Genomic DNA, 72,089 nt, shown 5'->3' with positions numbered 1-72,089 from the left:
TCGTGCTCATTTTTCTATTACTTTCTATTATTTTACATTATTAGTTAAATCTAATAGTAATATCTATTATTTTCTATTTTTTACATTATTAGCCATAACAAATTATTGTTATTATATATAATTATTATATTGTTTATATATAATATATAATATTATTATATATAAATATGTTTATATTTACATAGTACTTTAGAAATTTTATTTCAACTTCACAACAACCCTGGGAGGTAGATACTATAATTATCTCAGATACTATAATTTTCTCCATTTTACTGCTGAGGAAACTGAGGCAGACAGAGGTTAAGTGACTTCCTAAGGGTCATACATCTAGTGTCTGAGGCTGGATTTGAACACAGGTATTCCTGAGTCTAATGCTCTATCCATTGTACCACCTAGGTGTCTACTGAATTTATATACATCTTTACAGGTGCCAGAATTATTTTTTTTGTCAATTTTTTTAGCTTGTTAGGTTGAAGCCTCTTGTGGTTTATCAAATTTTATTCTATAGTATCTTCTAGTTGATGTACCCTTTTTTTCTTCTGTGGCAGGGGTCTCTCCTCAGTCCCTATAGTATAATATCATTGTACTAACCGCCCCCCCCCGCTTTTTTTACCTTTCATTTGCCTTTTCATTTCTTCATTTGCTCTTTCATTTTTTTCTGTAAGATCACTTTCTTTGTGAGATATTTCTTTCTTACCCTCTTTTATTTTGCTTTGTTTGTTCTATTACTTTCTTTTGAACTTATTTTTTTGAGATGATGAAGAAGGAATTATCACTCAGCTATCCTGCTAGAAATATCATCTTTCAGCTGCATGTCATCTACTTCTTTCTGAATATACCCTCTGAGTTTTCATATACATCATTGATAAAAATTTTGAGCATTACAAGGCATACTCCTGTTATATTTTTGTCTTGTTTTCCCCTTTAAAAGTGTTCAACCTGTATATTCCTTAAAGCCAGTTGCTTCCCCAATGTTCTGAGACAGAAAGTCAGTGTAATCCAAGAGAGGAATGTGTTTCATGTTGTGTAGTCCTAAGGACAGATGTATTAGTAATTGCCAAGGATTTGAATTTACCAATTTATCTACTACCATTTGTAGAATGTTCAGTAAAGCTGGCCATGGGTATTTTCCTTAGACCTTTCAAGATGCTGAATCAGACATAAAAATAGCTCCAGCTGTTTTGCATTCATATTTTGCTCCTTATTTTTAGAGGACTATTATTAATATTTTATCATTTAATTATTAATTCTACTTCAAATATGTGATTAGCTGTACTGAATTCAATCAGCATTTGTACTACATTTATTTGGACTCGTTTATGTGTAGATGTAGCCCATATGTAAGGCTTTGTTTTCATATGCCTTTTACATTGCTGAAAGTCTGCAGAAGGCCATGGGTGAAATAAGAAAGTCATCACCCAACTTCCATTCATTTAGGAAAGATTTTTCTGGAGGTGATATCAGAGCATTGTCACCAAATGAACACACCAAAGTTGGCAGGAGAAAAAGTGAATTGTTCCAGTATTCCTGCTTGTTGATGTTTACTCCCTCTTTAGTGGAAAATGAATTACCTTAAGCTTTTTTAAACAAGTATTTATTAAGCACCAATTATATGCAAGTACTGTGCTAAGTGTTTACAAATATTATTTCATTTTATTCTCAACAACTCCAAGAATTAGACAATTTTATTAAACTGAGGCAGGCAGAGTTAAATGACTCACTTAGGATCACACAGCTAGTGTCGGAGATCAGATTTGAACTTGGATCTTCCTGATCCCCAAGTCCAGGGTTCTATCCACTGTGACACTTATCTGCCTCCTATTTACTTTGTACCTGCTACAGGGGCATGGTGGTAAATGTTTAACAACTGGTTCTCTGGGAGGTGGGGGGAGGGGAAGTACAACGACACACTTTTAGGTTTAATCTGGATTATTAATACTTTCTCTATCACTTTCTTAAGTCTAGATAATCATTTAGACAATAAATAAAGCCCTGATTAGTATCACCTGCTGATTTTGAGGTATAAATACTCTGATAACTTAACAATCAAAGCCTATACAAGGTAGCTCCAGCATACCGTTGCCTGTTGTACATCCCAAGCAAGCTACCTGAGGGCAAGGACTGAGCCATTTTTGTCTTCAGGTCTTCAATGGTGAACACCTAGTAGCTGCTTAATAAATGTCTGTTGAAATGAATGTAATTGAATTGGTTGTTGAATTCTTTTCAACCCACCCTTTACTGTCTAGCCCAGCTAATCCCAGTTCTATTAAGCCTTCCTTGATTTATACCACCAGAAGGGGTGTTCCCCTCTTTTGCTCTCCTCTAGCTGCTTGCACCATTACTTTAGACATTTCACTTTTATGGTAGCTGTGGTGTGTATGGTACCCAACATAGGTTTTTGCTTACAGTAGATGCTCAGTAAACATTTCTAGAAGGCAGGAAGGAAAGAAGGAAGGAAGGAAGGAAGGAAAGAATGAAGGAAAGAAGGAAGAAATATATATTAGAGATAGCTAGGTGGTACAGTGGAGAAAGAACCAAGCCTGAAGTCAGGAACAACTGAGTTCAAATCTGACCTCAGATACTTATTATCTATGTGACCTTATGCAAGTCGCTTAAACTCTGCTTGTCTCAGTTTCTTCAGATGGAAAATGGGAATTTTAAAAGTACCTACCTCTTAAGTTGGTGAAAAGATCAAATGAGATAATATTTGTAAAGCACTTAGCACAATACTTGGCCCATAGTAGGTATTATGTAAATGTTAATTATTATTACTATATAATTATAATTAATTTTCTTTTTCACCTTGATTCCCACCTCATCACTAATTTGTTTGTATCTTTAAGTTAACATCATAATTTGCATGTAGCATGTTTACAACTCCATCAATGGTTTTGAAGCCTGTCCCTCAACCCAACAGGTATATACTGAAAAATTCGCATATTTTCTGTTTATAAACCTGCAGCAAATTTGGAAGGGACCTTAGAGACCACCCATTTCATCCCATTGATGACCAGGCATCTCCTCTGCAACCTCATTAGTGAGTAGTAACATAGCTGCCATTTGCATTTAAATCCCACAGTGATCAACATCCATTGCCTCCTAGGGAATCTCATTCAACTTTGGAAAAGATATCATTTTAATGGATTTCCCCCCCCTTGTAGCAAGCTGATATTGGCCTCCTTGTAATTTCTACTCTTTGCTCTTAATTCTAGCTTCTGGGGCTGATCAGATCAATTCACAGAATCCCAGAATTTCCAACTTGGAAAGATTCTCATCTGTCATATAGTCCAACCCATCCCCAGAAGAATCCCACCCATATCAGCCCAGAAGAGTGATCATGCAGCCTCTGTCTGAAGAACTGCAGTGAAGAGAAACCCCCAGCTCCAAAAGCAGCTCATTTTACTTTCATATTGACTCAATCTTTGTAAAGATTTTTCCTGACATCAAACTTAAATTTGTCTCATTGTGACGCCCATTCATTGCCCCTGATTTTTCCCTGTGGACAGAAGCAGATAAAACCTAATCCCTTTTCCACATACCAGCCATTAAAATATCTGAAAATAGCTTCATTTCCTACATAAGTTTTCTTTCCTTCAGGCTAACTATTCCCAGTTTATCTAACCAATGGACTCAAAAATTTTCACCATCCAAGTTGCTTTTACCTTTTAGATACTTTCAAACTTATGAGTGTCGTTACTAAAATGTGGTCTCCAGATTTGAATAAAATATTCTAAATGTCGGGGCAGCTAGGTATCACAGTAGATAGAGCTCTGGCCTTGGAGTCAGGAGGACCTGAGTTCAAATCCAGCCTCAGACACTTACTTACTCGCCATGTGACCCTGGGCAAGTCACTTAACCCTGATTGCCCCACAAAAACAAAAAAACAACAACAAAAAAACCCCCCAACATCCTAAATGGTGTCTAACCAGGGCAGAATATACGAGGCCTTATACACAAAAGGCCTAGCTCCTTCTTATGCTTAGAAGCTATACTTTTTAAAAAAAAAATAGTCCAAAATATCATTTTCAGGCAGCTAGGTGGTGTACTCGATAGAGTGCCAGACTTGGAGTAAGAAAAACTCATTTTCCTGAGTTCAAATCTTGCCTCAGACACTTCCTAGCTGGGTGACCCTGGGCAAGCCACTTAACACTGTTTGCCTCAGTTTCCTCATCTGTAAAATGATCTGGGGAAGGAAATGGCAAATCACTCCAGTATCTTTGCCAAGAAAACCCCAAATGAGGTGAAGGAAGAGTCAGAGATGATTAAAATGACTAAATAACAACAAATATCACTTTTATTTCTTGGTTACTACATTACACTGCTTACTCATCTTAAGCATGAAATCCTCCCAAATCCTGAAATCTTTTTCTGACAATCTACTGTGTAACCATGCCTTCCCGACATGTTATGCTTAAGTAGTTAATTTTTTGAATCCAAGTATAAGATGTTCCATTTAGAATCTTAAAAATCTTAGCTTCCTCTAAGACCTTAAGTTTATGTACCACCTTCTCCATGAGGCTTTTCAAGACTTCAGCTGTGAGTACCTCCCTTTCCTGAAAAGAGAATTTGTTTTGTCTACATCTTAAAAATATGTATATGGATAGAGACTCTAGATTCACTCTAGAGAGGAGCTGTATGACCCCCTGTTGGCCTTCTCCTAGTCATGTTCCTGATCTCTGGACCTCAAAACCATGCTTACGATGCTGTCTCATGGAATTTCCCTTAGCACCTATGACCTTCTTGCCTTCGAACATTCAACAGACTTCTTATATTGGAAAATCCCTTTGTGAGGCCTAACCCCTTCTCCAATTAATGAATTCTTATGGAGGCCTCTATTTTGTGTGGGGGTTCAGACTATCCAGTCTTAATTCCTCTCCCATTCTGTTCCTGACTCTCTAGACTTCAAAACTAGCCCCTCCCCCAACCACACCTTCCCCCCATGACATAGAGTTCTATATTTCCCCCACTTCCTCATTTATGTGTGTGTGTGTGTGTGTGTGCTCCCATTAGAATAAGCTCTTTGAGGACAAGGACTGTCTTTCTTTTTGCTTGTATTTGTGTGCCCAGTGCTTAGCATAGTACCTGTCTTGTTAAACATTTCACTCTTCCTTTCTTCCTTCTTTCCTTTCTTCCATAAGGTGCTAGGAATGTCTCTAATGCTATTGATTTGAGCCCCCATTCTAGTGTTATTCCCATTATCAACTGCCAGTAGTTAGTGTCTCAGTTTCATTTAGCTAATTAACTAATTAACAGCATTTAGATTTTATAAAAGGACATTTACTGTGATTAAATAGTAAGGAATAGTATATCACCTCAGTACCTAGTCCCTAGGGAGAGTCAGCTCAAAACTAAAGCAGTTTCTAACTGTGTATACCTTTTGACCTAGCAATCCTACTACTACATCTATATCCCAAAGAGATCAAAGAAAGAAGAAAAGGACCTATGCGCACAAAAATATTTATAGCAGCTCTTTTTGTGGTAGCAAAGGGTTGGAAATTGTGTGATGCCCATCAATTGGGAAAGGACTGAATAAGTGATATATGATTGTGATAGAATACTATTGTGTTATAAGAAATGAGGGGATGGTTTCAGAAAAAACTTGAGAAGGAATTTATGAACTGGTACAGTGAAGTGAGCAGAACCAAAAGCTCATTGTACTCAACAGCAGCAATATTGGAACAATGATCAACTGTTAAAGACCCAACTACTTTGATCAATTAGATAATCCAAACAATCCCAAAGGACTCATGGTGAAAAATGCTACTCATCTCCAGAGAAAGAACTGATAAATTCTAAGTGCAAATTGAAATATAATTTTTCGCTTTATTTTTCTTGCTTTTTTTGGCAACATGGATATGGAAAAATATTTTGCATGATTTCACATGTATAATTGATTTCATATTGCTTGCCTTCTTAATGGGTAGAGGAGGGGCTGGAGGGAAAGAGAGAATTTGGAACTCAGAATTTTTAAAAATGTCAAAAAATAACAATTTTTAAAAAAGCTATTTAAAAAAAGCTGTTTAAAAAAGCACTCATCCCACCAAGTTCACTTCTAAATTCAGCATAGTCAATGGTGAATGGCTTTGGCTCCCATTTGACTGCCTTTGATAGAGACTAGGTCAGACAGGTCACTTGGGATTTCACTCCTCATCATCTTGGTTTCTGGCAGATCCCAGTGTAGACTCCAGCTCCCAGACTTCTGGCACTTGTTATTCTGACCTTTGGAGGCTCACAAGGTTGTATCCATCTCCCAAACTCCTTCAGTAAAGAACAGAAGCAAAAAGGCAAAGAATAATGGCCCATTTTAGCAGACCTCATGTCATCAGGTCTCACAGAAGGAGACCCCTCTCCAACGAGAGAAAGCCTGTCTCTTTCATTCCAATGTAGCCAGATAGGAAAAAGGAAGAGACGTGTTTTGGCCAGTTGGTATTTTTTTAATGCACCCCTTCCCCGATTAGCAGCCAATCAAAAGTCTCTCTCTTTGCCAACATAGTTTGCAGTCTGGAACTAATCACAACACTATAGCAATTGTGGCACACACGTGCCGAAGTCCACGTGGGGATTGGATCATTTGAGTATACTAGACTCACTGACCAGAATCCTTATGACATATATATATATATATACACACATATATATATACACACATATATATACATATATATACACACACATATATATATACACATATATATATATAATCTCCCTTTATTTAGAGAATGTAAATTCCTTGAGAGTAAGAGCTCTTTCATCATTTGTCATATTTTGTCCATATATCTATATATCCCCAATATTAGCACATAGTTGGTATTCAAAATAATGTTTGATTTTTTGATTTATAGATCCTTATTTAATTCCATCTTTTAGATTCAGTCCATTGCTCTAGCATATTAATATCTTTTAGGATCCTAGCTCTGTGATCCAGTGACCTCACTCATTCTCCTGGTACTAGGCCTTCTGCACATTTGATGAACATTCCATTTATACCTTTATCTAGATCAGTGTTTCCAAGCTTTTTTCATCACATACCACCGTCAGTATCAAAAAAACAAAACAAAAACAAAAACACTAACCTCAACATACATACATTTATTTATTTGTAAATTATGTAGTACCCTATTGTATTAATGCATTATGTACATCACAAAACAGAGCAGCTAGATGGCACAGTGCATAAAGTGTAGGCCCTGGAGTCAGGAGGACTTGAGTTCAAGTCTGGTTTCAGACACTTTCAGACACTTACTAGCTGTGTAACCCTGGCCAAGTCACTTAACCTTGTTTGCCTCAGTTTCTCATCTCTAAAATGAGTTAGAGAAGGAAATGGCAAACCACTCCAGCATCTCTGCCAAGAAAATTCCAAGTGGGGTCATTGAGAATCAGACACTACTGAAACAATTCAATAACAAACATCACAAAACATATAGGAAAAAGAAACTTAAAATTGTGAAATAAAATGAGCTAAAGAATATTTTTAAAATATTTTCCTTTTTAAGGATAGGTATTAGAACACTGATTTCATTGCTATTTATCAATGAGCTATGTCAATGGAACCCAGAGTAAATCCATGGAACTCTCCCCTAGTGATATAATCAACTCATTGGAGGTTGAAAAGCTCCCACTCTTCCTGCCATAACGTATCCCTGTGATCTTGTCACACACAATCACATTTACCATGTACCCATTACTTCCCCACTCTACTCTCGAGCTCCCACCCTTCCTTCTGTGCTGGGGCATTGTCCTTTTAGAGCATTATAACCTAACACCAACCTAGGCACCTGCAGCAGCAGCTGTCAAGGTGCCATTGGGAAAACTTCCCTTCCTCTAGCATACCCAGCACCTGCTTGCCAGATAACTCTGGCTGTGGGAGGCATCTCTTGGAGAGCAGCTTCTCCTCTCTCAGGCAATAACCCATGAATAAGAACCCTGTTCCACTCCCTTTAAATTTTGGGTGGGATAGAATGAGTCAAGCAAGTTAAGCAGGCATGGATGGGTTGTGATCTGCATTTCAGATCTCATTATATTATCTTTCTCTGAAATCTGCATCTCTTCTGAACTGTCCTATTTCTGTTGAGGGCACCAGTATCCCTCCAATCATCAGGTTCTTAATCTTGGCGTCATTCTTAATGTCTCACATTTACTCATCTTACATCCCCAAGCAGTTGCCAAATCTTATCTTTTCAATCTCCACATGTCTCCTCTGTGTCTCTATCTTTCTACACACAACCAGCACCTTATTGGCTCAAGACCTCACCCCCTCACACCTGGACAATCACTATGGCATTCTAATTGGTCTCCCTGACTCAAGTCTCAGCCCTGTTTCAATCCATCTTCTATGGAGCTGCCAAAGTGATTTTCCCAAGTGTAGGTCTGGTCATATCACCCCCCCACCCCACTCCATAAAATTCATTGTTTTTCTGTATCAGAGGAAACCACTGTGGCATTTAAAGCCTTTCATAGCCTGGTCTCAATCTGCCTTTCCAGCCCCATTGGACAGGACTCTCTAGCACTTTATAATCCAACCAAATTGTTCTTCTCTCTGTTCCTCACTCGTGACACTCAGTGTCCCATCTCACTGACTTTACACTAGACATTCCCCATACCTGGAATTTACCACTGCCTTCTCACTTTAGCCTTTTAAAAATGAAGTTTAAACACCATCTTCTACATGAAGTTTTTTCCTAATTCCTTTCAAATGCTAGTGCCATAATACATACATGCACCACAAATATGTAACATGTATGTCTACACACATGTATGGATTTGTAGGTATATATGCATATACACATATCTATTACTCCTCTTCCTGCATACCTCAGTCTAGTCAAACCGTCCTTCTTCCTATTCCTCATATTCATACAAAAACACAACTAAACTATCTAAGCATGAATGAGAAGGTAAAGTCTGATACCATCCATTAAGCAGAACTACATGAAGAGCAATTGATTTACACTGAAAACTTCCCACTGAGTTGAAATCAGTGACCATACACTTTTACTCATTGGTTTTGCATTGAATAATTGCGGAGTGAGCATAAGAAATAAGACTCCTGCAGAAAAGCTATTCTGTTAACTGACTGTTGTGACCTGTTATTTGATTGTTGTATCTAGCATCTTTTAATAATAAAGTATGGAAAAAGAAAAAATAAATCAGCTCCTTGGCTAGCTGTATCTACCAAATTAAGTGAATTACTAACAATTATCTACACATCCACCTTATACCCCATGACAAATGGAATGACTGTTCACAAAACCATATCATCGTCAACCATATTAGTCTCAAAAACAGAAGGATTTTTGTATCATTAATAAAGAGATCCAGCATCCCATTGTGGATAGAGATCTGACTGTGAAGATCTGGATTCATGTCTTGCCTTTCATACACTGGTTATGTGATCTTGGGTAAGTCACTTAACCTCTTAGTGCTCTTAGGAAACTCTCTAAAACTATAAGCTTACAGAATGTGCCAGATTAAATTAGTAGAGGTAGTTTCCTCACCCTGGAATTCCCTATATCACAGACCCCAGGGCATTCCATTGGAGACTTTCGCCAAGTTGACATTGAACTCTTTGAATTTTGCCATTTAATCCCAAATCCATCTAGTTGTATTATTGTCTAGACCAAATCCCTCAACCTTTTAATAAATACAGCGTGCAATTCTTTGTACAAAGATTTGCTAAAATCTAGACAAGTTATATCTATAGCATTCTTCTGATATACCAGCTTAGCAATGCTGTCAAAAAAAAAAAGCAAAAAAAAAAAAGAAAGAAATGAAACTACCAAAAAAGGAAAAACTACTATGGTCTTATATGACCTGTTCCCTGTGAAGTCATGCTGACTTTCCCCCACACCCACTACTTCCTCTTTTTGATATTCCCTGACCCTGAGCAAGTCACTTAACTCTGTTTGCCTCAGTTTCCTCATCAGTAAAATGAGCTGGAGATGGAAATGACAAACCAAAAGAGAATCCAGTGTCTTTGCCAAAAAAAACCCAAATGGGGTCATGAAGATTCGAAAATGACTGAATGACAAAATCAACACAATCAACCATCTCTTTAATAATATATTCTAGAATTTCTCCAGCAAAGAAAGTCAAGCTCACTGACCTATAGTTTTCATACTCTATCCCCTTTTCCTTTCTGACAATTAGGACAACACTCGTCTTTTTTTTTTTCCTCTCCACCTCTTATTGATCTTTTAAATGACATTGATAGTGGCTTTGGAATCACATCTGTTAGTCCTTTCAGATATAGTTGTCTCAGCCAGGTGACTTGACTTCAACAACTCACTTTCTTCTTACTTTTCTTGGTTATCAATGCCCTGTTAGTCATTTTTGTTTTGTTCTTTTCAGTGAGAAAGGGCAAAGGTCACTCTTCCCTCCCAGTCCCTTGTTCTTAGAGGACCAAGGCTCAAATTCATGCATCCTGAATTGATTCAGGTCAGCTACATTGCCCATGGTGTATTCAGATGAGTAGACTGCCTGGAGCGTATCATGCCCTATTAGATGTGAGTTGAACACAGGGACCAGGAAGCCAGAGGACTATGGAGAAGCAACATTTTTTTTGGTGAGATTTAAAATCTATTTTATCATCATGTGCTATGGAACCAATCAAAATTTAGAGTAAGAGGATCTTGAATCAGAACTCTATTCTGTTCCTTATCTAGCCAAGTCAAACCTAATTTCTACTGTTCCAGTTAGATAAGTTTCCTTGAAACTCTGAGATTTTGTGATACGAAAACTATCCTGTACATACAAAGGCTGATTATGACAAAAAGTGAGAAATGTTCCTGGAACTACTTCCTTCACTCCTTGAAAGCCCTGGCAGCTGCATTTGGGTGGGGATGTGGTAAAGAGTGAGATCCAATTGGGTGTGTTTTGTGTCAAGTTTGTGTCAAAGTCTTTATGGCTTTGAGAAATGGAACACATATCCCCAGAGGCAATGCTATACATAAAGTGTTAAGTTCCCAGGCTAGCCTATAAAAAGGCTAGATTTACTTCATTGTACATTTATTAAGCACCTACTGTGTGTAAAACCCAGTATGAGGCACTGATGATGCAAAGAAGAATGACACAAGCCCTGCCTTCCAAGAGCTTGCAGTCTACTAGCAGAGAAAGAACTGGGACACATGGAATTCTGATACAAATATTTGAAAAACATTTTTAGAAGGTCCAGACAAAGTGATTGGAGAGGGTTCAACATTATGGGAAAAAGAACTGAAACAAGGAGATAAACATAAGGAGATCTCCATAGGGCACTGATCATAATATAGAGCTAATTCCGAAATAATACATATAACATTACTGTCTACAGGACCAGGACAAACAGAAGAAAATTGAGGAGTGGACAGGTGCAGATCCAAGTTGGAGAGTTAGTAGTAGTAGGTGAAAGACTCTTTCTTCCTGAGATCTTTGCCTAGGGTCTTCAGGAGGGAGCCGTAGGCCCTTATGGGATTCTTTGGACCCTTCAGGAAATCAATACAGACCACAAAGAGGGGCTAGTTGAAGAACATTTGGTTCATGTTTTCATTAGCTTTTCTTTCATATCAGGGAGATAGAGGAATTATGGTGATGTGTATCAACCTGTCTTACCTCTGGACAGGGGGCATTATGGAATTACAGATTTAGGAGAGACTCCAGAGGTCATGCTAACTACTGAGTGAATAAGAGACTTAGCTCTCTTACTCTGTACCTTTTCAGGGGTTCAGAGAAGACTAGGAGATTGACCCAGCTATGGAACTCAGCATTCCTTTTGTACATTACTCATAAGAGATGTAATATTCTCCCTGCTCTCCTTAGAGCAAGATTAAACTGCTAAAGGCTTCTCTAGTTTGTTTCCCTGGGAGCTCTCAGACCTTACTGACCATCAGCTGGCCTAGATGAGGGTTGGAGGAGAATTAAAACAGCAACAAAATCAGCACAACATTTTGTGTTTAGAATAGACTGAGAAAAGCACTTGAAGAGAATACACAACTGTGTGCAAAATGAACTTTAACCACAAAAGGGAGAGAAAGCCAGGCCATCACATCTCTCTGCAAAGCTGGAAATAACAAATACTGCTTAGAACCTCAGAATCACAGTGAGGCCTACTCTGCCACCCCCACCCCCAACCCTGCTCTTGGAGACAGAAGGATATAGTTTATGAAAAAAGGGAGAGTTAATGATTACAGTAATTTAATCCTGTCCATGCTGCCGTTCATTACTTTAACACAAAGACAAAATAGTAGCCTGGGGATTGCTGACGAGGAAGGTTTTTCCTCTCCATGTGGAATGTATATTTATGGACTTTTTCATTTATAGGCTGTGTGTGTTAGAAAACGTGTGGTGTGTATTACATGGATAGGGAAACCCTCTTATAATGAATCCCAGAGGGTGGTAGAACACGGTGTTGAGTGTGAGCATTCAGCTTACCATGTTCCCCACATGCTGATTGACATGGCCCACCCTGGGGAGGCAGCTCACTGGGACATTGGCAAGATGAAATTCCCAGTCAATGGGAAGGCAAAACTGATGCCACTGTTTTGGGGACATGTGTATATGTCAAGAATGAACCTGAAACTTCTTCTATATTGGTATGTTAAGTGGTATTTGAGGGGAGCTAGGAAAACTCCCTGCCTCAAAGTCATCACTTTTCCATTGCCTTATTTCATCAGCCTCTCACTATGACTGAAATCTCACCACTAGAAACCCTCTTCATTAAAGTATTGGGCTTAGAGTCAGGAGCACCTGAATTCAAATCTCACCGGTTTAAGGTGACACAATAGCCTTGTGACCTTGGGAAAATCAGTTAACTTTTCTCAGTTTTTTTCACGTGTAAAATGAAGGGATTGAATTTTATAGCTTCTAAGGTTAAGTCAAGTCAAATCAACAAGTAACATTTATAAAGTGTTTATTATATACCAGGCACTATTCTAAGCACCATAAATATAAATATAAGTAAAGAGAAAGACAGTTTTTGCTTTCAAGGAGCTTATATTCTATTGGGAGAAGACAACACATAAAAGAGAGTTGAAAAGGTGAGGGGGAAATACTTGCCTGAGGTCATGGTGTTAAAGTTCAGAGAAGAAGTATGGCAAACCTGAGCCCTTCCTCCAAAAGAAGATTCTGGGAACTCACCAACAAGAGAAGAGGTCTGAAGGGGACAAAGGGTAAGAAAAATGAAGCATGATGATAAAGCCTGTGGAGTGGGGATGTCCCTTGCAGGTCTGAACCTATAATCCTATATACTTGTCCAAAGTCACGCCTGTAGGAAAGACAGAATTTGGAGCAATGGGCGGGTTGCAGAAGGATAAATTTCAAGTTGTTATAAAGACAGTTTCTGGACAATTAGAAATGACTGAGATAATAGTAAGCTCCTTATCATTCCAGAACTTCATACCAAGCCTATCTAGTATATACACACACACACATATACATACTCACAAAGTAATTAAATACAAGATACTACGAGAGGAAGGCATTAGCAGTTGGTGAGATCAGGAAAAGACTCAAACAAAAGATGGTGCCTAAGCTGCTCTAGAGAAGCAGGTTGTAGAGATGCCACATGACTTTCTCCATGTTGTACAGCTTGTAAATGGCAAAAGCAGCATATTAACCCAGGTCCTTTGACTCCAAATCTAGCACTTTTGTGTCATCAAATTTAGAGCCAGTAGGGGCCATGGTAATCATTTAGTCAGAGTCTTTCATTTTAAAGTAACTGAAGCTTAGAGGAATGAGGTGACTTGGCCAACGTCATACAGATAAGAAGCAACAGAGCTGTGATGAGAAGCCAGGTCCTTTGACTTTGAATCCAGTCAAACCTAAGGGTATCACACTGTCAGCGAGATGGTCACTAAATATAGAAGATGACAATATGACAGTATTTCCTCACTTACACGTGTACAGTAGCATGACACCCTGTATAGCACCTTCACAGGACAATTAACTCTGAGAAATGGAAATGATTAAAAATCAATTAAGACATCATTTCTAAAGAAATGGAGGAGAACGGCATTGGGAGTTTTCAGGGATAACTCATTTCCTCTGCAATGTGTCTTCCCTACAAAGCAAACACATAACCATCATGGTCTTGGCCAGAGAACTCTGGGAGAAGGATGAGAATACCATTCTAGGAATGCTGTTTTGTGCTTTTCTTATTCCTGACCATTTGCAAGGCTGGTGGATTATAGCAAGATTCAAGCCATTTTAGAGAGAGACTACCAGGTTCTCTATTCTTTGGATCTGGGGGGCACTATGCTGAAAATGAAACTTTTTGGGGGAACAGAATTAACAATGTCTGATACTCATTCCATCTATTAGCCCTCACAGTGACCTGGCTCCCTCCTGATGACAATATATCCCTGGTTACAATTTATAACATTGGCTGTACCTTCTCTCATAGTTTTTATCACACTGGTCCTTGATGGGGAATCAGAATACTCCTTGCTCCTCATTGTCACTCCCTTTGTCTTAAGTAACTTTTCAATAAGTAACTTGTTTACTCAGTAATGTTTCTTCTTTTGACACCCTTGGAATTAAAATTTTCCACTCAAAATTATAGTATCTGTACCATTTCACCTCCTTTCTAAAGGAGCATCTGGTTCACCAACCTCCTCTCTTTCTCCACTCTTGCTCTTATACTAGAAGACTTGAATATGCAGAAAAATACCACTTCAACCTCCCTAATGTTCTTAATTCCTTAACCTACTCCTTCACTGCACCTCAGCCACACATAGGGATGATCACACACTACATCTTGGCCTTAACCACAAGTGTTCCACTTCCATAATAAGAAACTCTGACATTCCCCTACCTAATTTCAGTTTTATGATCAACATTATCATAGACCCCTTAATCTACCATATACCACATATCCAATCAATTGCCAAATTTTGCTATATTTACCTTCCCAACCTCTCTTCCTTCTCCTCATTCACAAAACTATGTCTTTAGCTCAAGCATTGCCTCTAACTTAAATTATTGCAACAGCATCATAATTAGTTTCCTTGCCTCGAATCTCTTACCATTCCAGTCCATCCTACACATTGCTGTTGAAGTAATTTTCCTTAAGGACAAATTTAAATATGGAATTCCCCTACTTAACCAACTTCTATGGATTCCTATTGCCTCTAGAATAAGATATAAACTCTTTTGTTTCACCTTGAAAGCCCTACACAAACTGGCCCCACCTACCTTTCCAGATTCATTAGGTATTACTCTCCCTTTAGTACTTGGTGATCCAAACAAACTGGTTCTTTCTGTTCTTCACTCAAAATACTTCATCTCCCATCTCAATGTCTCTGTACAGGCTCTAGCCCATGGCCACAACCCATTCCCTCTTTGCCTTCACCTCTCCTTGTTTAAGATGCAGCTTAGGCACCATCTTTTGTTTGAGTCTTTTCCTGATCTCACCAACTGCTAATGCCTTCCCCCCATAGTATCTTGTATTTAATTACTTTGTGAGTATGTATATGTGCGTGTGTGTGTATACACACCTCTAAGTGTGTATATATGGGTATGTGTATTTATTAACTTTATATTTATGCTGTACATATTTTATATGTACTTTTCACCACTACCACCACCACACCCCATTAAAATGTATGCTCTTTGTAAACTGAAACCATTTTATTCTTCTTAGTTGTAACCCCAATACTCAGCACAGAACCTGGCACATATGTCTTTAATAAATACTCAACTGATTAATTGATTTGTAGAAATGTAGGAGATGTTTAAAAATTCAAGCTCGAGTCATTTCCACTAGAAGCTACAGAAGGGATGTCGTTAAGGCCCAAACATAGTGATTAATATAAATTACACAAGGAAATGGTGGAGATATGTATGCACTACAGAATACTTAGCAAGACATGACCCCAGTGACTAGAATTATAAGTCAGAAGTTTGCTGTCTTTCATGGATTAACAGACAATCTATGCCCATACAACAAATTCAGACCTCAAAATATCCTGGAGAACTCAACCAACAAATTGTACTATTATCACAGGTTGAATTGTTGCCCCTATTTTCTCAAACATAAAATTGACCAATAAAAACCCAAGAACAATGTTTTTATTTTGTTTTGTTTTTTAAATAAATACTGCTATTCTCTAATACTCAGAATCTCTAAGCTACTTAGAGTATCTTAAGACTTAATGAAGTAGATCAAAATCACGTGGGGAACAGAGGAAAACATTATTCCTGGTTGTTCTGTCAGTTAGGGGAAACTAGGTGACACAGTGGTTAGAGTGCTGGGAGTCAGGAGGACTAATCTTTTTTTTTAATATAAATATTTTATTAATTAATTAATTTATTTATTTTTAGTTTTCAACATTCACTTCCACAAGATTTTGAGTTCCAAATTTTCTTACCATCTTGTCCCTCCCCCCACCCCAAGATGGCATGAATTCTGAATACCCCTTCCCCTAATCTGCCCTCCCTTCTATCTCTCCCCCCTTCTATTATCCCCTTTCCCTTCAATTTTCCTTTAGGGCAGGAGAGATTTCTATCCCCCATTTCCTGTATATCTTATTTCCCAGTTGCATGTGAAAACAATTTTTTTAACATGTGCTTTTAAAACTTTGAGTTCCAAATTTTCTCCCTTCCTCCCTCTCCACGCACCCTCATTGAGAAGGCCAGCAACTCGAAATAGGTTATACATGTGTAGTCATGCAAAACACTTCCATAGTAGTCATGTTGTGAAAAACTAAGAATATTTCCCTTAATCCTATCTCGCCCCCCATTTATTCTATTCTCTCTTTTGACCCTGTCCCTCCTTAGAAGTGTTTGCTTCTGATTACCCCCTCCCCAAATCTGCCCACCCCTCTATCATTCCTCTGCTCTCTTGTCCCCCCCCATTTTCCTGTAGGGTAAGATAGATTTCCATACCCAAATGAGTGTGTATGTTATACCTTCCTTAAGCCAAATCTCATGAGAATAAGATTCACTCAATCCCTCTCACCTTCCCCTATTTCCCCTCCACTGTAAAAGCCTTTTCTTGTCTGTTTTTACATGAGATAAATTATCCCATTGTACCTCTCCCTTCCTCCTTCTCCCAGAATAATCCTTTCTCACCCCTTAATTCTCTTCTCCAGATATCACCCCTTCATTTTCAACTCACTTTGTGTCCTCTATTTATCTATCTATACACATACATATATTTTTCCCTCCAATTACCCTAATAATGACAAAGGTCTCATGAGTTACAAATATCATCTTTCCAAGCAGGAATGTAAACAGTTCAACCTTAATAAGTCTCTTATGATTTCTCTTTCCTGTTCACCTCTTCATGTTTCACTTGAGTCTTGTATTGGAAAGTCAAATTTTCTATTCAGCTCTGGTCTTTTCATCAAGAATGCTTGAAAGTCCTCTATTTCACTGAATGTCCATTTTTCCCCTGAAGGATTATACTCAGTTTTGCTGGGTAGGTGATTCTTGGTTGTAATCCTATATCCTTTGCCCTCCAGAACATTATATTCCGTGCCTTGTGGTCCCTTAATGTAGAAGGTGCTAAATCTTGTGTTATCCTGATTGTGTTTCCACAACACTTGAATTGTTTCTTTCTGGTTGCTTGCAATATTTTCTCCTTGACCTGGGAACTCTGGAATTTGGCTACAATATTCTTAGGAGTTTTCCTTTGGGGATCTCTTTCAGGTGATTGGTGGATTCTTTCCATTTCTATTTTGCCCTATGGTTCTAAAATATCAGGGCAGTTTTCCTTGATCATTTCTTGAAAGAGGATATCTAAGCTCTTTTTTTGATCAGATAGTCCAATGATTTTTAAGTTCTCTCTCCTGGATCTATTTTCCAGATCAGTTGTTTTTGCAATGACATATTTCACATTGTTTTCTATTTTTTCTTTCTTTTGAATTTGTTTTACAGTGTCTTGATTTCTCATAAAGTCACTAGCTTCCAATTGCTCTATTCTAATTTTTAAGGAAGTATTTTCTTCAGTAATCTTTTGGACTTCCTTTTCCATTTGGCCAATTTTGCTTTTTAGGGCATTCTCTTCATTGGCTTTTTGGACCTCTTTTGCCATTTGGGTTAGGCTATTTTTTAAGGTGTTATTTTCTTCAGTATTTTTTTTTGGGTCTCCTTTAGCAAGCTGTTGACTTGTTTTTCATGATTTTCTTGCAAAACTCTCAGTTTTTCCTCTACTTCTGTTATTTGCTTCTCAAAATCCCTTTTGAGCTCTTCCAAGGCCTGGGACTGATTCATATTCTTCTTGGAGGCTTTGGATGTAGGAGCTTTGGCTTTGTTGTCTTCTTCTGGTTGTATGTTTTGATCTTCTTTGTCACCAAAGTAAGACAATACAGTCTGACTCTTTTTGCACTGCTTACTCATGATCCTAGCCAACTACTTGAGTTTTAAACTCTCCGTTAAGGTAAAAGTCTGCTTCCAATGTGAAGAGTGTACTGTCCCAAGCTTCGGGGGTTTGTACAGCTGTTTTCAGATGTACTTCTAGGGACCTGTAAATTTTCAGTTCTTCCAAGGTGGTATGATAAGGGGAGAGGTGTTTTCTCTCCACCACCACAACAAGCTCCACCGCACCAATGTTCCTCCTCACCCCAGGACTGCCCCTCAGAACTGTGACCCAGATCCAAACACGGGTAAAGCAAGAGATTCCTGCTCAGCACTGGCAGAGAGATCCCTGCAATCCCCCTCTGATCAGCCACTTGATTCCCCCTCAGTCTGTGGGCTAGAAGCTCAGGAAAAAGCCATGGCCCTGGGCCAAGCTCAAGACTTGCTGCTGAGACCTAGCTCCTCTCTCACTGCAGTCACAGACTTTTCCCACTGACCTTCTAAGTTGTCTTTGGCATTCAGGGGTTGATAAGTCTGGAAACTGCCCCACAATTCAGTCCTCTGAGGCCTGCTTCAGGTTCACTGAGGCCTGCGCGCCCATGCTGCACTGCACTCCTCTCCCCGCCTGGCACGATATACCTTTCTGATCAACCATCCAGGCTGTTTTTGGCTGGAAATTTCTTTCACTCTTTTTGTGGGTTCTGCTGCTTTAGAATTTGTTTAGAGCCATTTTTTTAGGTATTTGGAGGGCTTTGGGAGAGAGCTCAAGACAGTCACTGCTTTCCTTCTGCCATCTTGGCTCCGCCCCCTCCCAGAAAGGAAATTTCTAAGAAGCCTGCAGGAGAAAACGTGCTTTGAGGCCTGGAAGCATTAGAAAAATGAGAAGCTTTGGCCACATGCTTCCAACAAGGATGCCTCACTAACATTAAATTTTAAGGTTCTGCCCACTCTTTCCATGGATACTCTGTGTATTTGTGGGAGAGTAAGTTTCAAAGTTCCTGGGTGGGAAGGTGTTTTGTAATTCCTCTTCTTACTATGACATCTTTGTAAACACCATTCCTAAGGGCTTAACTGTATCTTGTGGCTGACCATCAATGAGAAACATGTAAGTTAGGGATCACTGAGCTATAGTGGGAAGAGTTTCTGTTTATGTTGTTTTGCTGCTTCTTTTTACACTACTTTACATCAATTCACATGAATCTCACTAATTCTTCCCATCCACTGCTCTTGATAGCTTAGAAATATTCTGTAATATTCATGTACAACAGCTTGTTTAACATTCCTCTTTTGATGGCTCTTTACTTTGTTTCTAGTCATCTTAAACTTTTATTTAAACTATGAGAAGCAGTTACTTTATCCAGTTGTGAAATATTTTGTATAAAAGAATAATGGCAGAATAATGATTTGTCCTAGAACTCTTTCTATTTGTTTCTAGATGGGAATGAGACAACAAGAATAAATAATAATAATAATAATACCTATATCCACTATTTTAATGAATTAAGTTTTTTTTAGTTTTTGCATGATAAAACACGTGAAAACCCTGAGAATATGATACTAATAAAAGCATCAAACATCAATGACAACAACCCACATTTCTGTACTGTTTTGAGTTTTATAAAGCACTTTCTCCCCAAAAACACTCAGTGAGATTGGTAAGGCCAGTATTATTACCCTCACTTTAAAGATGAGGAAACTGAGGCTCAGGGCTGGGTCACCTATATGTGACATGGGGAAGCTGGGATTGGAAACCAGGTCTTTCGTATTTTTAAAAATCAGTATTTTTTCACCCCACTCTCCATTAGGCCAGGCATGAAAGGGGTTAAAGTAGAATTGAATAGAATTTAGAGCTGGAAAGCTCTTCAGAGATTAATTGGGGCAATTTCCTTAAAATACAGATGAAGAAACAAAAGGGACAAATAGGAGGTCACGGGGAAAGTTACAAAGTTGGGTTCTATATCTGGGCTGTTGCCTCCAAATCGGGTGATTTTTCAACTATCGTACAATCTCTCTCATGGTTAGACATGCCCCCAAGTCCTCTCAGGAATAGTAGACCCCAGGAAATAAAACCCAGGAAAACCTCTGTTTTCACATAAGACTTGCCTACAGGTTGCTTCCAAAGCAAAGACGTACCCATTGTTAAATTCAGTGTGAGCATTTTATGTCAGAAACTAGCAAACACGAAGAATCAGGATTTGATTTATTTTGTTGATTGTATGGACTTAAGAAAATCATAGAGATGTTAGTATTGCAGATTAAACTTAAAAGTGTGTTATTTAACTTCTACTAAACATTTACCAGTACATCTCTGCTCCAAAGTGAGGAAGCCCACTCCATCACCCAACCCTGCAGTTGTACATTTTGCATATTTTGCAAATACTTATATGTGCATGTATTGTCTCCCTCAATAGAATATAAGTTTCTTTAAGGAAGGCACTGTTTTGTTTTTGCCTCATTTTCCATTCTCAGTACATAGACCAGTGCCTGGCACATAGTAAGGGAATAATTAATGCTTACTGATTGGTGGTGGCAATGAGTGAGACTTTGACCTCAGAAATGAAAGTGTGTGTGTGTGTGTGTGTGTGTGTGTGTGTGTGTGTGTGTGTGTAACTAAAGTTTTTATATCAGTATTGGATAGAATGAAGACCAAACTGTTTCTCTATGCCCTGAGGACCTTAACATTCAGTGCTGGGCTTTATGGTGGTAGAGTAGATGAAGTCAATTTTGGAGAGACTGAGTGAGTTTTAAATCCTGGTCATTCCAACAGTGCTCTGGATTTTCCAGTCCTGTATGTCTGGAATTGAGACCAGTGACTTCAGAAGATTTCCTACAAAGTTTCCCTACTTCTTGGCATGGAGAGCTTTTAGAGGAGCCCTGCTGACTTGACTTGCAGTTTCTTACTGAAATCAGGAAACGCAGAACAGAGAAATGTCAAGAAGCCAGCAATAGTCTCACACAAACTCTTTTCTGCTCAGTAAAGAGAGACGGGTTTAAATCCTGTATTTTAGTTGTTATGCATAAAGCCACTGACTCCTCCCTCCCCCCTGACACACATTAATAAAAAATCATCTATATTATTTATAGTCATATCCCCTATTGGCATCATCCTCTCATGCCCCAAAGTGACATGAGGTGATCTTTGTTTCTAGGAAGCTGTGTTAGTACATTTTGGTCTCTGGCTGGTAGGTCCTACCAGGCTGGGGAGACTTTAGTTGTGGATCCATGGACTAATTATGTGTCTGCTATATGAGGCCCAATTGACCAACATGTGGAAAGGCTCATCACTTAAAGACCAGCTAACAATAATGTAACTTATATCTCAGAGCCAAAAGTAAGGATTGATAAAGACCAAGTTCATGAGAGGGAATCAGGAAGCTCTTAATTACTGTCTCTTTGCCTGGTGCCCTAAGCCCCAGGAACCTCAATATATGATGTGTGTCTAGGCACAACCAAAGGCAAAAAGCATTCAGCTCCCATGTAAGCAATGGCAAATGGGAAACCTCAATGCATCTCTCAACACAGAGAACTCCCAATGTGAGATCTCCTTACATCACTGAAAATTGCAACCTGTCTATGATTTATTGGTTAAGTCCTAGAGAATTACCTAAGACATGATGTTCAGTGATTTGCTCAGCCATACTACTAACAGAGTATGTAAATGCCTAGGTTTTCCTAACTCTAAGCTTAACATTCTATCAACTACTTTATGCTGATTTTACTGAGCTTAACAAATCATATCCTATAGAGCAGGATCTATGTAGCACCCCCACCCCCAAAAAAGTGAAAAGGTCTCACTTGAAACTCACTGTCCCATTTGCCACTTTCCTTTCCTTGTCTGGTGAGCTTTCTCTTCCTCAGGGACCTATGCAGTCCTTCACACTCCAGGATAGTACTACCTAGGAATTGTAGGCACTTAAGGTAAAGGAAAAGCCTTCAAGGTTATTAAAGAGTCAATCAGCCCACCTCCACACTGAGTCCCACCTCAGACACTTATAATGTCTCTGACACTCCATCTCTAGCTCTGGGAATTTTCTGTTTGTCCTCCATGCCTGGAACACTCTCCCTTCTGCATTCAGTCTACTCATCTCCCTGGCTTCCTTTAAGTCCCAACTAAAATCCCACCTTAGACAGGAAGCCTTCCCTAACCTCTCTTAATTCCAATGCTTTCCCTTTTTCAATTGTTTCCTATTTATCTGGTACATCCTTTACTTCATGTATATTTGTTTGCACGATGTCTCCCCCATTAGATTATAAGCTCCTTGAGAGCAGGGACTTTGACTCTTTTTGTATCCCCAATGCTTAGCACAGTGTCTGGCAATTAATAAATGTTTATTGTATTGTATTGTAAGGTACTCCTTAATTATAAAACTGTAATATAAGAAGTGAATCCCCTTTCTTCCCTTCCTTATCCCTGTTCAAGGGAAAAGTTACCAGATTTGCTAGAGATTAAAACCCTTTATCCATACCTTCACAGTTCCCATAAATCACTTTACCAGGGAAGGGCAAGATCTGAATTTTCTTATCACATCATGGCTGTGTCCCTTGGCTCCAGGGCCCATTTGGCCTAGGAAACCCTACATTTATTCCAGGAACCTGGTGTGGTCTACAGAATTTCTCTGTTAGGTCCAGAAGACTTGGTTCAGAAACTTCTTCATAGTTCCAGTTTGGTCCCCTTCATCTGATGCCAGCATCTTCAAGGCATGTTCTTCCCTGGAGTGGCCATGTGGATCTGTAGACTTTCTTCTATAGAATCAAAGCCAAATTTAAATTTTCCCCTTGTCTTTGAATTGCTCTGTGCACCTCTGTCTTTCCCCCCCTTAAATACCAAATTTAAGAGTACAGACAGATGTATGAAATGATTGTGCATCAATCATCTTCAGTGTGGTGCTCAATGCCAGGACAAAGAAATGATTTCATACTTCATTAAGAGGACATAATCAATTGCAGAAAAAAATTCCCATCATTGGAGAGACAATCATCAATGCCAGAACAAATTCTTTGTTAATGTGGCAAATGAAGACCTAGGAAAATATCAGAGGACACCTGCTACATTCTTTTCCTGCTCTAGACCCAAAACAAAACAAAACAAAAACCACTCCCCTCAAATTACACTGAGGCGCCTTTGAGTGCACTGTTCCCAATTCTAGGTATCTCTCTTGGGATCAGAGAAGACTTCATAGTGCAGGTAATTCACTTAATGTAACAAGTATATCTTACTAAGTCTTAAATACATTTTCCAGAAACATCCATCCATCCAGAGTCAACACTAGTGTGTAAAGTTCTTTCAATAGTACTTTTACAGCAGTGCACAGTCTCTCCCCAAATCAACAGATGTTGATGAGAGTTCAGATCTTCCATAACTGGGTGGTTCTAGCAACTTACACTAAGTCTACAGGTATAATTGTGTAAGGTTCTTTAAGCCTCATGCCTATCTTGGTACTTGTAATTATCTATCTAAACATGCCTACTGATATTGCAGAAAGTCTTGGCTTGATGCTTGCTTGATGTCCTGTCTGCTGCTATTTCTTGGACTGCATGACTCCCTCCTCTCTTGGGGGTGGGGCGCGGGGGCAGGGAGGATTTCCTACTTATTGTGGCTCCTTGGAGAAAATTTCTTCCTGCTTACAGTTTTTTTTTCTTCAGGTAACCAAGTAGTATAGGATAATAGAATCATAGATTTAAAACTGGAAGAGATCATTTAGGTCATATAGTACAATTTCCTCATTTTATAAATTTGAAAACAGAGACTCATTGAGCCTATATTTCTATCTGTGATTCAGGGTCAGACTATAGAATTCCTAGACCAAAGCTCATTTCTCTGGCCACCACTCCTCTTTCCTTCAAACTCATTTATATCAGCTCTATGTCTCCTACTGTTTTCTGCCCTTCCATTGTGTCCTGTGAGATCCTTGTTTTATTTTTAACCAATTTCCCTACTATTAAACCTATTCTTCTAATGTTCCTTCCATCTTGTAGTCACAGAAAACTGGTTCTCCCCTGAAGACATTGCATCTGTTGCTACTCTCTCCAATATTGGAAGTGCCTTCTTTCATGCCTTCCAACACCTGGGAACATAGGCACACTTCTTTCTCCTAGTTGCTACTTCTGGAACTTCCTTCTATCACCTTCACTCAGTGACTTCTCTTCTGAGATTCATTCCCTAAAGATAATATCATTCTGTCTGGAGCCCAGTGGCTATTATTTACTGGCTTCCTTTCTTTTCTCAAGGAGCTCATTTCCTGTCTCCATCTTCCTCTGCATTTTAAATCCAGCCCTTATGCTTGGAGATTTCAATTTATGTGTTAATGTCCCCTGAAATATCCTTGTTACTCAGTTTACCAACTTTCTTAAAATCTACTATTTGCATTTTCACTCCACCTCAGCCTCACCCAAGGTTGATACCCTCAAACTCCTGATCATCCACAAAGTCCTTACACTTGCCCCTAAATGCCTCTCCAGCTCTCCATTCCCCTTCATCCTTCCAATCCCATTCTCTGCCCTCCTCACAACCTCGAGTCAATTTAAACTTTTCTACTTGCCCAGATATTCACCCCTACATGGGCTTTATTTTCCTCCCTCCAAAATGTTCACTCTTCAGTTAACTATTTCAATTTTACAATAATCTCAACCCCTGCCTATTTTCCCCTCACTTTATCCCTTTCTAGACTATAACTTTGGATTATTCCCACTACTTGTCTTCTTCTTGCCAGGTGACTGGCTACTGAACTCTACTGAAGGAAGTCAAACAACAATGCTTATTTAGTCCACTGCAAAGCATGTTATTAAGTCTCAATGGAATCCTCACTACTTCATGACAATCCTTTCACTCTTCCATGATCAGTTCTCCATTGCACTTCCCACGTTAGCTCTGTCAAATATCCAATACCAATACGCCATCTCCCTGTCTCTCAGCAAAGGACCTCACCTCAAATAATTGAGGGCATTCATTGCAATCTCCTCTCCTTCCCAATTCCATACTTCAAAACACCTCAGTATTCCCCCCCCAATCCTTTATTTGTTCCATTCCCAGAATCTGAAGTGGACCTTAGCCTTGTCGGCATTGATTCCTGTATTGTTATCTTTAGTTCCAACCTCACCTGTCTCTTCAAAGACATTTCCATTTTTGATCATCACTTCTCATACTCTACTTTTCAATCTCTTCTTATCCACTAGTTTCTTCTTTGTTGCCTTTAAATATGACCAACTCTCTTCTATTAAAAAAAAGATTTGACCTGACCATCTCCTTATACTATCATCTCATATTTTTTTTTCCCTTTCACAGTTAAATTTCTAGGGAAGTTAGGGGCTTTCTACATTTATTGCCTCTACTTTCTTACTTACCTCCTATGCACTTCTCCACCACTTGTAATCTGTTTTTTATCTCCACCACTCAACTGAAAATTCCTCTTTCCTAGGTTACCAATCAACATTTCATTACTAAATCCAATGACCTCATCTCAATATTTGAAGTTGACCATTACTATCATTACTGCTTCCCTAGCATTCTCCCTCTTTCATAATTTATCATGATTCTCACCAAAGAAGAGAGAGAAATGAGGGCATTTTCTGACTATATTCATAGAATCTTGGTAAGATAGACTATTATACTTGAAAAAAGACTTCAGAGATCATCTGGATCAGCCCCCAACTGAAGTCTGAATCTTATCTGCAACATCTTGAACAAATGACCATCCACCCTTCCCTCCAAGATCTGCAATTGAGGCAGCTCAATCCGTACCTGTTAGGAAGTTCTTTATTATTCTGAGCTAAAATTGGCTTCCTTGTGGTATTCTTTATTTTTATTTTTGTGAATTTAACAATTATCTATAAATACATTTTACTATAAAAAAGTACAAGAAAGTGGTTTACATAAGCTTCCATTATGTTCAGTTTATTGTCTTAAGCAATATATACTTCCTAACATTTACATATATAGGCAGAAATCATTTAACCAGATAGAAAAAAAATCACTCAGTTTGTGTCTCCTGCATTTTTAAAAATTTTCTTCTGTGCCTTAAAATTTTTATTCATATTTCTTTGGGAATATTCATTATTACCTATTAACTTGCCTCCTTCCCTTGCAACAGATATTATAGTCCAGTAATTTTTAGGCTATTGTGATTTACAACAATAGAATGTCATGGACAACATGAACTGTTTCTTTTCTTTTATGTTTCTATCCCTAGTACATAGTAGGTGCTTGATAAATGCATGCTAAATAAATCAATAAATGAAGGAATGAATGAACAGATTCCCTCAGGTTTTATTTTTTCTTCTGCAACCAAAAATAGAAGTCTAATTGTTTTCTCCATTTTTTAGCTCTTGATATTTTAAGACAGTCATCTTATCTCCCCTAAGTATTCTCTTATTTATGCTAAATACCCCTGGTTCCTTTAATGTTGTTGGTACAGATGAGAATAACCTTTACAATTCATGGATGGCATTAATTTTATTGTTGTATTGTAGAGAAAAGGAAAGAAGGGGAGAGTTTAGTGAAGGTAACCTGATAGGTCTTTTCATATCAAATATATTAAGGTCTATTATATGCAGCTTTAGCATCTAGGCCCAATAGGGATATGTGGCACATAGATAGATAGATAGATGGGTAGTAGATAGATAGGCAGACAGACAGACGGACAGACGGACAGACAGACAGATAGATAGATAGATAGATAGATAGATAGATAGATAGATAGATCGATCGATAGATAGATAGATAGACAGGTGATAGTGCATTTAGTAAGGACTTACTATGTACCAGATACTGTGTTAAATATTGGGGTTACAAATCTAAGTAAGCAAGTCTCTGCCTTCAAAGAGCTTATATTCTAATGGATAAAGATGACATAAAGGGAAAGTGGTAGCCCTGAGCCATAGTTTGATGTAGAGATGCTCAGAAAATGGTCTTGCATCTTGGTTCCAGGCAAGATAAGTTGAAAGCTCAGCTGTCAGAGCCTAGAATGTTTCTAGGAGTATAATTAAAGGTATGGGGCAGAGGTGGAGAGAACCCCAGAGTAGGGGTCATATACTGTCAAGTTTAGAAAATGATTTTATGGGACTAAAGAAACAGTTCTCAGAGACGCTCTGGCTTTCAGCCACATGTACATTTTCTTTTAAAAAATCTTTTAAAGTAAGAGATTCTAGAAGCCGTCAATCAAACTTTTTTCAGAGAAATACTCCCATGGGGGGCCTGGACTGAGCTTCTGGGGCTACCATGTTTTTTAACCTCTTATAAGGAAGCAGGGGCCAGAACCCACAAATGTTCCACCAAAAGATCTTGCTTGCTACTCTGGAACTTGGCCCTGTACTGAATAAATGAAATACAATGAGATCATGTGAGTGTTGAGCAGCATGAGTGAAGAGCTGCTGATGGGATGGTCACCTTTATGCCCCAAAGTTATTTCCAGCTCTCGCTATTTCTGAAGGCAGCCTGCCTGATGGAGTTAGCCTGTCTAGATGCCTCTCTTAGGGGCCTGGGGGATAGCTTCCCACAGCAATCTGCTCTCTTTGGGAGATTTCAATTGCTTTTGAATTAGTTATGGGCTCAAAAAGGAGTGACTTCCATTATTACAATGCAGGTTTTAAAATTACTCCCATTCAACTTGCCAACTCTGAAACATTAACCTGTCATTGGAGAATTAGGCCTGGTCATGGAGAAGAGAGATTTTTGAAAAATAAAAAGGAATCTTAAAAAATATGTCATATAAGTGGACGTCAAAAATATGTCTCTATGTTATAACTACCAAATCCAATTTGCTTCTTCATCCGTAGAATGGGGACAGTATTTTGAATGTTTCAATGTTGAGTTGAGAAGGACTCATGTGATTAAAGTAAAACACTCATCATAGTTTTATAGGTTTATGAAGCAACTTATTCTTGTGTTTTAAGTAAAGTAGCCTGTCTTCATGCAGAACTTGGCATTAGGACCTGAGGAAAAAATAGTGGAGAATCTGGAGATTATTAAGATTCATTGTAAGAAACAGCACAGGCTCCGGTCAGAGAATCTGTATTTACATCCCTCCTCTATTATTTACTACTTGTATGACCTTGGACAAATCACTTAACCTCTGTAGATCTGTAAAATGAGGAGATTTTTTTAGGTGGCTTCTAACACCCCTTCTAGCTTCAAATATCTGAATGTATGAGCCTAAGCTTCTTGTCTAAGATCAAACAAGAAATAAGTATTAAATACAGGATATGAGTAATCCAGTTCTCTGATTTCCAAGTTAGTCCTCTGTACAGATAAATTGATAAGAAGAATTTGGAGAAACAGAGACAGAGAAACAGAAAGAGAGAGACAAAGACAAAGAGATAGAGATAGAAAGAAGGAAGGAAAAGAAAGGGAAAGGAAGGGAGGAAGGGAGGGATGAAGAGAAGAAGGAGAGAAGAAAGAAAGGAAGGAAAGAAAAATAAAAAGGAAGGGAAGCAGGAAGAGAAAAAGTAAAAGGAAGAAAAAAAGGAAAATCCTGCAAAGGAAGAGTTGCAGAGACTTTTGCCAACTTTAAGATAAAGGTCATTTCTTTTACTTAAAATAGGATGATATTACACCAACTAAAGGTATCCTCTCATCCTTAAACTGGAAGTGATGGATACTATAACTGCTGTCAAGGAGGAAGTCCATCTGAACAGAGAAATAACCAGTGAAATATTAAAAGCACAATGTGGATAATTGCAGCTTAGCTGTGATAGTGTCTGTTCACCACAGACTTTATAGGCTTATCAAGGTACTTTCACAGACATTTCCAGAAAAGTATGAGGACATTAAAGTCTACAGTTTCTGAATTGTGAGTTGCCTTGGTTACATGTATTCTTAATGCTTTACTCCCCTGAGACTTTAAGTATATACCTACTCATCCCACAGACATGGTGTGCATATGTGGCAGAGGCATAATTTATGTTTAAGGAGGGAGTGTTACATAAATATTCTATTCATTTTTACTAAATATTTTGGTTAATATTGAGCATTAGTGGTTGATTTGTGAATGGAAGATACATTGATTGGGGCTCGTAAACTATAGTTTTGATAGAAATAGGTACCCACAAAGGTTACTCCTAGGATTCTGATAATTAGAACAGTAGCCAAGTGGCCTCCCTTCTGAGGAATAACCTTGACCTGTAAAAGTCAGTGCAGGTGTGTGGGGAAGAGAAGGAAGAAGGAAGTCAGTTCTAGCTCAGGGAGGGAGAGACAGACAGAGAGAGACAGAGAGACAGAGAGACAGAGAGAGAGAGAGAGAGAGAGACAGAGACAGAGACAGAGACAGAGAGAGACAGAGACAGAGACAGAGAGACAGACAGAGAGAGAGACTGCAGAGATTGGAGAGAATTAGGGGTCAATTACGCAGGCTATGCAATGATACTCTGATCCTTCTGTTATCAGCTTAGACATACTATCCTTCCCACCCCTAACAGTAAAGGATCTGATTCTAACTACCAGATTTAGTCAGTCAGTCAACAAGCATTTATTAAGCACTTACTACGTGTGCTAAGCTCTGGGAGTACAAATAGAAGCAGAACAGAAGGCTTGCTGCCCTCAGGCAGGTTGCATTCTAATAGGGGAACACAGCCCGTAAAAAGGAGCTGAAAGTTGAGGGGTTGAGGGTGGGGGGAAGGTACCCAGTGGAGAGGGGAGGGGATGGTAGAGAAAATCCTATGGAGATGAGTCAGTATCTCTGGAGAGGAATGAAGACATCTTTGGCCTGAGCCTCCTCCTTAAGCTGGAGGTTCTGGGAGGAACCAGTCAATCAGAAAGTGAGGCCTTGGGGGCAGAGAGTACTTCCAATGTGAGATGGTGTCCAGGGGTGGAGTGAGCTTCCAGGGTGAAGAGGTAACTCCCCATTTCTCAACTTTCCTTAGTCTGTACAGGTCCTGACTCTGAATGTGCCACAGATGTTAATTGGCTCCTTCTACATTTGTCCCGGGATTTCTGGGAGTGACTCACCTTCCCAGAGAGTCAGTAGGCAGACTCAGGGCCAAGGAGAAAGGAAAGAAAGCCATTCGGTTTCTCCCATCTTTCTAGACAGTAGGATCCCCTTCTTTCATCCTTAAAAGGGATTCCTCTACTTTATTCTTCTTTATATTCCAACTGACCCAGCTGGAAACCTTCTAGGCCTTTTAAAAACAGGATTAAAAAGTCCATTTTCGGCATTAGACTAGTTCAGAAGAACCTCAGCTCTTTTCTTTGCCAGCCAGTTTGAAAAAAAAAATACTGAACCACATGTCACTTCAAATTATGACTATGATGTTCATGTTCCCCTCAGGCTGAAATTTCACCCAAGTAAATCCTCTCATTCAGCAGCTGGAGAGAAACGTGTCAAAGGCAGTGATGTGCAGGCACCACCAGTCCCCTGGGAGAGCTTGGTCAGGCCCAGTGTGAAGCTTCTGGGGACCAGACAGCTTCCCCCTTCCCACCCACGGCTGCTGACACTGCCCACATTCTGTTAGACAAAGAACAGCGAGGAGGAAGAGGAGTTGGGAGGGAGAGGCTTCTCTCCTACTGCTAAATAGGGAAAGCATTTAAGAAATGAAAAGATAGGCAGAGTATGTCATTGAATGGAGTTCTAGCTCTTGGAGTCAGAGGACCTGAGTTCAAATCCTGCTTTTGACACCTAACAACTGTGTGTTATTGCCTTTTAAACTCTCCAGGCCTCAGTTTCCTCATCTGTAAAATTGGGGGGGTAAGGCTGAATGATCTCTAGGCACCTTCCATCTCGACCTATGAGAGAAATTCTGTGGGAAGCTACCACCTCTTTTATTCTAAAGGGTCAACCCCACTCCTTGACTCTAAGTGGATAGGACTGGAGATTAACCATGGGAGAGGCAACCCATAGCACCCTGCTTTGATGCAGAAGTGTATATTGTGGTAGGTGGATGGTCTGGGGACAGTATTCACTCCCCTACTTTCACCCTTACAAAGGTCAATGCCCCTGGTAAAGAAGAGCTGTCATGAGCCACCCTAACAGTAGTGCAATGGCTTGTTAGTATCAGAGCCATAATTAAGACTTTTATTTTTTTCACCTAGAGCAAAAACATTTGGGAAAAGGGTAACAGAAAAGATAGTTTGGTAGCAGGGGCAGTCATGCTGAGAAGAGGTCATCCAGGCATTGCCCACTTTGGAGTAGAAAAGGTGGCAACAATGACATAGGCCAGTGGAAGACATCTTGATGATGAGCAGGGACAGTGAATGTCACAGGAGTTAAGTGTGGCCCTGTGACCCATCCCCTTGGATGTTGGCACTCTAAGACAAAGCTCCATCTGCCTTATGCTAGTTATGGCTCTGATTGGCAGCACCACCCAAATGGTGTGGGCCTCTATGGGAAAAGGCTATTCACACTTCAGAAAAAATAGATATTTTGAGACAATTTTTTTCCTTCTTAGGGTCCTCTGCAGTACCTGGTTTGGAAGTTCCTGCCGACCATCTCTGTTGGCAGAAATTTATTCCCCATCAAAAACCTCTGATTGCTGTTGTGTGGATGTAGTCATAGGTTGGGTATGTACATACTAAGGGATGACAACAGGTAAGTGTGTATGTGGGACAGATCTGAGTAATCCAGGCCACTTGGATCCAATCAACTCATCAGTGGTTCAATTTGTCTTCTCCCTCTATGTACCTTAGAACACAATAATGCTGTCACAGTCATTTATGTAGCAACAGAGGGCAGAGAAAAGAGCACTTACTGATTCTGCAGTCAAAGAAACTGTGTTCAAATTCTAGGGCAGTTAAGAGATGTAGTGGGTAGAGTGCTGGACCTGGAGTCAAGAAGATTTGAGTTTAAATCCCTCCTCAGACATTTACTAGCTATATATCCTTGGTCGAGTTACTTCACCCCAGCCTCAGTTTCCTCATTCGTAAAATGAAGATAATAGCCCCTATTTCATAAGGTTCTTTTGAGGATCAAATGAGATGACATACTTGAGAAGTTTTTTAGAAACCTTGAAGTGATATATAAAGACACATTACTGTGATTATCTTCTTACCTCTGGCATGTACTATGTGTGTGATCTTGGGCAAGCTTTTAACTTTTCTGGGCCTCAGTTTCCTCATCTGTAAAATGAAAAGGTTGGATTACATGGTCTCTGAGGTGCCCTCCAGCTCTGAGTCTCTGATCCCGTGACATGCAAGGTGAATCAATATATCAGAAAGTCCACTGAACTCAGAAGTATGAGAGGTCTGAGTTCAAATCCCAGCTTTGTTATTTTCTAGCTGTGTAACCCCTGGCAAAAATATTTCACCTCATTGAGTCTTAGTTTCTTTATTGATAAAATGTTGGTGCTAATGTCCATAGTACTCATTCCACAGAGTTGTTATGAGGAACAAATGATAGAAAAGTGTGTAAAGTACTATATTTTTAAAAATTGTCACCTACATTTTCCACTGTATCCTTCCTCAAGATTCCTCCATGAGAGACAGTCTTTTTTTTTTTTTTTGGCAAGGCAATTGGGGTTAAGTGACTTGCCCAAGGTCACACAGCTAGTATGTGTCAAGTGTCTGGTCTGAGATCAGATTTGAACTCAGGTCCTCCTGACTCCAGGGCCGGTGCTGTATTTGCTGCACCACCTAGCTGCCCCTAGAGACAGCCTTTTTAATGAAAAATAAACAAAGGAGGAAGATTTAAAAAATAAAAACTAATCAATACATTGAAAAGTATTATATGCAATGTTTTGCGCTGATGGTTCCCCCTTTTTGCAAAGAAGTAGGGGAAATGTCTTCTCATATCTCTTCTTTGGGACTAAACTTGCTCATTCTAATTTCATAGCATTCAGTTTTAATTACTTTGTTGTTATTCTATCCATTTGCGTTATTGTAGTCATTGTGTATATGGTTTTTCTGTTTCTACTAACTTCACTTTGCATTGGTTCACAGAAATTTTTTCATGCTTTTCTGTATTTGTCAAATTGATCATCTCATATTATAGTAATATTCCATTATATTAATGTATCATAACTTGTTTAGCCATTGACCAATCAATAGTTACTTGCTTTATTTACTGTTCTTTGCTATCATAGACGTACTCCTCCACATATTTTGGTATACATGAGGACATTTTTTTGTCACTGTCTTCTTCGACATATTTATCTAGCAGTAGAATCCCTGGTTAAAAGTGTAGGGGAGGGGGCAGCTAGGTGGTACAGCAGATAGAGTAGAGGCCCTGGAGTCAGGAGGACCTGAGTTCAAATTCAGCCTCAGACACATAACACTCACTAGCTGTGTGACACTGGGCAAGTCATTTAACCCCATTGCCCAGCCAAGAAAACAAAAAACAAAAAAAGTGTAGGGGAACTTAAGTTACTCTCTTCCCACAGTTGAGTCAATTCACAGCTCAACTAACAATACACTAGTGTCCCCATTTTCCCATAACCCTTCCAATATCTACTGCTCCCATCTTTCATCATTTTTGCAAATTTGCTCGCTGTGAATTTGAATTTTTGGGTTGTTTTGACTTGGATCTATCCTATTATTAGAGATTTGGAGCATTCTTTTAAATGATTATAAATAATTTGCAAGTTTTCTTTTGAAGATCTTTGACCACTTATCTATTGGGTAATGGATTTTAATCATATATATTTATGTTTACTATCTATATCTTGGATATCAGACTTTTATTAGAGATATTTGATACAAAGATTTTTTTCCTAGTTGATCGTTTCTTTTCTTATCCTGTTTATATTATTTTTATGTAAAAGTCTTTAAATTTTTTCTAATAAAATTATTTTTTATATATTGCAATAATTGTCTTTTGATTAAGAATTAACTCCCTAGCCATAGCTGTGAATGATACATTAACAGTATGTGATTTCCTTATTTTCTGTTTTTTAATAGTGTATGATATTTAATATTCAGGTCATATATCCATTTTGAATTTTTTGTGTTATGCTGTATGGTGGAAAGTGTTGCTCCAAACTTAATTTTTGCTAGACTGCTTTCCAGGTTTCCCAGAAATTATTCTCGAATAAAGAGTTCTTTCCTAGTTAGTTTATATTTTCATTTTTATTGAATTTTATGTAATTGAGTTATATTATTTCTGATTATTTTTGTACAGTTTATTTCATTTATTTACTTTTCTATTTTTTAACCAACATCAGATGATTTTAATGATGACTGCTTTATTATATAATTTGTACTGCCTTTTTCCATTATTTTCTTTGATATTATAAATTTTTTGCTCCTCCAAGTGAATTGCAAAATATTATACAAATGCCAGCTTTTAAGATATTTTTCTTTGTGTAGAAGGATCTTGCATTGTGAAATCTCAAATAATTTTTTTCAATTTTTAGTTGATGTTATTTTTTAAAATATCACCATCATTTAACATCTACCCCACCCCCAAACACCTAACCATACTACTCTCCCTTGTGACAAATAAGGACAATAAATTGACAAAACAAATCAGTATATTCACCTGCAAATATATGTCTTATTAGGATGCTACAGTTAACCACTTCTCTGTTAAAAGGCATAAGATATGCTTCTCCATCACTGCCAATAATAAGTGTTCTGACATCTTTCAATGTTATTTCACTTTACACTCTTGTAGTTTTCATGGAAATTATTCTTGTGACTACTTCTTTCACTTTGTATCAGCTCATACAAGCCTTCCTCTGACCTAAATCATTTTTTACCAAAAGACATGTTGGTAAACCTAATTTCTTCTGGTAAAGGAAGTTTTCAGTATTAGAGATGAGTTTTTAACTTCTTGTAGGAGACAGATGAGTCCCAGTGGAGAATAATACACACCCCAGAGCTGTTTATTTATGAATGAGAGTTAACATCATTAATTACTTCTAAGACATCAATGGGTTCTCCAACTTTTAAAAAACTCCACAGTGCTTCCCTTTTGGGGTGGTAGGCTACAGTTAGATAAGGTCCACTGAGTCTGGCTGTGCACGTGCCTGGAACACAGAGGAAGGAGAAAGTGGTAATGTTGATATGATTCTGCACCAGCCTTGGTTTTGCCATGATCATAGTCAATACTCATCTTTCTTTACTCTTTTAAGGTTGCCATTGAATTTTCTCTCAACAACACTGTGAAATAAGTAAGAATTATTATTAGCCCCATTACATAGATGAGAAAATCAAGGCTCAGATAGTTTAAATGACAAGGTAGGTTAAGATCATACATATGGAACTTGAACCTAGGTGCTCTGACACTCAATCCAGCACTCTTTCCATCATGCCATGTTGCTTCATCATGGAGGTATACTGTGATAGTTGTGTAGAGTCAGACTGGGAATGAGTTACTTGCTAATACTCTGTGAAGCCTCACATGATCTGCACAATGAAAGGTGTTCTCTTCCACCTCAACTGTCCAAAGATTATTTTGTCTAGATCTAGAGTTCTTTATTTGGAGTTCATGAACTTGGTGTCTGTATATACGTACACAGACAAATATACATCCATATATATATACATCCATATATATGTTTCTATATATACACACGCATATATTTCTCTATATATACACACATATATACATATACGTGTGTGTGTATATATATGTATATGCACACATACATGTTGTTGTTCTTTAGCCATTTTTCAGTCGTGTCCAACTCTTTGTGACCTCATTTGAGGTTTTCTTGGCAGAGATACTGGAGTGGTTTGCCATTTCCTTCTCCAACTCATTTTATAGATGAGGAAACTGAGGCAAACAGGGTTAGGTGACTTGCTGAGGGTCACACAGCTAGTAAGTATTTGAGACCAGATTTGAACTCAGGTCTTTCTGACTATCCACTGAACCACCTAGCTGGGGGTAGCTAGGTGGCTCAGTGTGTAGAGTTAGAATCTGGCCTAAGACACTATATCTATGTATATGTGTGTGTGTGTGTGTGTGTGTGTGTGTGTGTATATACATATATATAATATATATGTGTGTGTGTGTATGTATATGTGTATGTATATGTATATGCATATGCATATGTGTATGTCTATCTGTCTATTAGGTGTCCTAGTGAATAGAATGATGAGCTTAAAGTCAAGAGGGCCTGAGTTCAAATCTGGCCTCAGACACTTACTAGCTGTGTGACCCTTGGGCAAGTCACTTAACCCTGTTTGCCTCAGTTTCCTCATCTGTAAAATGAACTGGAGAAGGAAATGGCTAACTACTCCAGTATCTTTGCCAAGAAAACCTCAAATAAGTTCAGAAACAGTTAGACATGACTAATTGATTAAACAGCAAATAAACATACACACACATATACATTATATACACACACACACATATATATATACATTTGTATATATACATATATGCATACATACACATAAGAGTATGTAAAACTGTATTTTAATATAATTCGTTTCCTTTGCTATCCTATGTACTTTATTTTATGCATTTAAAAACATTAGCCTGAGAAGAGGTCCACAAGCCTCTCCACGGGTCCATGACAAACACAGAAGTTAATGTTCTCTTCTTTTGATGCTTCCTTGGCCTCTGCTACACTGTACCTTGCATATAAGGTATTTTTGTCTGTCCCATGGCTGTCAGCTCCCTGACAATAAGGACACTATCATTTTTCATCATTATGTTCCCAGTGGCTGGCATAGGAATTGCTCATAGTAGGTGCTTTCTAGATAGTTGTTGGATCAAATTGCTCCTTCCCCCCAGGTGGGTACAGATCAGAGTCTATGTCTGCGGGCTACTGCATTTGGGCTTCTTATGGAGTTGGCAGCTGATGGCTCCTCCCCAAGCAAGGGACAGAACTGAGTCCCTCTCAAAAAACTCAGTCCTTGATATGGCGACATGGCCAAATCCTTCATGTGAACTCAAACAGACCTCAGCAGGAAGATTCAAAAGTTTTGGTTATAACTTCTGGGAAATCCCCAAGTGCTGGTGAATTACAGTACCATGCCACAGGCAGCATCCAAGCAAGTCTGCTTAATGTTTCAGCCTCTCATTCTTAGGCATCTTCATGTTCTTCATCTCCTTGATCCATTATGGCATTTGTCTCTGTTGTTAATTCCACCTTGCTTTCTTAAGACTTTCTTTGTCTTTTGTTTCAGATTCATTGAATTTCCCTTTTTTCTCCTCCTATTGCTCATTCAACTTTGCCAAAGGCTTTCCCCATTCCTTTTCTTCTACTTGCCCCCAACTGTGGGTATAATCTAAGGCTCGATTTTTGAATGAATGAATGAAAAATAAACATATATTGAGTGCCTTACTATATGACAGACACAATGCTAAACTCTGGAAATACAATTGCAAACATGAGATAACCCTGCACTTGTGGAGTTACATGCTAATGGGGGAGGAAGCACATATAGTATCTGGGTCTGGGTAACTGGTGAATTGATCTGGGTGATTGACAGCAGTAGTCATGTTGATTTGGTTAATATGCCAAAAGAAAGAGGCAGAGAATGGAAAAGAGTATGAATGTTAGGATAGTATGGATGGCAAGATAGACCAAGAGGATGGCTGGTGGGAGTGTGAAGCAATGTGGAAGGAATGTGGTTTCTAGAAGTAGTCTGGAGGGTGCTGGCAATCCTGAAGAGGCAGAAATGGGGCTACAACAGGGCAGGTGGCAAGGAGGACTGAGTAGACAGCTGGATGAAATCTGAAGCATTGTCTAGTCTCGGGCCTGTTAGATATATTGGGCCAGGCAACTTTGTACTCATTTGTTCTCCAGTCAAGTGAATGACCCTACCCACATAAATCATTGGCATTTCTATATATCACCAACAAAGCCCATCAACAAGAGATAGAAAGAGAAATTCCATTTAAAGTTACTGTAGACATTATAAAATATTTAGAAGTCTACTTGTCGAAACAAACCCAGGCCATTTTTCACACAAATAAAGTCAGATCTAAATAATTGGAAACACATCAGTTGCTCATGGGTAGGCTGAGCTAATACAATAAAAATGACAATTCTACCTATGTTAATTTACTTATTCAGTACCATACCAATCAAACTATCAAAAAATTATTTTAGAGAGCCAAAAAATATAATAACAAGATTCATTTGGAATAACAAAAGGTCCAGAATATCAAGAGAACTAATGAAAAGAAATGCCTAGCCATTACAGATCTTAAATTGTATTACAAAGCAGCAATCATCAAAATTACTTGGTACTGGCTAGGAAACAGTGGTGGATTAGTGGAATAGGTTAGGTATGCAAGACACAGTAGTCAATGACTATAGTAATCTATTGTTTGATAAACCCAAAGACCTTAGCTTCTGGGATAAGAACTCACTATTTGACAAAAAATTGCTGGGAAAACAGAACGAGTACAGCAGAAACTGGGCATAGACCAACATCTTACACCCTATACTAAAATAAAGTCAAAATGGGTACATGATTTAGACATAAAGGCTGATGCTGTAAGTAAACTGGGAGATCAAGGAATAATTTACTTGTCAGATATGTGGAGAGCAGAAGAATTTATCACCAAAAAAAAGTTAGAAAACATTACGAAATGCAAAATGGATAATTTTGATTACATTAAATTGAAAAGTTTTTGCACAAACAAGTGAATGACCCTTAGTTCTTTTCTCTAGATTCACTCATTAGCACATCTATCTACTCCAATGGTTTTATTTACATAAATGACTCCAAAATCTATACCACTATTAAATATATCTCTCCATTGCTCAAATTCTATATTTATGATGTCCTCTAGGACTTTGTGAGGCAGTGTGGAATCAAGGAAAGTGACAGATTCAAATTTGGAAAACCTGTGTTTGAACCCCTGCTTTTTTACTTTTTTTATATGTGTGATCTCTAAGGCCTCAGTTTCCTCCCACTGCTAAAATGACGGAGTTGGACTAGATCGCAGATGCCAAATAAATAGTAGTCCATTGGGCTTGCAACACTCCTTACTGTAGACAGGACCAGACTAAAATGTAATTGGGAAATATTGACTATAATAAACAAAAACACAATAGAACATAGATAATGTTAATATATGGCTTTCTAAGTCAATACAGCCCTCAGGGATCCTTATGTGTACCCATGTTTCTACTTAAGTTTGATACCATTGTAATAGATGATCTCTCTAGGATCCCATCAGCTCTCAATCTTTGATTCTATCAAATTCACTTGAATTGTTATTTCAAGATCAACAAGAAATTCTTCCCTTCCCTGAGCCTCAGTTTCCTCACAAATAAAATGAGGACTTTCCTCAGCTATAAAATGAGATTAGATTAGAAGATGTCTGAGATCCCTTCTGGTTCAAACAAAACACGATTCTGTGGACCCATTTCCAGATGTGGCTTCATAGAATCACTTATTACACCCTTTAAGTGGACTCCTTTTCCCAGTTATCCCTGTTTCACCAGCAGTATTGTTCTCTCTTCCTGAGCTAGAAATCTTGAAATTATCTTTGGCCTTCTTCCTCCTTACTTTGACAGTAGAGGGCAAAGTTTTGCAGATTTCCTTTGGAATGCCTTAAGAAGTGGCATAATTTATTCTGTCATTCATTTTCTTAATCATACTGTTTCTAGGATACCTTAACTATAAGCAGCAGGGGCTAATGGACCCTATACTGTTGAGGAATCAGATATTCCACAGAAGTGAATTTTCCAGATAATTGAAATCTATCTTTTCAATCCTCAAAAAAAATTTTTTTAAAAAGAGAGATTAATAAATATTTATTAAATGCATAATGCATGCAAGAGCTTGTGCTTGAAGCTGGAGATACAAAGATACAGAAAGACATGGACCCTGCCCGTCAAGGAATTTACAACCTGAATGGGAAGATAAGATGTATGTGAAAATGAGTATGATACAAATTAGACTGTTACAAGCAAAGCTTTCTCAGAATTATTGCATCATAGATCTAGAAGTGGATGGGGCCTCAAAGGCAAGATAGTCCAATTTCCTCATTTTATAGATGAGGAAACTGAGGCCCAGGGTGGCTGAAGGGAGTAGAGGAAAGAATGTTGGAGCTGGCATCAGAAGACCTGGGTTTGAATCAGAGCTCTGCTTCTCACTACTTGTGTGACTGTAGGCAAGTCATTTAATTTCTCTAGGCATCACTTTCCTCATCTTTAAAATGAGGGAGTTAAACCCGATGGAAAATCCCTTTGAGCTCTAAATATCTGATCTCATATTCTTACGATACTAAGCTTCTTGCCCAGGTTCACACAGATAGTAAGAGTTTGAGACTGGATATGAACAATCTGGTCCTTGACTCCAGAGTCAGCAGTCTGTGCAGACAAATTGCTATGAAGGAGTTGGAGACAGAGTTATAGAGACAGATACAGAGAAAGACAGACAGGCAGAGACAGGCAGAGACAAAGACAGACAGACAGATTCAATAATCTCAGTGCAGCCTGCTATCCCAGGGAAGAAGGGAGCCTGGTGGAATGGAAAGACAGGTACTAGCCGACAGGAATGACCTGGGTTCATATCTTACTTACTCACTATTTGGGTGACCATGGGAAAATACCTACCGCCTCTCAGCAGTCTCTGTAAAATTGTAATAATAATGCCCGTCATAGTTCAGGCTCTCACCAGTTCTCAGTTGGATTGTTGTAATAGTCCCCTAACTGGTCTCTCTGTTTCCAGTCTATGTCCACTCCAGGCCATCCTCCACAATGCTGCTAAAGTGATTTCCCTTATCCTTAGATCTTACCAGGCCATTCCTCTCCCTACTCAATAAACTCCACAAATTCTCAATTGCCTTTAGAATCAAATATACAGGGAACAGCTAGGTGGCACAGTGGATAGAGAACTGGCCCTGGAATCAGGAGGACCTGAGTTCAAATCCGGCCTCAGATACATGGCACTTACTAGCTGTGTGATCCTGGGCAAGGTACTTCACCCCAGTTGCCTAGCCAAAAAAAAAGAATGAAATACACAATTATCCTCTCCACATCGTGATTTTCCCCATCCTAGTTTTGATATATTGCAGGTTGGCATAAGAAATTAAATGGGAGTTTTTTGGGAGGCCACAAGATGACAGCAGATGATACAGCATCTATGACCAAATACTTAACCCCAATTTTACAATAAGGTACAGTAACTACCCCGTAAAAGTAAAAAAAAATAAATAAATCAGACTTCTTCTCTAGTGTGAAGAAAGGGCCAAAAAGTTTTATGCAGATTTTCCAGATCATGGGGGCTCCATCCTCCTAAGCCCCATGGGACATTACTTTCTCTTCCAAACTCTGTGATTTAGCCATCTTAGTCTTTTCTCTATTCCTCACATATTATTCTTCATGTTGAATATTCATGGCTGCACTGGTCATCTCCAATGCCTGGAATATATTCCCTCCTCATCTTTGCCTCACAGAATCTCTCTCATCTCCCAAGGTGCAATTCACCCACTACCTTCTAAACAAAACCTATTTTGATCCCATCCACTGTTAGGGTCCCCCTCTCAAAAATGCCTTGCTGTTAGGTACTTTGTAATTCTTCTTTTTTATGTTTATTCTGCATATTATCACATATGTCCTTGTCTCCTCTGTTAGAATGTCAGCTCTGTGCAAGTATGGATTATTTTATTCATTCTGTTTTTATCTCTTGTATCTAGCATGGTGCCTGGCACATAGTAGGTATTGAACACTTGATGATTGATTGGTCTCTTAACAAAGTCTTGGGAGCATATTTCATAATCTATACTAAGATCTCTGTAAATCTTAAAGTATTATGTAAATATAAGTTTTATTGTTGTTATGGAAAAGAAATGTTGCTGACTTCTTTCACAGAATCTCAGAATTGTAAAGGATTTCAACAGCCAATCATCTGCAGTGTACCCAAGTGGTTGAAACTCTCTAGTGAGTCAGAACTTGAAACTCTCTAGTGAGTCAGAACTCAACATTTGGACAACGTAAGTCATTATGAAGCTTTTTGATTATTTTCCCCCTTATATCAAGTCTAAATTTGCTCCTCTGCAACACGTGGTTTCCATTTCTGACCTTAGGGATGAAATAGAAGAAACCCATAACCCTTCAATCACTTGAAGACCTCTATCATCCCACCCCCGATTTGTCTGTTCCCTAGGCTAAATATCTCCAGTTGCTTCCATAGGTTCTCATATGTTACTATCCCTTCACTATCCTGGTTGCCCTCCTCCAAATCTTTCCAGCTGTCTCTGATGCCTAACACAGTAACTGGCATGTAATAGGTGGTTAATTAGTTGATTATCACTGATCTTCCTATAAACATGGTACCCAGAATTGAATACAACACTTCGTATGTGGTTTGACTAGGGGAGTGTAAAGTACAATAATCACGTCCCCAGACCTGGACGCTATGCCTCTCCTAACGAAGCCTAAAATTTCTTTAGCTATTTTGGCTGCTTTATCACGCTCTTAACTTATATTGAACTTGTGGTCCAAAAAGGCTTCCAGATCTTTTTCAGATACTATTGCTCCCATCTTATACTTCAGAAATCTGATGCTTTTATTTCAAAATTAGCACTTTTTTTTCTTTTTTTATGGAGAGGGTGGATCAATTTTTGAGTCAGAATAATGAAACAACTTCCTGGGGGTACAGTTTTATGACTAGACTGGGTGTAAAATGAATAAAATGTGCTAGCTGACAGATGATTATGCAGTAGGGGTTACCCTTTTCTCCTTCCCCAATACAGTTATCTCCTTCCTCTCTCTCTCATCTTTTTGGAAATAATTCATGAAACATCCCAGGATAATTTGAATAACTCTGCCCAGGTACCCTGGGGGAAGTTAGGGACTAGAGGAAGAATTGAGTACAGATTGAGGGTGCTCTTCTAAACCCTGAAGCTTAGTAGGATGGTGGGACTTTTGCTATCAGGAAAAGCACTGCTAATGTGCTAGGGAGAGAGAAAAAGACAATGATTTTGACTTACTGTGACACATATTTAAACAATGCAAGAAAATATGTTCTTTTAACACCTTGGAATTGGGCTTGGGCTGAAAGAGAAAGAGCAGTGAGACCTAAATGTACCAAATAAGATTTTCAAATAAATAGAAGTCCTGAGGCTCTTGGGCTGAGTGGTGCTGAAAATTTGTTTTCAAGATGTTTAAACATGGTCAGATGAGGCAGAGACTCCAATAAAGAAGGAAGTCAATGACTAGAGAGCTGGTCCCCTGGGAAAAGCAATGAACTCCATCTGCTGGAGAGTGCCAGAACTGTTTAATTGTGCAGTGGAGCTAAGTTACAGGAGACAGAGAATGGATAGGGACAGGAATCAATAACTGATGAGAGCTTGTGAGAGCTACTTGGGGAATAGCAACACTGTGCAGACAAAGAGGAAGCAGAGAAGACACCATAATTCATGTGTAAATACCAGTCTCTTCTTTTTCTGGAGCCCCACCCAAGGAAAAATAGAGATGGTACAAATTTCTGGAGGGAGGGTTGAGTCTTGGGAATGTTTCTCAACTTTCACCGAGCTTAGATGAGAGTGCCTTAAGGTTGTGGGGTCATCAGTTTAGAGATGGAAGGAAACTAGGATACAATCTTAAGAATCCAACTCTCTCAGTTTGCAGATGAGACTCAGAGAATTGCCCAAAGACAGCTATTTGAGGTAGTATTTGAACCCAGATGTTTTGATTCTAGATGCAATATTCCTTCTACCATACCAGACTAGCTTTCTATCTCTATGAATTTGTCATTAAAATCAGTTTATGTTTTGAGCCTTATGGATCTGAGTGTTGGTAAGGGGCAGCTGATAGAAACCTTTGAGGAAGTGGTAGTTATTGACACTCCTAAATTCTACCAAGTCATGGAAATAAGAGTCCTTTACATCTGCCTGGGGCCTCCATATCAGGAGAGCCTCTGACACAAGCTTTGCATTTAAATCTTCTGCTTTGGAAAAGGTGTGGTCATTTCTATCATAAATTGCTGGTCCAAGGAAATGAGATTTTATCCAAGCAGAGCTTCTTTCTTCCCCCTGGGCATTCTCAGGTCCACTTTTTCTCCATTCTTCAGTTCTCTCTGTTTTTGGAGAAATATAGTCAGAGGCTGATAATTGGCATAAATTAATCAAAATCCATCTGAATTGGTGAAAAGTTGGAATTACAAGATGTTTTAAAATGAATGCAGTTTGTTTTCCCTAAAGCACATATGAGACACTATATTGATTACCTATTAAAGGACTTTTGGAAACCAATTTTAATGAATAGAGAAGAAAGACTTATTATGAGTATATCAAAATTTGTTTGTAAATGCATACTTTAAAAGGGACCTGAAAACAGTTTGGGCAGAACAGAGAAGCTTTGGCATATATACAGTAGATGCTAGGGACAAGCTTATTGGAGAACCATCCAACTTAGCCTTAACCCTATACTAAACTCGGGTTTTCCTTACCTGTGGCCTCTGAAGATAGAATAGAATAATATTTTGCAAGAGAAATTGGTTATCAACCAGGGAAAAGTTAAAGGGAATAAAGATCACAAAGGCTGTGAACTCAGGGAACTTATACTGTAGCGATCACCACTGTAGCATCAATAACTGTGATTAAATCAACATAACACAAAACAAAAACAAAAAACTCAGAAACCATTGAATTCATCTAGATGGATCCTTGGGAATCCTTAATAGAAATCTGCAGGAGGGCAATTTGACTCTAAGGCCTCTTTCGGACCATATCTTACTTTCATGCGGGGTGGGGTAAGGGGCATCTCCAGTTGTCCTGATCTATGTCTGGCCACCAGACCCAGATGGCTCCGGAAGAGAAAGTGAGGCTGGTGACTTTGCACAGCCCTCCCTCACTTAAATCCAATTCAATGCAAGTCATGGCATCACCTCCCTGTGGTCATGGTCCTCTTTGAGAATGAAGGACAAACAACCTTCACACCTGCAGATACCAAAAGAGGGAAAAGGAGTGCTGCTTTTGGCCCCACAGCTTAGTAAATCTGGCCTCAAGCCTATATTAATTCATTTGATTTCTGGTGCAAAGTATTTTCTAACTTCAGCAATAGCAGCAGCATAGGGTCAAAGGAAGCTGATGCAGTCTTTTGAGGAAGCTCACTTCTTAGAAAAAAAAAGGGGTGCCTGGTACACTGTGTTATACTCCCTCTGGAATGATGACTTATCAAAGTGCCTAGAAGAGTTTCTGCAGATTTTTTTTTTCCTTTCTGATGCCCCTTCTTCCACACCTATACCCTTACTTATTTTTATTATTTGCTCCTTGTAAAGTCCAAGGAAAAATCATGTCCTTGAGAAAAAATATATACATCAATACATACATATGTGTATGTCTATATATACATATATATTTGTCTCTCTCTATTTTTCCTCTTTCTCTCTCTATCTCTATCTCTATACCCATATATCTACATCTGTATCTATATCTATATATAGATATATATTGTTCTAAGAATCTGTAAATCTTCAGGAGAGCAAAGAAGAGTCAGCTTCATTTAGTGCATTCACACATACTTTCTTTGTTACTGGCTCAAATGCAATTTCTAGCCAGGCCTCTACGTGCAGCATGTGGCGAGTGGGAGGCGGAGGTGTGGGTGAAGCTTTGGAGCAGGTCCAGAATAAAGGCTATGGATGCTTTACGCAAATCTGATTGATCAGAGGATCTCTTTCTGCCAGAGGATACGTTAGGAAGTCCCGAGGTCTCCAGTTTCAGGGTCTGCCTACAGATCATAATTGAAAGAGAAGGAGGGAGGGTACATTTCTAAACAAGCCTTCTTTCCCTGTCAGAATGCTCTTCAAGTTTATGAGTAAGTAGAAGAAAGCCTGAATTCATTCATGGAAGAGAAGGCACCACGCTGAGTCAGAAGACCTCCTTCACTACCGTGGCTTCTCTGACTTCCCGAGCTCAGCTAAGTAGTGAGACAGAAAGCTCTGAGAATGGCATGCTTTCCTCGCCTTTGCTCCTCCAAAGCAGCAGCCAAGTGAAATTTGAGGGGAAGCCAGAGATAACCAGAACTAATTGTGTAATGGCCTGCTTATCAGCCTTGAGTTCCCTGTGAGGTCCTGAGACCAAAAGCTGGAATTAGCTAGTAACAGGCCCCCATGTCAACATATGGAGGGACATCTGCTGCTTCCTGGACCCCAGAGAGGAAGTACACCATGACATGCTTGAGTTGCTAAGTGGCCTCTCTTTGGCCTTCTATCTGGCCTGGGCTACCTGGTGCCTGGCAACTTTAAATACATGAAGCAATCATCGATGAAGTGGGAGTTCCACATGTGTGAAGCATGGAGAGATAGCCTAGAAATTTCACATACGTGAAGTATGTAGACGTGGCCTCTTCCAGGGAAGCAGAGTCTAAGACTCTACCACTCTACCCCCAACCCTTATCAGAATAGTGCTACAGGATACCATCTCTGTGGCCCTTCAGGACTCATAAAACACTTCCAAAACATTATCTCATTTAATCTTCACAACAACTCTGAGAGGTTCTGTTATTATTTCCATTTTACAGATGAGGAAGCTGAGGTTTGAGCTTAGGTTAAGTGGTTTACCCAGGGTGGCACAGCTAGGAATTATTCTGAGGCTAGATGAGAACCTAGGGCTTCCATACTCCAGGTCCAGCACTCCAACACTGCACCCTAGATGTACCCAGGTGCTGTCCCTTCTCCTGCTCTTGCTTTATGCCTACTCAGGCAAAAGCAGGGTCAAGCAATCAATCTAAAAGTATATCGATAACTTAACTATGGGGGCAGCTAGGTAGTGCAGTGGATAGAGCACCAGCCCTGAAGTCAGGAGGACCTGAGTTCAAATCTGGCCTCAGACCAAACACTTGACACTTACTAGTTGTGTGACCCTGGGCAACTCAATTAACCTCAATTGCCTAAAAATTAAAAAAAAAATAACCACGTTCCAGGCACTGTGCTTGTTGGGCACTGGAGATACAAAGACAAAGGCAAAAATTATCTCTGTCTTCAGGGAGCTTACAATCTATCTTAGAAGGCAATGTGTCTATGTAGATACAAAAGAAATCCATGATGATGGTGGGAGGCAGGCTCTAGCAGCTGGTTGGATCAAAAAAGGACTTATGGAGAAGGTGGAAGCTGAGTTTCTCTGAAAGAAACTAAGGCTGCTGAGAGATGGAGGGGAGGAGGGAGTACATTCTAGGCACTGGGGCAGCCACTGCAAAGTCCTGGACGCAGGAGATAGAACATCATCTTGGAAAAACAGCCAGGAAGACGTCCTTGTATGACATCCTGCACGGAGGTGAGCAATGGACCACAAGGCTGGAAAGGTAAGGTGGGGCCAGGTTGTGAAGATTTTACCCTGCTAATTCACATGTGTGCATGTGTGTGTTTCGCAGGAAAGGAAATAAATCAATCCCTATCCCCCACATTAAAACAAATATTGCCTTCCCTAACGTTATGACATTCTTCTCCCATATTGGAATTAATGAACACTCCCATTCAACCCTTTCTTCTTGTGTCTGTTGCCTTGCAGTCACCAAATAAAGACTCCTAGAACTGACTTTGATATCTGTCTATTGCTGGCAAATCAACGAATCTATGTTGTTGTCTGTTCAATTGAGAATACAGTGATTCTTCAGTTCAATTCAACAAACATTAATTATTATGCACAAGGCATCAAAGCTGTCAAAATTAGACGATGAAACGGCCCTCAAGGAACTTATATTCTGATGGTGATCTTGGTAACTCTATTAGCAACCCTGAACCTCAAGGGGATTTGGTGGGTAGGTAAATCCTTTGCAAATTACTACTGAGTTAGATTGAATTTAATTAAGTTGAATTTCGTTGAATTACAAATCCAGTCCTTACCCTTAAGATACTTTTGACTTCCTTGGGAAAGTAACATATGCTGCTGAAGATCCATACTGGAGGGTCAGAGATGCTTATTCCTTCTTTTCTGTGTATTTACATTTATCCAGTTGAAGTCAGTTACTAAATTTAGGGAATCAATCCTGATATAGACCCTTCCAGGGCTGGGACAGTTTGACTGCCAGGAAAGGAGCGCACACATTGCCCTTCCAGTCTCTGTTACTACTCATTTCTTTGATTTCAACTCTTGGTCCAAATTCTGGGTAAATGATTCAGGATGGTCCTTCTCTATTTTTTTTTTCACAATTTCTTTGCACATTAGGCTGAGAAGATTAATAGTTGAACTGAGGAAGTGAAGATGTGGTTTGCAACGTGGAGGGGTAGGGAAGAAACCAATGGCTTTAGTTTCCAAATATGTTTAATTTCTATTGACTTACGGTAAAAAGAAAGACAAGCATGTCCCAGCAACTGGAGTGAATTCATATGTATGCCATAAGTCCTTTCAGCCCTAGGAAAATCATGTGACATATTTCACAGAAGGCTAAAAATAAGCTGAATTAAAGGAAGACACTCCTGAGTGGGGCTCTCTGGCCAGTCCTCGTGCTTGTCTGGGGCAGTTTCTGAGTTTATACTGTTGTTTATGCTCACCTGGAAAGACTGATCCCCTGTTAGGGAAGACTAGGCCAGGGTAAACTTTCTAGTACCAAATCAAGTGGGTACAGAGAATATCTGGGAAATAATTGTATTACCACATTGAAATTAATTAACAGCTATTTTATTTCATATACATATATATATGCATATATAATATATGAACATGTACACACTATATACATATACAAATCTAGACTAGAAGCACAGCAGGCACATATAAGCCAAATCCCACTACTTATCAGCCCAGAAGCTTTTACCTGCTCTGGTTCTGAACTGGACTGATTCTAGTTTCCTTTGTCGGCCTGATACCCACCCCCCTTCCTGAGGCTCACCCTATTGGTGCTGGGATTAGTGCAGGCAAATGATCAACTTTACTCCCATTGTAGCTCAGAAATTCTGAGCTCCAGCAATCCCCCAGCCTGGGGCTGCCACCACTCCCAAGGCTTAACTCTTAATTTTACAGAAGATGAAACCGAAGCCCAGTGGGGAGCTATAATCTGTCACAGATCACATAGATAGTGACAGAGCTGGAACTCGAATCTAAGTCTCCTGCCTCACAATACAGGGATAGATCCAATACAGTGTATAGTCTGCTTCTTTCCTCCAGTGAAATAAAGGGAAGAAAAGAAAACTCGTGAAGAGCATCAGACTCTCCCATTTATTTGGGAGCAACCTTTGAGGAAAGCAGATTTGGAATTCTGAATGTTCAGGCTGACTTTCTATACTGATTAAGCCATTAGATAAATTAATCAGCTCTCTGGGTTCTCAACCCATGGAAAATCTGCTCTCATCAGATCCTTTCTAATGTAGTCATCTACTTAGAGTTTTCAGTCTTACAGACAATCCCCATGCCTGCTTTCCCTGGCAGTACCAGGAGCCGTTGAAGGGAGTGAAATCACTTGTTTAAATGCATTTAGCATTTTGGAATCCTTCTCCACTTTCCCCTTCTCCCCCACAGAGTTCTGCCTGGAAATATAAGATTGCTGGGATAGTGACATAACAGTAAGAGACCTTAGCTAACTGGGGCAACATGAAGATATTTATTTGCCCACTTGAGTTGTGTTAAAGGTGAGGAGAGTGGGAAAGGGTGATGGTACCATACCAAAGAAAAACCTCAATTTCACAATTTTGCTGAGTGACTGACCCAAAAGTCTGTTTATAGGCTATAAGAAAAGTTTAAAAAAGAATTATAGAATTAGAAGTTGTCTGAGCTGGATGGGATGCCAGGCATCTACCTCATCTATGAATCCCCTCTATAATATCCCAGAGAAGTGATTATCCATTCTCTGCTTGAAGAAAACCAGTGATAAAGTCCTAAGGAAGTCCATTTCACTTTGGGTCACTGCTAAATGTTAGGTAGTATTTGTGTTACATCCAGTCAAAAGCAGTCTTTCTGCAATGTCCTATCACTTATCAGTCTTAGTTTACAAGAGATAGAATCTAGGGAAAAGATATGACTATTTTGAGGGTTCACAAATGCCAGGAATTGCTAGAAAAAGTATGGGTGCTACCACCGTCTTTCTCTCATGAAAGGGGTAGGAAGGCACGGCAGGTAGAGGGAACAATGTGACACAAAGGCAAGGAAGTGGGAAAATTTGGGCAAAAGAATTGAATGAATGTAGTAAAGTCTATGTTAGGATTAGCAGAAAGAAGTCATGAGATCACCGAATAATACAGTTTGAGAGGTGGAAGAGGCCTCATTGACTACCTAGTCTAACCTATACCATTAAAGCAGGGTTGAGGAACCTGTTTCCTCGAGGTCACCCTCTAGGTCCTCAAGTGCAACCCTATCCAGTCAAAGGCTACACTTGAGGACCTAGAGGGCCACATGTGGTCTTGAGGCAGCAAGTTCCCCATCATTGTGGCATAGTTGATGTGTGTCAGGATATCTGCAAGCCCAAAAACGGATTTCTAAATTAGTGCTGTTGAAATAAAAGAAACTGAACTATGAAAAACCCCCTGAGGGTGGTATAATAGCCTCTAAGTTGTTATGGTTTTTGGTTCGATTTTGTTTTAATAATCACACTAATCCTTTTGGTCTCTCAAACTTGTCTCATACTGCTAAGCAAGGTATGGGGAATAGTACACTGGAATCGGAGTCCAGAAAACCTGGGTTAAAATCTTGCCTCAGTTACTTATTACCTCCGCAGTTGTACCAGAGCTATCTTGTACCATCCAATTCTCAAATTTTCATTGTGAATATTTACACTGCAGAAATCAGCAAACTACAAATTGGGGCTTGGTTTATTGTTTTGTTGATTAATCACTTAATAAAGTGATAGAGAAAATGAAGCTTAAACCTAAAAGTGTGTTGTGTATACTATTTTTTTAATGAGTTGTCAAACACAAATGCAGTGCCTATGTCTTGGGTCACAATGGGAGGGGAAAAGTGCATTGTACAGAAACCTCAAAATGATCCATTAAAGGAAAAGAAAAGAGATCCCATAGATCTTAACGATGAACTGGAACTCTAACAGAATACTTCCTGACATTCACTAGACCTCTTTTTATATAAATATTTTCCAAAGAGAAGAAAGTTCCTGTCTGATGGGTGTCTCAGCAGGGCTGTTCCCAACAGTATACAGATGGATATGTAAAAATTGACTTTCTCAAGCTCATAGAATCTGGCTTCAGCACACCATTTTCTATTCCCTATATCCTAGGAGACATCGTCACAGTTTTCCTGACAGCAGAACCGCATTTGGTGATGCGGCTATCTGATCCATAATTCTGTATATCATGTCAATTTCTCAACATGAGAACTGCCACCATCTTATTTAAGAATATAGGATTCTAACGTGCCAAAGAGTTTTCTAGACCAAAGCCTCTTGGGTGACTCATCTTAGTTAGGCTCCCTTGAGGTCCTATGATCATATATTCAGAGCTGGACTGGAACTTAGACCATCTAACACCATAAAATGAAGTTCCTCATTTTATAGAGGAGGAAACTGAGGCCCAGAAAAGGGGAAGTGAACTTGCCCAAGGTCACATAGCAGCAAAGCAATGTTCTATAGTAAAAAAATACTGGATCAAGAGTCAGGAGACCTGTGCTCCCTCATGAACACACTGTGTGATCTTGGACAAAACCCCCTTCCTTAGAACTCTTAGCCTCAGTTTTCTCCTCAGTAATAATCAGAAGATTGAACTAGATGTCCTGGAAGATTCCTTCCAGATCTAATTTTTGACTCAACGTATGAGACTCCAGACTGAGAGCAGACATAACACAAGTCAGGGCACACTACCCTCTCCTTCGCTAATACATACCAAGCCCAGTCTTTGTATTGAGTAGATATGGCAATTAACACAGAGTCTAGAAACAAGATTTTGATGGCAAACCTTTCATGAGGCAAAGAGAATTTGTTCTTTCTGCCATCTTAAATGCTGAATTTTCCAGGCTACTTGATGAACTCACCAAAAGATAGTAGCAGGTCTAAAACAAGGAAAGAAGAGACTAGATCATAGGAAATTCTAACCAACGAGAATCCTCTGGAGAAGAGTGATAATGAATCTGTCAGCCTTTAGTGGAAAAAATAAAAAGACAAAAACAATAAGTTGGCACTATTTTTGCCCCTGGCTCAGGCAGAAGGAGTGATACAGCAACCACCAGAATCACGTGATGGGTTAAAAACAGCCCACTGCATTGAGAGACATGATGTAGCTGCATTGATGGCCCTGTCCCGGATCTCTCTGGGATCAGAGCTTCTAATAGGTGGCTATTTGAATGCTAACCCAGCAGCAAGAGATGACAAGAAAGACTTTATTTCAAGAAGAAATCTCCATTTCACACAGGATGTGTATAACAGGAAGGATGTAGATATTAAGCAACTCGTATCAGGAATTTTCCATCATTAAGTAAATGGAAGGGCAGGGAGGTTTATTGACTGAAGCTGCCAAATAAATATGCAGAATTTGATATGGGAGCAGGCAGCTATCCTACAGCTCGTCCCAAATGTTTCCTTCCTCTCACCATCTCTGTGTCTCTCCTCAGGGCCTTCTTGGCCGGCAACCCATCTAACTCAATCTCACAGTTGAGATAGGGAATTAACTAGCCACTTGCTTACATTCCAGCATAGCACAGGCATGGATCTCTAGTTCCTGAAAGAGATCCCCTTTCAATAAGCATTCAATCCATGGCAGATATCCCGCTCCATCCTCCATTTCCAAATTTCTTATCCTGTGTGTAGCACACAGCCATTGCAAAGGTTACCCAGGGAAACTGGGGAGTGAAGGAGGACAGCCTAGGCTGGTGTGAAGAACTCTGGATATGGATTCATAAGGCCAGGGATTCAGTCCTGGTGCTGCTAATTATTTTTGTTCTCCTCTTTTGCTAGATGGTGAATTATATGGTACCTCAAGTGTGTAACCACAAATATTCCTGAAGGGATACCTGTATGACCTTCCTGGTCTGGGCCTTAGTTTCCTCCTCTGTTAGATGAGGGGGTGAATTTCTAAGGGCCCATGCATCTTTAAATCCTATTTTTAGGATTTAAAAAATGCTGATTTTTTTTTGGTGGGCAGGGGGATAAATGGTCCTTTGTCAAGTGAGGTGAATTGAATGCTCGGAGCTGTGGGGTGGATGGAGCTCAACATGATCTTTCTAGAGCAGCCAAGGTGTGGGCAGAGGTCTTTCTGGACATAAAGTGTAAACTCCAGCATGAGGAGAATTATAGAAAAATATAGCATGAAGCAGGACAGTAATTTGAGAAATCTATCTCACAGTGGGTTCCCAAAACAATAAAGATGAGTCATGGAATAGTGGGAAGAGCATTGAATTTGGGGTCAAAGACCTGGGTGCCAACTCTGTTGTAGGGAGTCATTTAACCTTTTGAGGATCAATTTCTTTATATGAAAGGGGGGATTTACTCACATTACTGCATAGCAGAACTATAATTCTGTGCCTTAATCCAATGGTGTGCTGGTAAATGTTTAATAACTTGTTCCCTAGGAAGGAAAAAAAAATGCATGTAGGACACACTTTTAAGTTTAATCTGTATTTACATTTTCTCTATCATTTTCTTATTTATAGACAATAAACAAAATAATAAACCAAGCCCTAATTTGCAGCATTTTCAGATTTCTGAGGAATAAGTGCTCACACTGAGAATTTCACAATCTGCTCTCATCAGCCATTATAAGCTGGTTTCCAGCACACTCTTGACTACATCCACACAGGCTACACATGATCATAGATATTAAATGAACCATAAATCTAGAGCTGAAAGGGGCTCCTAGTTCAACCTAGTTCAACATTTTGCAATCGTGTGAAACTGAGGCTCAGTGAGGTAAAGAGAATTGCCCAAGTTCACCCAAAAAATAAGTGGCAGAGATGGGCTTTAGAGCCAGTTCCAATGACTCTAGAGCCCTGGCCCTTTCTATGATGCCATATTGCCTCCCTAATCTCAGGGATAATTTTGATTAGTTCCTTCATTTTATAAAGGAGGGAACTTCTGCTCAGGACAACTTGCCAACCAGGAAAAGCCAACAAAAGAATCCAAGTCGTTCAATTCCCAAACCAATGCTCTTTCTATTATAGGAATCAAATAAAATAATGCATGTGAAAGTCATTTATAAATTGTAATAGGCTTTACAAATAGAAAAAGGTGATCAGCCAGTCAGTCTGTCAATAAACATTCATTAAGTGTCTCCTATGTGCCAGGCACTGCGATAAGCACTAGGGTTACAAAGAAAGGCAAAAGGGAGTCCCTAATATCAAGGGGCTCACAGTCTAGTGGGAGAGACAAGATGCAAATAACTGTGGACAGACAAGATATGTGTAGGATAAATTGGAAAAAAATCAATAGGAAAAGCTTCCTATAGGAGGTGAGATTGTTGCTGTTTGTAGAAGACAGAGTTGGCCTCAGCCCAGGAATCTATAGGTCAAGTCCTGACACATACTCATCGCATGACTCCAGTGAAGTCACCTAGCTTCTCAGTGCTTTCGATCAGAGGGTCAAATACACAACCTGAAAACTGCATGCAGCCCTCAGTACTCTTGAGCACAGCCTGAACCAGACTAAAATGTAGTCCTGGTCTGATTTTAATGTGTTGATGCACTAATGAAAAAAAAGAAATACATAAACATGTAGACACGTGGTTTTCTAAGTCGATATGCAGCCCACAGGGATCCTTCTGTATGGTTTAGTGGGCTCCATTTCTATTTGAGTTTGACACTACTGATCCAGACAACTTCAACAATAATAGTAGCTAGCACTTATATAGTCCTTTAAGGATGACAAATGCCTCGTTCTACTCTCACGACAACCTTGTGAGCAGATGCTATTATTTAGAGATGAAGAAACTATAAATTGCAGAGAAAGTTCTGACCTGCGTTGGTAGAGAGAATTTCCTTATTCTGAAATTCCTGATACTAATAAAATCACAGGTCTAGTTCCTATCCTTTTGCATTATTATTATTTTGTTGTTGTTATTTAACTCTGATAAAGAACCAGTTGATACTGTTTTCTTCCCATAAATATACACATGCCTACATAGTTTATGTATAAAACAAGTAACTATACCATGTAAAAAGATTATACCTCATTTTTTTATAGTCCTTTAAAATTTTATAAAAATGCTTTCCTCAAAACAGTCAATCACTCAAACATTTAGTAAGCATCCACTGTGCTTCAGGCACTATGCTAAGCACTAATTCAGTGAAGACAGTAGTTTTGGATTCAACCTGTGATTTGCTTGGTGTAGAGAACTCCTAGGGAGAAAACTCTACCCACCAGTGCAGATCAGCACTTGCTCTTCAATCTAGAGTCTAAGAGAGTTGTCTAGAGTCCTTAGAGAAGAAGTGACTTACTCAAAGTCAGTGTATGTCAGGGTGGGACTTGAATTCAGATCTTCCTGATCCCAAGGCAGGCTTACCATCTATTGTAACATGCTACAGATATGATTACCCTGTTTTAGAGATAAGGAAACTGAGGTTCAGAGAGTTTTAAGTGACTGTTTCAAGAGTAAAGGAAAAGGACCCAAGTGGGAATCCCAGCTTTGCCACTTGCTGTCCATATGACTTAAGCCAAGTCACTTCACGTGATTGTCCAGAGATCAGTTTCGTTATCTGTGAAATTATGGGGTTCAACTAGATGTTTTCTAAGTTCCTCTTGGTTCACAACTCTGGCTTATTACTTACCAAGGATCACACAGGATCAGAAAAAAGTTTGGAATAATTGTGAAAGTTGGAAGGTGCCTCAGATGTCAGCTAGTGCAAGCTTCTTATGTTGCAAATGAGTAAACCAAGACCTGAGCACGTTAAATTATTTTCCCCAGGTCAAATGGGTAGTAAGTAGCAGCTCTGTCATTTGAATGGAGGTCTTCTGACCCTAAACACAGCATTTCATCTTCTAGGACCCCTCTGAACCTAAGTTCTGCCCCTTTCTATCTATGCCCCTTCTACTGGGCATTTTCACTGACTTTCCCCCAAGATTGGAATGTTCTCTTTCCTCTCATCTGCCTCCTGGTTTCCTTCAAGTCCCAACTAAAGCCCCATCTTTTACAAGAAGCCTTTCCCAACTTATCTTAACTCTAATGCCTTTCATCAGTTGATTATTTCCTTTTTCTTTAAATTTTCTTTATTTTTTATTTTTATTTTCAGGTCTCAATTCTCTCCCTTCTTCTGCCCCTCCCTCACAATTTTGAGAAGGAAAGAAATATGATACCTGTCACACATCTGAAGTCATGTAAAACATATTTCCACGTTAGCCATGTTACAAAAACAAACAAACAAACAAAAGAGCAAGAGAAATAAAGGAGAAAAATATGTATTCTGAGTACATCACCTCTCTATCTGGAGGTAGATGGTATTTTTCATGCTGAGGCCTTTTGAACTGTCATGGATCATTGAGTTGATCAGAGTTGTCAAGTTTTTCACAGTTGATTTTCTTTACAATATTGTTGTTGCCATGTAGATTGTTCTCCTGGTTCTGCTCACTTCACTTTGCATCAGTTCATGGGTCTTCCCAGGTTTTTCTAAAAAAGAACAGTCCTCTTCACCATTTCTTAAAGCACAATAGTACTCTATCACATTCATACACCATAATTTGTTCAGCTATTACCCAGTTGATGGGCATACCCTCAGTTTCTAGTTCTTTGCCACCACAAGAAGAGTTGCTATAATTATTTTGGTATGTATGGGTCCTCTTCATTTTTCTTTCATCTCCTAGGGTACAACTGAGTAGTGATATTGCTGGATCAAAGGGTATGCACAGTTTTATAGCCCTTTAAGCATAGATCCAAATTGTTATCCAGAATGGTTGGACTTATAGTTCTAGCTACAATACATTTAGTGCAGCTATTTTCCTACATTGCTTCCAGCATTTGTCGTTTTCCTTTTTTGTCATCGTAGCACATCTGATGGGTGTAAGGTGCTACATTGGAATTGTTTTAATTTGAATTTCTCTAATAATTCATGATTTAGAGCATCTTTTTCATATGACTATTGATAGGTTTGACTATTTCTTCTGAAAATTTCCTGTTCATAACCTCTAGCCATTTATTAATTGAGGAACTGCTCTTATCTTTATAAATTTGGCTCAGCTCCCTTTATATTTGAGAAATGAGACCATTATCAGAGAAACTTGCTGTAAAAAAAAAAAATTCCCCCAGTTTCCTGCTGTCCTTCTAATTTTGGCTGCATTGCTTTTGTTTGTGCTAATTTTTTTTTTAAATTTAATGAAGTTAAAGTAATCCATTTTACCTTCTGTGATCCTCTCTATCTCTTGTTTGGACATGAACTCTTCCCCTATCTATAGCTCTGACAGGAATTTTTTTTCCCCAAACTCACCTAATTTGATTATGATATAAACCTTTCTGTCTAAATCATATACCCATTTTGAACTTATCTTGTTATATGGTGGGAGATATTTGTCTATGCATAGTTTCTGTTAGACCATTTTCTAGTTTTCCCAGCAGTTTTTGTCAAATTATGAGGTTTTGCACTAATAGCTGAAATCTTTGTTTGGGTTTATCAAACACTAGGCTACTGCACTCATTTGCTTCTGTATATTCTGAACCTAATCTATTACACGGATCAATCACTCTAGTTCTTATTCAATGCCAAATTATTTTGATGATTACTGCTTTGTGGCATAGTTTCAGATCTAGTACTATCATGCTTCCTTCCTTCACATTTTTTTCTGTTGATTATTTCCAATTTATCTTGTATCTAGCCTGCCTGTACATAACTGTTTACATATTCTCTTCCCCATTAGACTATGAGTTTTTCAAGAGAAAGGACTGTATTTTACCTTTCTTTGCATCCCCAACACCTAGCGTAGTTGCTGGAACATAGCAGACTTTGAAATATTTATTGTCTGACAAGGATTTGCAAAGAATGCCTAATACGAATTGTGCTCATGCAAGAGTGGTGACATAAAATTAAGGGTTCTGATGATCAGAGCACAGCTCCTTCAGCTTCTCGTGACTAGTCTGGACAGGACAGGAAGAGGATATGAGCACACTTATGTCCTTGTGGTCCCCCTAGAGTCACAGACACATTTGTCCCATTAAACAGGAAGAAACTTGGTAGTTGGTCAAGAAGTCAGTCCATGGATGGCCCTGTGGCTCCAACCACAGGAGAACCTTTCCCAGAAGAGTCAGAGAATATCCAGAGGCCTATCATGGATAGAGGATCATATATTAGAGTTGATTGTGACCTTGAAGTCACAATCCTATTTTTGCTTTTGAAGACCCTGAGGTCTAGAGAGGGAAAGACACTTGTTCTAGGTGATAAAATAGTGAGTTAAAGATCTAGGTTTACTCATGTCCTTTGCTATTGGGCTAGTCATAGGGTTAACATTTTTTTTTAATTTTAAAATTTTAATAATTTTTTAAAATGAGAAAAGTAAGAAAAGAGTATTATTTAAGCATCTAAAAATGCACAGACAAGAAAAGAAGCAAGGTCTATAGGAAGACAAGCCAGACATGCCAGGTTGCTTTGTTGGTTGTGTATGATGGTACATGTCTGTTTTCTTTCTAGTGGGGTTGCCGAGGCTGGTGGATCTTTTGAACTCTGGAGTTCTGAACTGCAATGGGCTAAGCTGGTCAAGTGTCTGCACTGGGTTCATTGTGAGCATGATGAGAGATCCTGAAGTGGGGAGAAGCACCAAAAGATGGGAGAGAGGGGAAGGGAGGGAAGGGAAGGAAAGAAGGAATGAGAGATAAGAGAAAGAAAGAAACAAAGGAGGAAAGGAAAGGGAAGGAAAAGGAAGGAAAGGGAAGGAAAGGGAAAGAAAGGGAAAGACAGGGAAGGAAAGGGAAGGAAAGGGAAGGAAAGGAAGGAAAGGAAGGGAAGGGAAGGGAAGGAAAGGGAAGGGAAGGGAAGGGAAGGGAAGGGAAGGGAAGGGAAGGGAAAGGAAAGGAAACGACATATTAAAATTATTGTATATTGGAAGGTGAAGTAATTTGTATGCATTGAAGATCATTGCTGCAAGTAAAATCTCTTTTCTGTTCTGCTTTGTATATGAAAACACCCACCTTCTCTCTGTTTGTTAAGTCTAACATTGCTTTTCTAGTATTTTTAGTTGCATTCTCAATCCATTGTTTTGTTCTCTTTCTTTTTTGTTAATTAGAGTGTTTAGAGTTATATATTTTTACATAAGGACTGCTTTGGCTACAATCCACAATTTTTGATGTGTTGTTTCATTGATGCCATTAGCTCTAATAAAATGATCTATAGTTTCCATAATTTGTTTTTTGACACCACCTCCAGTATTTTAGGATTAGGTTATTTAGTCCCTAATTGATTTTTAATACATTTTTTTCTGGAGTCCTTTATTTAATTGAGAAATGCAAATTAAAGTCTTTCTGAAATTTTACCTCATACTCATCAGATTGGCAAAGATGGCAAAAAGAAAAATTAAAAATATTGGAAGAGTTGTGGGGAAAAAATTCATATTGATATGCTGTTGGTGCATCTCTGAATGGGTACAAAGATTGTATAAAATAATTTGGAATTATTTTAAAAAAAAGTTACTCAGTAGTGAATGCACTTTGACCTAGATATATCACTGCTAGGCCTGCACCCAAAAGACATCAAAGAAAGAGGAAACATATATATATATATATATATATATATATAGTATGTGTTTATATATATATATTATATATATATATATATCAGCTCTTTTTGTGATGGCAAAGAACCTGAAAACTAACCTATATCCATCATTTGGGGAAAGATGAATAAGTTGTAATGTATGAATGAGATGGAATACTACTGTGCTATGAGAAATGAGGAAATAGATGATTTCAAAGAGACATGGAAAGACTTGTACAAAGTGATTCAGAATAAAGCATGCAGAACTGGGAGAACAATTTATACAATAACAACCACACTATAAAGACAATAATTTTGAAAGCAATAATAACTATGCTCAAAACAATGACCACTCGTGATTCCAGAGAAATGATGATGAAAAATGCTACCTACCTGCTGACAAAGAGATTCAGATTCAGACTAAGATATATGTGTACATATATATATATATATATATATACACACATAAATTATATATAAATATATATGTACTTTTGATGGACAATGAGCAAATTTGTTTTTCTTGACCATTCATATTTGTTACAAGAAACAAACAGGTAGGAGATTTCTCTTAATTACCATAATTAAAAAAAATAGAGTGTTGGGGGGTGCTCCTGATATGAAATGTTGTATGTACAACAGATGAGGTCACTTCATGATTAGTTTTGCTTAATTTACTTAATTGTTTTACTCTGTTACAAGAGACCTTTCACAAAAGACAGGTAATTTGTAAATATTTGTGATATAAAACAAAATACATTAATAGAACTTGGTGCAGGGGAATAGGTTACCACTGTTTAAACTAGGCCTCTTTCTGCTCATCAAGGGCCAACTGAAAGATTAGCTTGTAATCAGTCCAGCTGTTCTTTAAAGCCTATGAGTCCACACTTAATTGTTAACATGAGGAAAAATGTAAAGGCACAGTAAGGAGGGGATAATAAAAATCCCATAGAGAATGAAGAATTGATAAAGGGCCAGTTTTCCTGATAGGAATCGATAATAGTTTATTGGTAATTTCCCCTTTCTTGGCATGGTCTCCTTTGCTCCCTAGAGATTTTGCAGTGATTGGACTAAAGACCGATGATTTTTCTTCCCAGGTTTTGCAAAGATTTGCACTTTCTTCTTCTCTGGCCAGTAGCCTTGCAGAGGGAGGAAGGAGCGAACAGGGCAGTGTGCCTGTGTGTGTGTGTATGGGGGAAGATGATGTCACGGAAGCAACTGGGTATATGGAATGAGAAAACCACTAGTTCCCTGTCCCTATTAATCTGATGTTTCTGGCATCCAAGGCCTGTTCACTTGCCCCATCCCATCCTCTGCAAATTGCTGCTGCAGCAGTCCTAGTGGAGGCAGCATAGCCTGGCCAGATGGCATGCACCTGACGTCTGCTCCCCCAAGACCATGGATATCTAAGGCTTTGCCTGCTCAGACCAGGGCTCAGCCTGTTTCTATAGAAATACAAGAAAACAGTGAGTGAGTGGTTTCCTCTCCACATCTCCCTTAGTTCTCTTCCCTTTTTTTTTTTTCGGTCTTTTGTGACACGGAGACACTCGAGAAATTTCACAACAGGGTTGTGTCATTTAGCCATGAAGTTCCCTATGAAGAAATTGACTTTGTCTTCAGAAGCAAATTAGCAAAGGGCAAAGGCCCTAGGTATTGGAGAGGAGGAGAGGGCTGCCCAGCCAGAGGAGTTCTGAGTTAGCCTGCAAAGTCTCAGGGTTGGGTGTAGCTGCAGTCAACTCTCTATGAGCTCTGCTCATGGGGACAGTAAGGGATATGCTGAGGACACACAATCGATGTATCTGAAGAATGCTTTAGCTGGGCCATCCAAGGAGCAAGGCCATCCCAACTCATTAGAGGTTCTCCAAGTGTAGTGGTACAACATTATGGTCTTGACTTAAGCTGCAGATGTAAACTTTAAAGATAAGAGAGGATCGTCAAGACCTTTTAGAGGAGGAAGGATGTGAAGTTTGGAGAGGTGGTGGTTCATGGCACTGAGTAGAATATGGGCCATAATGATAGCCATGGGAAAAAAAATCAGGGTGGGGTGCAGTGTTCCTTAGTGGACTGCATGCTTAAAATGCATCAGTGGTAGAATATAATACACACAAAAGTTACTGCTATCTATCCCAGATGGAATTTAGGGAGGCAGAGTATCCAGCACTAGGCTGTACCCTGCCCTGTCAGACCATATCTGGACTATTCTGTTCTGTTCTGGATACCACACATTAGGAAGGGCATTACCAGGCTGAGGGTATCCACAGGAAGGCAATTATGATCATCGAGGGCCTGGCACCACACCATTCGAAGAATAATTGTAGGAATTTAACAAGGAGAAAAGGAGACTTGGTGGAGTGTGGTTTTGTGTGCATGATAGCCTTCTTTCAGTATTTGAGACTCATTAGACAGCAGGTGTAGTGTAAAGAGTTCTGGACTTGGAGTCAGGAAAGACTTGAATTCAAATTCTTCCTCAACCCTTGACTGGCTGTGTGACCTTGGCAAGTCACTTAACCTCTGAACCTCAGTTTTCTCTTCTGTAAAATAAGGATAATAATAGTACCTCCATACAGAGTTTTTGTGAAACTCAAATGAGATAATATATGTAAAATGCTTCCCAAAAATATGTAACCTGTTAATGCTATTATTATTGTTACTACTATTAAGTAAGATTAGTTTCATTCTGTCACAGTTTCCTTCCTTTCCTTTAAAATTATTTTTAGTAGCACTTTCATTTACATCACTGTCATTCCTCAGTGATATACCATCACTGCCCTAAAACCATACCTTGCAACAGAGAAGTAAAATTAATTAAAACAAGCCAACACATCAGGCACACCCTGAAATGTTTGCCTCTTTCTGCACCTATGTCCCACCACTTTTCTCTCTGAAAGTTTACTTTTTTTCTCAAACAAATTTTCTTCTCTGGATCATCCATCTGACAGCGTAGCCTACTTCTCCATCCTCACCTTGTTGTGGTTAAGGGCAACATGTTTAGAGTTTAAGAAATCACAGAGTGTTTGAGTGGGAAGTGGCCTTGACATTAAGTCCAAATTCCTCTTTGTCCAGATGAGGAAACTAAGACCTAGAGAAATGAAGCGACTTGTCCCAGATCAAACTCGGGTCTTCTGAATCTTTTGAATCTAAGTTCAATGTTCTTTTCACTACATCACAGCATATCAAGGACATTTCTGTGAGCTCCTGAGCAGAATCAACAAGAAATGAATGAATGTTGATGTTTACTATTAGTGGGGAACTAAAGATAATAAGACAGAATCTCCTTTATGGGAAAGTAAATATTTTTTAAAGTGCCTTGAAAACAAAATAAGGCTAAATTTGCTAAGTACTATTAAGAACCTGAGACCTTGGGCAAGTCTCTTATTCTCTCAAGGACTCAGTCTTCTCATTTGTAAAATGAGGGAGTCAAACTAGCAAACTTCTCACATCGCTTACAGCTCTTAATCTATGATCCTATTAACTGATCAATTATTTCTATGCTCTCTGGTAGTATAGTGTGAAATCCATCCATCCATCCATCCATTAATCCATCTATCCATACATTCATTTGTTTAGCACTTAGGATCTTGCTTTAGTTCCACCAATAACTAGCTATTATGTTCAGATCAATAGCTACTGTGTTACAAACACATTGTGTAGTAGGAGCTTGATGGGGGGAGTGGAGGAGGAAGGATTAGGGACAAAATAAATAAGATTCAGTTCCTACCTTCAAAAAATTTATCTTGTAGGCAGAATTAGATAGGACTTTAATATAACTACCCTAGAAAGGTGAGCTAAATGCCCCTAGAAAGGTACCAACAAAAGACTTACATGAACTGATGCTGAGTGAAGTGAGCAGAACCAGGAGAGCATTGTACACAGTAACAGTCACATAGACTAGCTTTCATAGACTTGGGTCTTCTCAGCAATGCAAGGATCTAAGACAACTCCAAAAGACTCATGATGGAAAATGCTATCCACATCCAGAAAGAGAACAATGGAATCTAAATGCAAATTGAAGCATACTATTTGCTCTCTCTCTCTCTCTCTCTGTCTCTCTCTCTCTCTTCTTATCATTTTGTTTTGTTTCTTCTTTCTCGTGGTTCCTCCCATTGGTTCTAATTCTTTTTTACACATGACTAATGTGAAAATAAAAAAGGTACTAAAAAATGCTATAGGAGTTCTAAGGAGGTAGAGACTGCTTCTACATCATGGCAGGGTTGGGGGAGAAGACAGGGTGTAGAAGGGTGAAGTTGTAGATAAGGGAAAACTTCTTGGAAGATCTGGGCCTTGAAGAATATGTTGAAAATCTTTTGGGAGGGAAGTATAGCCAGCAACAGAAGCCCAAATGAATTCTTCCCCCAATCTGGAGAATCCTTTGATTAAATAAATAAATAAATAAATAAAAAGGAAACATATACAATCAAGGGTTACAATGACACATGATAAGTAGGCAGGTATTACCAGGACAATAGAGTTAGTTCTTCTCTCACTATCTCCCTTTCTTCCTTAGTTTTGTCATCCCCTCCTTAGTCCAATATAATAGAGAAGAAAGATGGATTAATAGTAAAAGTACCTGAATTCAAATCCCTGTTGTACTATTTACTAACTGTAGCACTTCTCCATCCCCCAGTATATTTAGTACTTTTTTTGCATATATTTTACATATCTATGTATCTATGTTCCTTCTTTAGTTCTCAGCAACTTCTTTTTTCCCCACTTAATAGTATTTTATTTTTTCCAATTACACATAAAGATAGTTTTTGACATTCACTTTTATAAGATTTTGAGTTCCACATTTTCTCTCCCTCCTACCCTCCCTCCTCCCCTTCCTCCACAAGGCAGCAAGCAATCTGATATAGGCCATACATGTACAATCATATTAAACATATTTCCACATTAGTCATGTTGTGAAAGAAGAATCAAAATAAAAGGGAAAAAACACAAGAAAGAAAAAGCTACAAAAATGAGAAAATAGTATGCTTCAAACTGCATTCAGACTCCACAGTTCTTTCTCTGGATGTGGATAGCATTTTCCATCATGAGTGTTTTGGAATTGTCTTAGATCCTTGCATTGCTGAGAAGAGCTAAGTCTATCAAAGTCAGTCATTGCACAATGTTGTTGTTACTATGTACAGTGTCCTCCTGGTTCTGCTCACTTCACTCAACATCAGTTCATGTAAATCTTTCAGGTTTTTCTGAAATCTGCCTGTTCATCATTTCTTATAGCATGATAGTATTCCATTATGTTCATATACCACAACTTGTTCAGCCATTCCCCAATTGATGGGCATCTCCTCAATTTCAATTCTTTGCTGCCATAGAAAGAGCTTCAATGCCTTCATCTGTAAAATGAAAGAGTTGAACAAGATAATCTCTAAGGAGCCTTCCAGCTCTAAATCCTGTCATCTTTCCCTCCCCACTTCTTTCTCCCCCTATCCCTAGCCACTGTCACTTAAGTTAATTTATAGGAGGCAGATTGGTACAGTGGAAAGAGCACTGGGTTTGGAGTCAAAGAGCTTGGGTTCAAATCCTGCCTCCTGTGTAACCTTTGGTTTCCTCATCTGCAAAGGACTTGACATAGATGATTGGTTAGATGCCTTTCAGCCAGACTTATGGGGGAGCCAATTGCTAAATTTTCAGGGTGACATTTATATCTTAGAAATCACAAATAGTATGAGACAACATTGATTTATTGTTTTGTTGATTGTCTTGACTTAAGAAAGTGATGAAGATGATGTTAATAATGCATATTAAACTTAAAAGTATATTGTAGGTACATTTTTTGGAGAGATAGTTGTCAAATATTTACCAGCACACCCCTGCTTCCTGTTCTAAATATCACTATCATCCTGTGAACCTCTATAGGTGTCTGTTTCCTCTCAGTAAAATGAGGGGCTTAGACCAAATCCCTTTTGAGGTCGCTTCTAGCTCTAAATCTGTGATTCTTTCTGTGTGCATGGAACTGGATTCTCCCTTTAACAGTGGTGTTTGCTTAGTATATCTAAGCAGGACACAGAAGGACTTGATTGAGCTCCAGTCTAAAGAAGGCTCAGTCAGGTCTAGCAGGAGTGGGGAATCTGTGGCCTCGTGGCCTTCTAGGTCCTTGAGTGCAACCTTTTGACTGAGCCCAAGTTTTACAGAACAAACCCTTTGTTAAGGGGATTTGTTCTGTAAAGTTTGGATTCAGTCAAAGGGTTGCACTTGAGGACCTAGAGGGCCATATGTGGCCTTGAAGCCGCAGGTTCCCCACCCTTGGTAGGGAATCAGCCTGGGTTGGGAAAGTTCTAGGATTGTTGCTTTTTGGAAAGATCAAACTTTAGCTCCATCTTCAAAGAGCCTTATTAAGAAAATGGCAAAACTGAGAACTGCAGAGCTGCCGCCTCCGCCAGCAAACCTCTCTCCCTCCATTAATGACTCCTATTAGAACATTTCATTGCCTCTTCTTTTCCTTAAGAAAGTCTCACATTGTCATCCAGCCCTGTTAAACGCTCTGTGTGCCCATTATCAAAATATCATTTTCAGCCTCACTGAACACATGTAGGAAATGTTGTCGTGTTTTAAAAAAAAAGCCATGAGAATCAGCCCAGATTGTATTGGGAGTAATTATCCTCCCTCAAACAGCCTTTCGTAAAAGGATATTTCCAATTTTTGAAAAGTCATAAATCTAAAAGCATAAGTTGTCACTGATTAGATTAGTAGCTAAACAATTGAAAGCTGACACCGGATGTACTCCCCCCTCCCCTTTTAATAAAGATGGATTTTGCCCAGCTCTGGGAAGGCTGGCTGATGGTCATTTCCTGTCACATTTGGGAGGCAGTATAATAATAATAGGATCCTAGTATTGTTGATTTAGAGCTGAAAGGCACCTTAGAGGCCACTGAGTCTAACTTCTTCATTTTACAGCTGAGGAGACCGAGGCCCAGAGGGGATAAGTGATTTGCCCAAGATCACAAGGTGTTGTTTGTGACAGCAATGATAATGGGAAGGAAACAAGCATTTATTAAGTGCCTGTCATGTGCCAGGCATTGTACTAAGCACTTTACAAGTATTATTTCATCTGATCCTCAAAACAAACCTAGGAGGTGGATGCTATTATTATCCCCATTTTGGTTGAAGAGAATGAGACAGGCTGAGACAGGCAGAGATTAAGTGACTTGCCCAGGGTCACACAACTAGTAATTGTCTGAGGGTGGATTTGAACTGGTCTTTCTGATTCCATGCCCTATGTTTTATGCACAATGTCTTTTCTATGGTGCCTATCCACTGTTTCCTTCCCTTCTTTTTCCTTTTCTTCCCTTCCCTTCCTTTTCCTTTCCTTCCCTTTCATTCTTTTTTTCTAAATTTGGAGTCAGAGATCCTAGGCTAGGTTCCTGTCCTGGTTTTGCCACTTTGGTAGTCATTTTACCTCCCTATGCCTCATTTTCTACACCTAGTGAAAGAGGGTTTGGTTAGATGAATGATGAGGTCCCTTCTAGTTCCAAATCTAGGGCACAAGCATGAATATTTCTCCCATAGTAATCGTACTACATGTTGGCTAGGATGTGACCGGATCCAATCTGGGTACCCTGCTCTCTCTTATGCTATAACCACAGGGGAAATACTTGCCTTTATCTTTTTTGCCTTTAGGTAAAGATATTCTTCAATTCAGTAAACACATATCAAGCACCTACTATGTGCAAAGTTCATTGCTGGGGATATACATACGGAAAATGTCATAGTTCTTGCCTTCAAAGAACTGAGACAATACAAAAAAGGAGAATACAACACAATGCAAGTTAGAGTGTGATGGGGCAAACGGAATTTCAAACAAAGAACTATGGAAATGTTGAATGAGGGAGAGATGCTTTCAGCAAAGAGTGGAGGGTGGGGAAGCTTCAGAGAGAAGGTAGCATCTCAACTGAGCCATGAAGGAAAAGAAGAGTTTCAACAGGTAGAGACAAAGAGGGTGTAACTTCCAAGCACTCCAGTGGCCTGTGCAAATACCTAATGCAGGGGATACAAGGATGGGATCTTGAGACAGCTAACAGTCTAGTTTGGTCAGAGCACAGAGTTGGAAATAATGAGGCTGGAAAGGCAGAAGAGACCCAGATTCTGGAGGGCCTTGAATGTCAGCATGAGATGTTTGAAATCTGTCCTACAGCTATTAGAGAGGCCTGGCATCTGTCAAGACAACCCATTTCTCATGTTCTGCAGGAAGCCTTGCCTAGTTCCAGCTGACCCTCCCATAATTCCTCCCATCTCCTCTGTAAGTATCTTGTTATTTACATGCTAATTTCCCCCATTATATCGTGAGCTCCTCAAATGCATTTTTCTGCCTTTTCCTGTCTCTCTCATACTTAATACAATGTCCGACACAAGGCAAACAAACACTGGATGAAGCTTACTGACTGACTAAAGGTTTTTGAGCAAGGAGGACAGTGACTTGGTCAGCCCCATGTACTAGTCAGGTTTTGTGGCATCTCAGGGGCCTAGGACTTAGAGTAAAAAAGGCTTTGGATGGCATATCATCTCTCATTTTACTCAGAGGGTTAAATGATTTGCCCACGGTCACAAAAAAGTTGGCAGCAGAGGCATGGAGTTAGGGGGAGGAAATTCTGGAAACTGTGTTCCTTGGAGTCTGGGGGTCCCTGAAAGAAGAAAGAGAATGGGGAAAAAGGATGCAGAAACAGAATGTTCTTTTCTAGTCTTTTTTTCCCCCTCACTCATCCTGCATGTTTATTTCCATGGCAGCTGTGCCAAGGTAAGCAAGGAAGGCGAGGAAACTATTTGAACCCTTCTGGTTGGGAAGGAGAAGAAAGGTTCTGTAAGTGCCACTAGATTATTGTCACTGTTGACTATTTCCTGTTTTTGTCAGTAAACATGAATCAACCAACAAACATCTCATAATATTAGTGAGCAGTTATATAGCACCTACTCTATTCCAGGCCCTGTGCTAAGTGCTGTACTTGTCCTCATAGCAGCCCAGGGAGGTAGGTGCTATTATCACCTCCATTTTACAGATGAGGAAATTGAGGCAAATAAAGGTTAAGTGATTTAATCACGATCACACAACCAGTGTGAACTCAGATCTTACTAACTTCAGGTTTAGCACTCAGTTCACTGACACACCTGATTTCCTCTATGTATCTAGTCCTACTTATGTAGTGCTAGGGAGGTACAAAGATTGGAGAAGACCTGGGACTCCCAATCTTTTAGGAAATAAAATGCTGTCACAGGTCTAATGCGTTATATCACATATTAAATGCGGTTAGGCTGTGCAGTGGATAGAGTACCAGGCCTGAAGTCAGGAAGATCTGAGTTCAAATTTGGCCTCAGATACTTACTAGCTCTGTGACTTTGGGCAAGTCACTTAACCCTGTTTGGCTCAATTTCTTCATCTATAAAATGAGCCAGAGAAGGAAATGGCAAACCACTTCACTATCTTTGCCAAGAAAACTCCAAATGGGATCATGAAAAGTCAGACATGACCGAACAGCAGCAACAATAAAATGAAGCAGAATGATGCAAGCAAATGTTGTGTGAGCACTCCTCAGAGGATCAGAGCTAGAAAGGGAACTTAAAGATCACTAGATCCAACACCTTCCTTTTAAGAGGGGGAAACCAAAGTACAGATAAATGAACTAACTTGCCTAAGGTCACATAGATACTCAGGGCCAGACCTAGGTTTCCTGCCTCCTAGTTCACTGTTTGTTTGTTTGGTTTGGTTTGGTTTTTGTTTGTTTGTTTTTGCATTGTCCATGCTGCAGCTCAGAGTCTGGGGCTTGGTGGCACATTGGAAAAAGAAAGCATTATAGAAATTATAAAGTCTGACCCCTCGGCTGGAAATCAGGGGACCCAGAACCATTTCTACCACGTATACACTGTGCCTGAGACTGGGTCCCTCGGTGAGTCTATTTTCTTCTCTATAAATGCAAAATTCAGAATAAAGGGTCTCTGAATTTCATGGCCCTGATCCTGTGACCTTCCCACTCACTCTCTCATTCTTCTGAATCAGGAAAGTGCCTTTCAATTCTACCTCTGTCCTTCTTTGATCCTGTGTACTAAGGACTGTGCTAAGCACTGGGATAAAACAAATAAAAACAACTGAAACAGTCCCTGTCCTCAAGGGGTTTACATTCTACTGGGGGAAAACAATGTGCATATTCATAAGAGAATTCAACAAAACTTAGAAAATAAATACAAAGTATTGGTGTGAACACAAAAAAAGCAGAGGACACAAGGTATGAAGACAGTTACAAAGTACTGACTTATTAGTGGAATATGAACTTCCCAAACCTTCCCTGAGTGATACATAATCGTGGTGCTCTTTCCCAGGAGAAGATTTGGTCTCTCAGAAGCCTCACAGCCATGAGGCATGCATCCCACCAGCCAGGCACCTTAGCTCCTGCCCCACCCCTGGGACAGCAGGCAGCAGCCCCTTCCCCTCAGGATTGACCCAGGCAAGAGAAAGCTTTATGTCCTTCCCTGCCTAGAAGAAAGAAATACAAAGAGCCGATCTCGCCTTGGGGTAAGTAAGCCCTGGCCGCTCTGCACTTTTCACGTAGTGTTTCCTCCTCCTAGGGATGCTGAGCTTGGCTCAGAGTGGGGGTTGCTCTAGAGAAAGCCGTTTACCTTCTTTTTAACATAAAAAACAACAAATGCTGTTATGATCATGAGCTGGAGGAACAATCCTGTCAGGCACACAGCAACAGTGATTCTGGCCATAGGAAGGCAACTGTGCTAATTGAGAAAATCCATTGGGAATTTCCGCTGAGTAGTTAGCATGAGCAAAACTGATGTCGGCTAGCCTGTTGGAAGAATACTTACTTCTGTGTGTGTGGGTGAAGTCACAGCGAATAATAATGTCCATCTTTGCTTCTTTCTTGGATGTTCAGTAACTACCTGACAATAGACTTGAGAGAAAATGAATGAATGGAAAAACATGTATTATGTGCTTACTGTGTGCCAAGTACTGTGCTAAGCACTTAGGATTAAAAAAAAAAGGCCCCACTCTCAAGAACTTCAGGCTCTAATTGAGGGAGACAGTACATGTGAGAAACTTAAGTTTGGGGGCCAATAGAAAGGCCTTGACGTCCTAAGAGTGTGACCACTAGGAGGCAAATGCTAGGACAGGAGGAGGAAAAGGTCTTCTAGGAAGATCTGGTTTCAAATTATGCCTCCCTGAAAAACCCTGGATCCTGCAGCCTATTGCAGGCCTAGAAAGAAAATTCCCTCTTGTCAAAGTTAGTTAGGATGGGCTTTCTCTGTGGCTTTCAATTACTAATGAAGTTTCTAAGACACTGTTGCATCACAGGATCTCAGAGCTGGAATGGACCTCAAAGGTGCTGAGCAGACTGTGAGCCTCCCCACTTACTACTACTAATAATGATAGTAGTAGTAGTACTAATAATGATAATAATAATAATAACAACTGACATGTACATCATTCTTACTATGTGCTGGGCACTGTACTAGGCACTTTACAATTATGATCTCATTTAATCTTCACAACAACCCTGTGAGGGAGATGTTATCATTAGTCACATTTTACAAATGGGGAAGTTGGAGCAAACAGAGTTAAGTGACTTGCCCAGGGTCACATAGCTACTAAGTGCCTGAGGCCAGATTTGAACTCAGGTCTTCCTGACAATCTTTAGTGATGTAGAAATCATACCACTTTTGGACAACTTTAACTAAGATGGAAAATAGAAAACCAAGTTTTGTATTTGCCCCAGAACTACCTCTCTGCCGCTTCTCATGGTTTCTGGTTTAGCCTTTTTGGGGTAAGCAAATGGAATTTAGTTCCTCTCCTGTGTGGCAAACTTTTAAATAGTGTTATCCTATCCCTCCTAAACCTTCACTTTCCCAGACTCAACGTCTCCCATTCCTTCCACCAAGAGTCAAACGACAAGTTTTCTAACCCTCTCTCTCACCATCCTGGTTGGTTTATTTGGATATCATCTATGTGTTAATATCCTGCCCAAAATGTGACCTATAGCACAGAACACAATGCTTCAGATGTTGTCTGAAGCAGCAAAGAGGTAGTAGCAGCACTATCACTTCTGTATTTGAAGAAAGGATGGTATTTGAGCTAGATGGCAGAGTGGCTAGAGTGTAGGACAGGGATGGGGAACCTGCAGCCTCGAAGCCACATGGGACCCTCGGGTCAAGCCCTTTGACTGAATCCAAACTTCGTAGAATAAATCCCCTTAATAAAAAAAAAAAAAAAAAGATTTGTTCTGTAAAACTTGGACTTAGTCAAAAGGCCACACCCAAGGACCTGGAAGGTCACATGTGGCCCTGAGGCCTCAGGTTCCCCACCCTGGGTGTAGAACATGGAATCAGGAAGACCTGAGTTCAAAACTAGCCTCAGATGCTTATTAGCTATGTGACTCTGGCCAAAGTGCTTAAATCCTCTCAGCCTCTATTTCCTCATCAGTAAAATGGGGATGATAAAAGCACCTACTTTTCAGGGTTTCTGTGAGGATGAAACCAAATGAAAATATATTGGTAAAGTGCTTTGCAAACCTTAAA

Source organism: Vombatus ursinus, unplaced genomic scaffold (genome assembly GCF_900497805.2).
Source record: "Vombatus ursinus unplaced genomic scaffold, bare-nosed wombat genome assembly UNPS02014785.1, whole genome shotgun sequence".
Lineage (NCBI taxonomy): Eukaryota > Metazoa > Chordata > Mammalia > Diprotodontia > Vombatidae > Vombatus > Vombatus ursinus.
Note: the sequence above shows the minus strand (reverse complement) of the source record.